We start from the raw sequence: 72089 nt of genomic DNA, 5'->3' as shown, positions 1-72089 counted from the left end.
GACTGACTGGTGCTAGTGTCCCTTTATTTCTAGCTGCCGAAGGAAGAAAATACATTCAAAAAATGTAGTAGACATTGTTATCTAAACGTGACTCTGTTTAGTTTGTAGCAAATAAGCAGATTTTTACTAGTCACCAGGATAATCCACACTAAATCATTCTACGATCAATAAATATCCCTCCTCAAAGTGGGTTATGGTTTAATCCCAGCCAGCAACCAAGTACCATGCAAACATTCACTCTCCTACCAGTTGAATCAAGGAGAAAATTGGAAGCATGAAAGCTAGAAAATTTGTGTGTTGGGATAGAGAGGCTCTTAGGCCAAGCAAAAACCACACAGTTAAACAAAGGAAAACAAAAATCATTCACAGCCTCCTATCACCAGATAGGTGTTCAGCCATCACCAGAAAAGCAGGGCCCCATCACTGTTACTCAGGAACACCAGCAGCATCACACCATCTCACTGTTTCCCTCTTTGTCCTCCTTCCTGCCACTTTATTAAATGAGGTTGATGGAATATGTCTGCAATATCCATTTGGTCAGTTTGGATCACCTGTCTCAGCTGTGTCCTCCCAGCCTCCCTTGCGCCTCCAGGCTCCTCACCAGTGTAGGAGTGTGAAAAGCAGAAAAGGCCTTGGTTCTATCTGAGTTCTGCTCAGCAATACTCCATGTTAGCAACATCATTTTCAGTTTAAATCTAAAACACAGTCACTAGTCACTAGTGACTGCAAAGAAAATTAACTCTACCCCAGCCAAAACCAGCACAAAGTGTTGAATGGTAGTCTAAACAGGGTGACCTCTCTTGCAAATTTATAGGTGCAGATTACATATTTCAGTATGTATCTTTGTGGATGTTTCAAATTCAAGTGCATTTAGATTCTCAATTATATTTCAACTCCTAAATTCCTATGTATGTCAATAATAAATTAATAACATAAAGATCCTTAGGACATTTATGTGACAAGGCAGGTCCTTCTAGGCGGTTTCAGAAGGAGGTAATGCTTTTAAAAAGTCACACCATCAGTCACCTGATGCAATTGAAACAAATCAAAGGAATCAAACCACATGAAATAAACAAGTAAAAATCAGTAAGCAACTCTCTCATGGAAATCCTGGAGTCACTACGAAGAAGCATGACTTCTAGTGAGGGATATGCTCCACTTAATATATGATCCACAGTGCTTAATAGTGATAATTCTTCAAGCAAGAAAAGAATTAATTCCCCTGTATTCCAGGTGAGAGCTTCACAGTAACTTAAAAGCTATTTCCATTTTGCCTCTTTTCTTGACAGCAGTATATAAATCCCTTCTGACATTAAAGATTAGTCTATATCTTGATGTTAAGACAGAGAAGATAGAAGAGTGGCTGTGAAAGGCACTGAATGCAGTTTTTCTATACTGTATAAGAATTCTGACCTATGGGCTACGAAGCCAAGGGAAGAATGCAGCACTCGTTTTTTTCCTGTGTTTTTACTGAAAGCAGTTGTGTTTGCTTTGTTTTATAAAGGCCAAGCCATCTGGTAGGTATGATGAGATGCATGGGGTCCCTCAGGGGAAGCAGATGAAGGAATAGATAGTTTGTGAATCTTGATAGGACTTATATATAATACAGCTCTGAAGCCTCGCAGCTTTGATGAGATGAGACAAGTTTCAGGTCCTACTCAGACTTCAAAATTGAAGCAAATAGGGGATAGCAATAATGAAAAATTCGTTGAGTATTTAATGGCTTTAGATATTATGGAATGTTCAGTCTGTGGGGCTTTTATAAAATGTAATAGATAAGAATAGAGAAACCAGATATTAACTCATTAAAGGTCTGGGAATAGTAAACTAAACAAGAATACAACAGTAAAAAAAATTCAAGATGAGATAGAGGTTTGAATAAGATTAATGTAAATTTCTTTATGGTTTTATCATCGGATCAATAGTATAAAACAAATGTTAAAAACATACATCTATAAAGATAAGTATGTATGCTTTTTAAGGTAATTATATTAGTGGTAGCATTCAAAGGAACAAAGGTGATTTTAAATTCTATTGCAGTGCATTTATGATAGAATTAAGTTCATGTAGCTTGTGCAATTCATTTAATTAAAGCCACTTTTTATTATTATTCACCTTTTTGGAAAGTAATTTATTTGATTTGAATGAAAACAAAATACAGGTAATAGAATTTTTTTTAAATATTATTATTCTGTTCTTAAACATTTCATGTATTTTGCAAAAATGAGCACTATCTTTAATTAGGTTTGGGGTTTTCTTTCCTTGTTGTCTTTGTATATAGGAAATTTCTGTGAAATTAGATTTACTAGTCTGAATAAAATTATAGGTTTAGCATTAAGAGTGTACAGAGTACTGCAGCATTAGTGCTGCCTGAAAGATTCTAGACAGTTCATGTCAAAACCAAGATTTCCAAAACAAAAGTTTTAAATATTAAAATGTATCTGTAGCTGATGATACATAGTATTTGCCATTATAGTTAGAATACTTTTTGTGAATTTTTAATTGATTTCCCTGTTATATATATATATTTTTAATCATTATGTAGATAAAAAATACATATTTATCACATGGAATTAATTTTGATAGCCAAAAATGTTTTTGCTATTGTACATCTCCTGTGCATAATCAGAGGGTTTATACTAGATTCTAGGCAGTTGCAATTCTGGTCACAGTTGCATGCCTGATTTATTAGAGAAAATCTCCTATCCTCTTGTTTAATTTTTGCTATGGGCCTTCTCACCCTGTGGGAGCCAGTTTAGTTTGGGTCTTCATGTCATGCTGCCCCTGAGACAAAAGCTCCTAGTTCCAGGCAGTGTTCGTCCTTCTAAGCAGGTCATAGTGCAGTCAGAACCCTCCCCAGCCTTTCACAGCCTCTGTTGTTGTAACTCATCTGTTATATCAGTTGAATATCAAGGTTAATGCTCACTACCTAGGGCTGCTGCCTGTAGTACCAGGGCCTCCCTGCTTCTACTCCACATTTTCATTCTCCTTAGAACGATCAACTATTAACAAGCACAAGACATTGAACTACACAACTGCACAAAGATAAACAAGAGCAAAAAATAGTTTAGGTGTCAGTGACATGACTTCTAGGCAATAGTTAGCGTAGCCAAATCAAGGTAAAATCAGCTTCAACCAAAACAAGACAAGGCAAAGTGTTGGATCTTGCATTGCAAGGTCAAGGAAAAGGCCTTTTCTTAGTAATGTCAGGGCCAGACAAAGTGGGCTAAAGAAGTAATTGCTTGATTTGCATTCTTTGAGTGAATTCTTCCTGTAACATCAAATCAGGAGGAAGAAACTCACTTATTACTGCTTGCTTACCTACTACCCACTGGAGGAAAAGATCAGATTCAAGAACATCTGAAGAACCTGGAGGTACACAAGTCCATGGGATCTGATGAGATACATGGCAGGATTGAGTGCACCTTCTGCGAGTTTGCAAACACCAAGCTGTGTGGTGCAGCTGACATGCTGGGTGGAAGTGATGCCATCCACAGAGGCCTTGACAGGCTTGAGAGGAAGGCCTATGTGAACTTTATGAAATGTGACAAGGATTGTATTTGTGCTTACAATTACCCTGACCCAGGGTACTTGCACTTGTCCTGGGCTGCAAGTGCATGTTGCAGAGAATGGAGTGAGAGCAGCCCTGAGGAAAAGGGCTTGGGGATGCTGGTTTGCCAGAAGCTTGCCATGACCCAACAATGTGCACTTGCAGGACAGAAAGCCAAATGCACCCTGAGCTGTGTCAAAAGAAGCATAACCAGCAGGTCAAGGGAGGTGATTCTGCCTCCTCTGCTCTGCTCTCATGAGATCCCTCCCAGAGTGATTCATCCACCTTTTCAGCCCTCAACATAAAAAGGACATAGACCTGCTGAAAAAGTCCAGGGAAGGCTTGTAAAGATGATCAGAGGAATAGAGCACCCCTTCTAGGAAGATGGACTAAGAGAGTTAGGACTGTTTTCCTGGAAAAGAGAATGCTCTAGGGAGAATATATCAGCCTTCTGGCACCTACAGGAGAGCTACAAGGCTGGAGAGGGACATTTTGTGAAGGGATGTAGTGATAGGACAGGAGGGAATGGCTTTTAACGGAAAGAGGGTAGATTTAGATCAAAAAAAAAGAAGCTCTTTACTGTAAGGATGCTGAGGCACTGCAAGAGATTGCCCAAAGTTGTGGATTCTCCCTAGAAGTGTTCAAGGCCAGGCTGAATGATCTTGAGCGACCTGGTGTAGCAGAAGGTGTCCCTGCCCATTGCCAGGTAACTGGAACGAAATTACTTTTAAAATTCCTTCTAACCCATATCATTCTGTGATTTTATGATTCTGAGTATTGTTTAAACCTATATATGCTAAATTCTCCTAAGAATTATTATTAACATTTAGACCAACATTTCTAAATTTGAAATTAAAAATACATATGAACAAATAGATAAATCTATTTACATGGAGACCTTTCACGTGGCTCTAGAAGTAAAAAAATATTAAATTGGAATTTTCAAGCCTTACATATTTCTGCCTATATTCAGTGACATATATGAACACATGAATAGCCTCTTGTATGTACAGATCTTTTGACACTTCATACAAAGTTGAAAATCAAATGTAAGCTTCTGAACTAAAACTTATTCTAAAAGTTGTATACTTTATCTGTGAATATTTTGAGGTATAATTGCAAAAGTACCACCTCTTTCACATCTATTTACATGTTTCATTAATTCCAGAAAAGTTTACAATTATGCTTATCAATCTCTGACTATTTCAATATTTCCTTGAAATACCACCAGTTCTTTGATAGAAAAAATGTGAAAGAGGAATAATAATTTGATGACTTAACTTGAAATACCTAAAAAAAACTTACAGTGTTGAGTTAGCACTATGCTCAGCAGAGATTAAAAGGTAAAGGATGTTTCACAGCAAGAAATATTCTGCTGTGTATGTGAAAGGTTACAAACGTGATTAACTGTGGCAGGTCTCATGTGCTCCACTCATTAATCTCACACCTGGTAATGCATTAGGGATGGCAGGAGTAAACATGATGGAAAAGTGCCATTTCATAATGCCATACAATATTAAGACAAAAAAATTAAACTGGGGTTTGGAAACTTAAAAGGGAGTATTGCTATTACTATTAGTTGTTGATACTGCTGTTGTTATTAGTATTAGTATTAGTATTAGCATTAAGATGATGATGGTGATGATGATGATTACTAAATGCTGCAGCTAGGTTTAGATTCAAAGTTATCAATATTTATGAATATGTAGGATAAAATCCTCAAAAGTATTTCTAATGGCATCTTGCTGGTTACTGGTATCCATATGTACCCAACATATGTGCTCTGGAAAAAGATCACTTACTAGACATTATGGCATATGTCACCTTGGCAAGGAGGGCACTCACTGCTTACTAAACTCTTTTAATACAATCTCTCTCATTTGTGCCTAAACATGATTTAGGTAAAATGTTATAAAATGAATCAAGAAAGAGGTTAATTTATCACATCCTAAATAAGATTTTACCAAGTATGCATTTAAAATGTGACATAATTTTAAGAGAATTCTACTTAATTTTGACCTGAAAAGGAATTTGCTGACTCTAGGTATGTTTCCAGAGTCCCAATAAGCACAGTGATTCTTCACTGTCTAGGAGGCAAAGGGGCTTTATTGATATTGAACACCACACATACACACACACTACCCAACCCCATCAGATAGCTTTTATACAGAATACTGCTGCACCATCTGGGATGTTTGAAATAAACTGAGTATTGTAAATGTTAAGAGATAATTGCACAGTAGAATTTTCTAAAACAATGTTTTACTTCATTGTTTTAAAATGATTGTCACTTTCGCTTTTACTGTTTCAGATTTATATCAGGTCTTTGCTCTACTTTCTTCCTTTCCCCTAGGGCATGTTCTTCTCCTTCTCTTACCTCTTCAATCTCAGTTCACTACAGTTTTACCTTTAAGAAATTCTTTGTCCCCACTGTAGTGTCTTGTCTTTCTGGTCATTAGCCATCTTTCTGTCTCTTTAGTAATAAATGGACAGTACCAGTATAGCATTAATATCTTAAGCATTGCTCAAATATTTAAGAGAATAGTGATATTAACACATCAATTTCTTCTTGGATGAAATATTGATGGCATATTTAATGATAAAAAAGAAAGACTATTATTTCTAAGGAAATATTTCACTAGACCACTTGGCCTCCCACGGTTTGGAGCTGTTTCACTTTGAGCCATGGCTTGCCTTGGCTGCCACACCTGCATGGCAGCTCACTTGCAGGTGGGCTGTTAGTGGACAAACCATCAGTGTGGGCATCCTGCCAAACAGGTTTGGTTTCATTGTGTCTACAAAGACACAATAAACCACTTACATAGATTTCAAGTCTTATAAAACCTTTTGCAGTAATTCTGCTTGTCAAAGATAATTAGAAAACTGGGCCTTCGTGAGAGGAGTGCTTGGCATTTCCAGGCGTATTTAAGTTGTTATCTAGCAGCTTACAAAAAATGCATCTAACTTTCCATTTGTGATTCCTTCTTCATGCAGACTGGTTTCATCTGGTGGGTAGTGAAAGTAATGTAATTTCATTAATAGTCTTAACAAATACATAGATCATTCATACTTTCTCAAGCTTTGCTCTGCTGTTACCTTATCTCCTATACCTGAAGGATGACTGAAGTGTTTAGGGATGACATAGCCTGAATTAGAAGACAAAATTATGATTAGCAATAGAAACAAGCCAATTTTCACACTAATAAGCAGATCACTGTTATGTATGTAAAAAAAAAAAAAAAAAAAAAAAAAAAAAAAAAAAAAGTAGTATTTTCAGTTTCTGTCACCAATATTTAAAAGATAAACATGAAGAAGGCAAATGACAATCATTATTACTGGAATAAGTTATGACTTTTGAACGCAGACAATGATTATGTGCTTACATGTTCAAGGAGATTACAGCAAACATTAAGATATAACTTAAGAGTTGTCTAATTCAAAGAAATCCTTGAAAAATAATGGTGCTGTATATGTCTGGTTAAATTGCTTGGGAAAAAAGAATTAAAAACCCAACTTTTTTCTCTTTTACAATCTTTTATAAATTAATGTCTCCAAAACTGCTAAAGTAAAGAGCATGTTTCCCTAATATCCCCTTACAGAGGAATGTTTTAGAAAATTCAATCATAAAAAACGTTTAGGACCTCTATCACACCTATTACTGACCACAGTCGACAAACAAGAAAATCCTAAATATTAAGTAATGGAAAAGATACAATCCAACAGAGAGTGGATGATATATTACTTAAATTCTGCAATTACAAGGTATTAAAACAACCATTGTTTCATTCTAAAGACAGAAAATTACATTAATCCTTTAGAATAATTTTCTACAGTTCCACTACCCTGTATTGATATCTGAATTTTAAAAAAATTGTATTCATGTAGAAAAATAACATATATGCCTTGAAAAATAGTTCTGAACTATTGTGGATACAGAAAATTGCCATCAAAATGAATCTTCAGCCATGTTTTCACCTTCAGGAAAATTTAATCCACACTATTTTTCCATCAAGAAAGACTTACATTTCAGACATTATTTATCTTGCTTTCTTTTTCTTCTATACATAAATCCTAAGATAAAGGTAAGATAATGTAATAATTAATAAGATTATTCAGAAAATGTTACAAGAAGTACATTTTAATTTTTTCCCCCTTGAACTACATAAAACCTTTTCAAGCCCCTTAACACATCAAGGTAAATCCTGATGATATTTTGTTGTTAATGTCTTAGCACACTGAGACATCAAAAATAGATTAATTGCCTATTTTAACTTAAATAAGTTAAATGTTATCAAAAATGCAACATAATTCTACAGAAGCAGAGTATTTTCTTCTTAATGACAAAAGAATTACAAAGATTAAGGTCAGTAAGTACTGTGTAGAGTTCATACTCATTCACTATCTACCTCATTAACGAATGCAAAACCTATTGGCTGCTGTCTTGTTGGGAGAATTAAGGATATCCCAAAAAGTACTGACTGCTTCCAGCCTCTGGCTATGCAGTAGGACCATCATGAGTGAAAGAACAGCTCATCTTAGCCAGCTTCTATGTAAAGGTGCAAAAAACCAGCCACAAAGCACAACTTTGAATGGAACTACATGAAAGTCCTGAGCTGCATTGTGATTGGGTAAATTCTGATGCTGATTTTCCCCATCTGTATTTACCTCTTCAACAATTTATTTTGGGAAGAAGATTTCAGTGCTCAGAAAGGCTTGAAAAATTTATGTATTTCTTCTTCCTACAGCTGCAATTGATTGATAGCAGCTTTTTCCAGTACCTGGTACATGTCCTTAGAAGGTAAGGACAATCAAGTAATGACAAAAGGACTGTAAGGTTTAAGCTCAATGAGTTTGCTTTCTTCTTTTTGTTGCAATTTTTTTCTTTCCATCACCTCTTCCCCCACAAAGGTAGTATTATTTATCATTAGAGGTTTTTTTCTCTGAAAAATACTTAGCACTCAAGAAGGTAAAGGGAGGATTTATTGGGTTTCAATATACGTTTGTGCATTTACTGTGCTCCCAGTGGTTTAGTTATAGGAAAATAAGAATGCTAAATAAGCCATGTGTAGTGTCCTACTAACCAGCTTTATGATATTTGTTTGCTTGTCCTGCTCCTAAAATGTAGATTATATTTAGAAGTTTCTAATAGTAAGTTCACATCTGTTTTCAGTTCGTTTTTTTATCCCTTTTTGGGGGGGGATTGAGTGTTTTGTCGGTTTCTTTATCATTTAAATTTCTCTAATGTTGTTAAGCATATAATATTTTCCTTCTGATCATTACAAATTATAAGGCCCTATTACACAGAAAGTGAAGAGTTTCACAATCTAATTTCCCACTGGCAAAAAAAGAAAATCCCCGTCATGAATTGTTTATTTTCTTCCTGACAATCTTGGTGACATGTGCCCTTTGTAGAAACCTATCCATGGAGTTATTAATAATTTACAAGATTTCCTTCACCAGAATGGGCATTCCTGGTGTCACTGCTACAAAAATGGAAAGTGGCAGAAATAATTACGGGTACTGTAGTTCATGCAGTTGCCACTTTCACTTTGCAACTTTTTTGCCAAAACTGCACAGAAGAGTTGTTAAAGTATATGGTTTCTTGGAATAGGCTACATCTCACACATCCAAATTTTTGCTTTATGTGGAATTTTGCACTTTCGTTAGAAAAATACTAGAATCCCATAATTCAGGATGTCTATTGGAATATCAACACCATGTGTGAGGAGTGGGGAGAACTCTGTATGCACTGTGAAGAATACACTAGAGCTAATTTTTTTTACAGACAAATAACTCCATGTGAACATGCAGATACCAGTATTCCATATTTTGATTCACAGTCTGGCTACAGAAACAAAGAGCTGGAACAAGCTCAGAATTGACACCTTCGGTCAGATCATGTCTAATTAGCACTCATAGTACCACATTTTATTACATAATAAATTGCTCTACCTCCTGTGCAACCAGCAGGTAGCAAGAACACTTACCCAGAAAGTCAGAATGTTGAGGTGCTTGCACTCCCAAAATAACGTTATAAGCAATCCTGGTAACACAACAGTTGGAAATGAAATTAACTCAGTGTAGAGATGATGGACCTCTTTGAAATGTAAATTAGCTGGAAAATGTGTGCTGGAATACAGGTGTTCCTCTTCCTAATGCCCTAAAAGCACTAAGCACCATTCCCAAGAAATTTGCTCACTGAATCATTTTGAAGCTACTTCTAGTGGCAGAAAAAAAATAAATATGTGCTTTGCTGTCTTATTATAATCACAAAGAAAAGCAACATCCAATGCTAAGGAAATTATTAGTATGTCCTCTGGTAAATTAAAGGTGAAATCTTCAGTGGAAAGAGTAGAATTTTCCTAATGGTGGTAAACCTAGTCCACTCTGTCTCTATGCTTCCCTTCTCTCCCAGTTCCAGCCCTTTTTCTTCCCTTTCACCCTTAAGAATGACAGCTGAACTACAGAACACAGCCTGTGTCAACAGTTTAAATGTGTAAAAGTTGGACATCAGACAAAACTGTGCATAACAGAAACAGCCTCGAAGCATTCAAAGGTGACAGAGAGGCCATGTGCCAATGTTCCCTTCTGTTCAACGTCTCTGTAACCATCTTTAAAAGCTCACCTGTTGTTGATCTTTCAGCATCAGAGCAATAATAATCTTTCCTGTCCAAAGGACCCTGATGATCATTTCATTGGGTGGGTTAGATGCAATTATATATAGATAACTTTTCATTGAGGCGGTCATCTTGATATGTCTCCTGCTCCTCTGATGTACTCCCCTCTTGTTTGTCCTCCCACCAGCTCCCAAATCAAAACAGGAGCAAAAGTTTTGGCTGCTCTTCAGGGCATGCACTTATTTACCCCTCAGGATTTATAAGAAATACATAGAAGTACCCTTTGAAATAATAAAGAGCAAAGTTGAATTTTTGAATTCTCAGCTGGCATGAAGTCAAAGTCACAAAAACAACTTTTGCATATGGAATGTGAAACACTCAACAGAGCAACTAGATGCATTATCATGCATGCAAAGCCTTTCAGAGTCAAATCCTTCTAAGCTCCATTGCACATGCATATCACGATAAGTGAAAGTGCAAGCAGGCTACAAATGCTTGTAATGTTCATGTTCCCATAGTACTTAGGGAATTTTAATGAATGCATGTATAATTCATTTAAAAGGAGATAACTGGCATGTGGCATACCAGGAACTGTGACCTGTTCCATTGATGTTAATGATAACAGCCTCAGCCAACTGCAGTGATGAACCTCCTTGAACCTTACGGGAGCTCATATATTTTCCTCTTGCTATAAATGTTTCATTTTACCTGATACGGTAATGAAATTGTCAAGATAATGAACAGAGTAATCATTTCACACAAATGGCTAACTTTAATTAAAAATCACAGTGTTGATTGCTAAAATATGGGGGTAACAGGCCATTGATCAGATTACAGATCGCTGATAATTGAGATGTGGCTATAGATGCAAAGACCTGTGAACTGCACCTTACTGAAGGACGTAATGTGTGCTGTCAGTAAGCAGCAGTCTCAACACATCATTAGCCCATATATATGTAATTCTTTACTCAGCTGTTAAACCTGCAAGGACAAATATTACCTGTTACACCACCTCCAAAGTAACAGTCTGAATTAATGACACAACTGCCTAGGTAAGGGGTGTCAGTGTCCTGAGGATGTGGTTTCTGGGAGCAATGGGAGACTGCTTGTTTTGGAAGGTATTCCTGAAGAGCAGAAACTCTCCTATCCTATGGCATGCCATTCCATGGCTGTCTAAGCGGGTAGCACTCACAGAGAGAAACTGAAGTTGGCTTTTCTGAAGAATGTCTCAAACCTCTACTCTTCTGAATGTAGTGATCAGTTCCATGTCTTGCTATATTCTATTCTATAATTTTCATCATAGTCACAAGGTTATAAACTCATCCCATGTTATAACAAGAAAGCTGGATATTACTTTTTAAAATTTTGGGAGTTTTCAATTAAAATAACCACTCTTTCTCATTCTCTACTTTTTTCAATGAGTAGAGAAAAAGAGAAATAATAAAATTTGGCTTACAAATCAAAATTATGAAGCTGATGTTGAAAGATCTGACAGGGTCCAGAGCAGTTTTCAGCTGTGACTATAGGTCTGGTCATTGTGGACTTCATGTGAAATTCCAAGGTCTTATGAGACTCACACCAATGCTGTCTTCTTAAAACTTCCCTCCTTTCTTTACTACTGGCAAAGAAATCACACCCTTTCCTCCCAAGTGTCTTTGCTGTATTTTTAACTAGATTATAACACTGGTTTGTGTGTAATTTTATCTTTGGAAGGCATATAGATTTCACAGCAAGACACACACAGTGTATCTGACCTCTCTTCTTCATACCAGTTGCCAATTTACTGCCTGATAAAAACTGTTATTTGAAATTTCTGTGTAAAATTATACATTATATTATGTTTTAGAAAAAAATACTCAAAGGATAAATATCTGAATTTTTGGAACTCATCTCAAGCCATGTGGCAAGCCACACCTCTGCCTACCAGGATCCCATGGATACCTCCATTGTTGTTAATAAAGATTTAAGAACTATGAAAGGTAGCCCCTCTGATGGTATGTACAGAAGTACCCATTTAAGTTCTAAATAAACATTCATTTGTTAATCAAACCTCATTTCTCAGCAGTGACATTACAGTGAAAAGCAGGATGAGCGTATCCCACATTTTTTAGAAATTTATTGACGGAATTTCTTTGCATGTCTTTTTTATGTTGAAGAAGGTTTAATCTTTATAACTAAAATTTATCACAAAGAAAATTCAATATCCAGCAGTACACCTAGAAAGTTGGAGGAAGAATTCTTACTGTATGCTTCCAGTCAGACTTATTTTGACAGTGGTGGCTTTCAATCAGTTTTGAGCCATAAATTTTTCTGGGATTACAATTTAAAGTCTTTATAACAATTCTACCATGTAAGTCACTCGAGCTTACCTCTTCTAGTGGAGTTTGAGATTTGGGAAGAAAAAGGAGGAAGTAGAATGAGACCAAGTTTTAACATATTGCATCATTGCACAAAGCAGTAATTTAATTTTTTGCACAGACGTATCACAAAACACTGCTGCTGATGTCTACTCTAGAATAATCAATGTGGACTACATAGGATCCTTCCAGACACTGACTGGGTATAGTCAGACCTAACAACAAGAATATTTATATGTCATTTCTCTTGGCCAGTCTGTATTTCTGTAGGACAATCTCTGCTGTTTTCCTAAGATACAGCCCTCCTAACATTTAAATGTTCCTTTCTATCACACTTGCTATTCTTTTCCGAAATCACACCAGGAGTTCAGGAGTCAAAACACTTTTTATTCATATAATCATAGATAACAGGCAAATATGGAAACTGGGTGGTGCTGAACAAGTTGCTCTACTGTTGTTCTACTAGGACTCATCAATGCCCTTCAGAGAGAGACATCCAGCAGCGCCTTTGCACTGCTTGTGCTCCTACAGATGCAGAGGCAAACAGTGACAACAGTAAAAATTAATGGTTTTGATAAGTAAAACTTAATGGTTGACCTCCTTTAAAGCTGCATCCCATATTCTCACAAAGTGAAAAAAATCCTGAAAGGCTAAGGACACATAAAAGTGAGTTTATGTGTTTAATAAGCTAACAAGGTGTTTAGCTACACAAACATTCTTTTTATATGGTCATGGTCAAGAATTTTTGGAACATTAACATATCCTTGACAGCTGCAATGACACAGATTCACTTTACGCTGACACTGTAACAACATTCAGTCATTATCAGCCAAAATCTATCTGAAAAAATGACCTAAGGATAAAAAATTCCATATCTATTACCTATTAAAAATTTTCTGGCTGCTTTTTTGTTTGGTTGGGTTTTTTTTTAATTAAAAATTACAAATAGTTTTAGTTAAGCAAATAAAGTCTCAAACATACTTCAAGTAGGTAAATATATAAATATTGAATCCAGACATGCACAATCTCAGGACTATCTCTGATAGAAAATCAACATTTCCTTACCTATGAGCTTAAATAAACTGGACTATGAGAGCTGAATTTCAACTAATGTCATGTTTAGTCTATATGATATGTAAAATATAGTAGAAGCACAGCACAAGACCAAAATATTAGAAAGATAGCACCTTGTGAGGTCTCCAATAATAGAATTTGTGCTAGTTTCAGTATGCTTGAAAGTATTCAGCAATTATAAGGTATATCATAGGATGCATCCATTACCATACATTGACTATCAATAATAGCAATTATATATATATTTATATTATATATATAGCCCTTTATGTCCTCAAAAAACAGGTATTTTCAGGTTGGGTTTGTTTTTTAAAAAAATACCTCCCTCTTTGAAATGAACTATCATATTATTTAATTTTTGAATTTTATGAGTACTTAATAAATGTTATTAATTCAACTTTAAAACTCAGAGCCCAGTAACTCATAAAAGCAAATCAATTAACTTTAAGTGGTAAAACTGAAATTTGCTTTCAGAGGAAAACTGGATAGGAGCAAAGACAAAACACTAAATTATGCCTACAGAAGAGACTTTTAGAGATGTCTGTCACATATTGACATGCCCATGTAGGCACTTTCTCTCTTGAGCAGTGTGACCAAGTAAGCTTCCTTCTTCTAACTACATTAACATCATCAACTTTGTTAATACAAAGAAATTTTGGTGAGCATCACTCTGTATGAGAATGCCAGTTTATCTCTTCTGAGGCTAAATGTATATAGTTTGAAGGGGAGAACTTAGAAGAAGTAAATATTAATTTTTAAAATGTTTGCTCATGGTGCTGTTAGAAGAGTGACTTGAGAGCATTTCTGTATCATACCCCATTAAATATATATATTCCTTTATTATTTTCATTTTCCTAATGAAACATAGTAAGTTAATGTAAAACACGACATAAAATTTTCCCATAATTTCCCAAAACAATAAGCAGTTAGTGTCTCCCCTTTAGCTTCTTTACTCTCCCAGGAAATTCTCAGGTTGCAAAAATGACCATTACATTTTTTCTTTTAATGTGATTTTTCCTTTAGTATATTGCAATCGTAGGTACTTTTGAATATGGGGAAAATCAACTGTGACAGCATTTATTAAACCTTCAAGAACAACTTGTGTCTAAAACTGACCTGTCAGCTCTCATATGATGCAAAGAAAGGAAGTGAAACCTAAAGTGCCGGTGAATATTAGCCATCTATATTTTACAAGGCCACTAATTAAATCAGTGGAATTTTTTATGCTCTGGTTTTGTTCTTGATAACACAAATGTTTTTCCATGCTTTTTTACACTCTTCATGTCACATTTTTAAGTAACACTAACCTGCCAATAAAGATTATATGATTTTCAGTTCTCATGGATCTTCATTTACCAAACAATCAAACTGTATAATCTTCATCGACTTCTGCTCTGTTTCCACCTCACAGTAAGCCAATGTCAGTTGTTCAACACTGTTATTTTCCAAGCACTATAATGCCTAAAGGCTGTCAAAATCATGCTGTCTTCATATTGGGAAAGAGATTGCAAGTAAGCCTGGGGAGGGGGTAGTTTTAAATTATTCCTGTCAACTGTTTTTAACACAAGAAAATCCTATTGGAGTCTACCCCAGACAGGCTCCAGTGGTTTTCCCATGTCAGTGGAGCCACCATATCCATTGCTAATGGATTTTCATGCACAAAACTTGGAGCTGACAGGAACATGAAAGTGGCTTTTTTGGCTTAGAAGTTACATACTCATTTGATGAAAAATATTTAATTGCCAAGGATATGATTCCAAACTCTGCAGTCCTTATGACGAAAAGTGAACTGCATTGTGGTCTGAGGTTTCAGCTAGAACACTGAATTGGGAATGCCATTCCTAAACCAAGGCACTGCTCCACTGTGGATATTCATGGGATAAAGGGGCACGGCCTGACTCATCATGGTCTTCACCATGGGCTGCAGGGGAACCTCTGCTCCAGACCCTGGGCCACCTCCTCCCTGGTATTCTTCACTGGCCTGGGTGTCTGCAGGGCTGGTTCTCTCATATTCTCACTATCTTGTCTGGCTGCAATTACTTCTGCATAATGATTTTCTATTTCCTTCTTAAATAAGTTGGCCCAGAGGTACTTCCACCATCCTTGATGGGCTGCACCTGACAGCACCAAGTCCCTCTTGGAGCCAGGTGGCATTGGACAAAGGGAAGCTTCTGGCAGCATCTCAGAGAAGCCACCCTTGTAACTCCCTCATACCACAACCTTGACATACAAAACAAACGCAATTTTAAATGTTTTTTTCATCAAGCACTACTTACTCATGACTAAAAAGAGTAATAATTTTCCTAAATAAGTTTAGAGTTCACCACCTATGCATGGCACGTGATGGAAACACTATAGCCAAATTCTAAACAACTAAAAATAGCTCATATTTCAAAGTAATTTACATATCATATGCTTTTAAAAAGCAATATCTTTTGACATTTATAAAATACCCATAGTATACTATAATATACACAAACAACTTGTTTGTACTACCTGCTTCTGTACTAAAAATATATTATTCACTATAAATAAACCTGTTGGAAGAAAATTGCCTTTTCAATATGGGCAACACACTGCTACTGTTAATGAAGCATCTGAATAAAAGTTAATCACATTTTTTTGTTAAGTGCAACCTTTGGTCACTTACATTGCTGGGAAATGCATGATGGTGCTCATTTTATTCACAGTTTAATAGAGTTTAGTTCATCATATTTAACCTGACACAATATTCCTCTGGTCTTAAAAGAAGAGAAAGAGGTGCTCAGGTAACTGGCTCAGTGTTTCTAGTTTTTCTTTGCTTCAGGAATTTATAAAAATGGAAACACAAGAAAAGGTAGTTTTTGAAAATTTAATGCAATTGTACAAATACAGTTATTATATCAATTACACTGTACAGTAAGCAACATATGAATCAGTCCTTAGGACCATTCTATTCACTTTGTTGGCTATTCTCTCAGCAAATGCAGGAATACCTTTTTGAGACTGGCAGAAACTGCTAACATTCTTGAAGAACACTGAAGCCACCTTGCCCTAAAAGAATGCAAATTTTCAACCAGAGTTTAACCTCATAGTCTGGAAAACAAGCAAAACAAAGCAGCACAAACAAAAACCAAAACCAAACCAAACCAAACCAAAACCAAAACCAAAACCAAAACCAAAACTACCAATCACCCCAAAGACAAGACCACAGTTGTGTCATTTCTCATCTCACACCTAGAAGGTGCCAGCTGATCACCTATATTTGTGTTTCTGTCAGATCCATCACTGAAGGAGATCAGTGCTACTCATTCAGCCCTGGACCTTCTGATGAGACAGACTGACCCCTTGGATCTCTGGAAATGCTTCTCCCATTTAATAGTTTTGAAATAATTTATCACAAGAGACAAAGCTACTTAAAATTAATGATATTGGGATATTGTTATTAGGAGGAAACATTTGGATCTGCTACAAGTGCATCAGCTTGGGTCAGATACATAACCACAGAAAGCAATTAAAAGATTAACATTTTCTCCAGCTAATGATCTGATCTACCACATATGAAGCTATTCTTTATCTATAGTCTAGATTTAATTTCATTATAGCTCTTGTATTGTAAAAAGGCTAAAAGATTGAAAAAGGAGATGTGTTCCCTTTGTGTATTAGTGTAATTAATACTGGTAAGTTTCATGCATTTCTAGATTCTCTTTGTTCTATAATATGAAATTATTATGAACTTTTTTTTTTTTTTTAAGATTTGTGCTTTGTGATGTCTTTATTATAGATTATTTAGTTGGTTCTATTGAAAAGAAGCTATTTGAAAACCAGGAGTTCCATCTGAAATCAAAATATTATGAACAGGGTTCTTTCATATTGGTACAAGTAATTGTTTGGCATGAGGACCGATTTGAGATGCCAGAGAAGATATTTTCAATAAATGTGAGCTATTTATCTTTTATGTAAATTCAGCCATATTAGGAATTTAAACATGAGTGTAATTTTGGCTTTCACAAACTGTTTATGGCTTTGAAAAGTAGTCCATGTCATTAGGAAAAGTGGAAATTATTCTTAGGCCCACACTATCATTTGCCTTTTCTAGCAATCCAAATATTTTGCAGTTTTACTGCATTTTCTGTACTATGCATGTGCCATATGTGACCTTTACTGCAAGCAGCATCTTCATGCTGTTTGCAAACCCAAATTACCCAAGGAAAAAATTGTTCTCTAAATTTACATATATAGTTACACATACATAACTGTATGTAGATGAATATTTCTAACTTTTCATTTGGATACCAAACATTTATATATCACCATATATCATGAGATATAAAAATGCTAGTGTTTTTATCCAGTACATGCAGACAACTGGCTTTAAATATAGCACAAATTTTCACAGGACGAGTCATCTAATGCCAAATTGACAGGAATATATGAAACAGCCTCAACTTAAATAACCTTTTCAAAAACCCCACAGATTAATTATGAGACAGAAAAAAGAATATGGTTAAAATAATATTCAGTGTATTAGAAGTTTCCAGATTTTTTAATGATTTCTCTAGAATAAAGAAAAAGAGTAAAAGAGGCCAAAGAAGCAGTAAATAAATTTAGGTGTAAAAGCTGCTCTGGCCAGACAAACCGAAAAAAATTCCTCACTAAAGGATTACATATCACAGCACAATTTCAAAAGATTACTATGGTGTCTATGAGAAGAATAGATAAATTGCATTGAAGACATGAGATAACATTTTCAAGAGTGCCTCAGGGAATATTCAGAATGGTTTACTTATCTTGGAGACTTTAATTTCCCTGAACTCCCTCTGTAGACAGTGTGTGAAAGTGATCTCTCCAGAAGGAAATTCACACTGGCTAAGGAGGCTCTTCCTTTGAAACACAACTATTTGGGAGTCCAGAGCAATGCAGAAACAGTGATAGCCACAAAGTTTTCTTCAGCCAAACACACATTTCCACAAAAGCATTCCTTTATTTAATGGTAAGAAAACATATTTCTGAACTGATCTCTTTTCAAGTCTATTTTTGCTATGATTAAAAAAAGAAATGATGAATCTCTTTTGGCATGTACAGAGAATCCTTTCTTTTGGGAAGGTCAAAGAAACAGTGAAGTATTAGCATAACTTTTAATTATTAAATCGATACTACATTTCACAGAAACAAACACACAAACACTTTCATATTTTTTGTTACTGGCTAAGTACCACAGTGTAGATAAAAACTAGATTGGATTTTTGCCTCTATTCTATTAGAAGTCACCAAAATTTTAATATCAGCTGAAGAGTAAAAAAAAAAATTTCCTTTCTTTTTGATTAAACTGCTTCCCTTCTTTGACACTTTCCAGTACCCTACGAGCTGCAGTGTAATTTGAATAATGAGAAATTTTTATTACCAGTTTTAATGGTGAAGAAGTTAACATGTTAACACATTTTAAGTTCACAGTTTGTATGATATGCTGTAATGAAAGCGATAGTGAGGAGAAAGTTTTATCTGGATAAATAAACATGACAGTAATACCTTTCTCCCTAAAACAGTGAGGGAATTAAAGTGGATTTGAGAGACACAGAGTACTTCACTATTAGTGGGACTCCAGCTGGTCAAAAAGCTCTCAAAAATTTACTCTGTCCATCCTTGTTTCAGTGCTCATGCTCTGACTTTGAAAGATGTGTATGTGTTATATGGATATGTTCAGCAAGCACATACAGTCCTAAAATGGATATTCCAAATAGATAGCATTAAAATATATAAAATAGATAAAAAAGATAGTGTTGAAAAGCTCAGAACTGCTTTTTGGTGAGGCAGTTTCCTTCTTTTTTTCTAAAAACCATTTATTTACTTTAGATACTACTGATATCCATGCTGATCAATAAATATCAGAATAAAAATTATTACATACATCAAAATTGTACCACAATATAATTGGAATATCCCATAATTTGCTGCAGTTATTATTAACCCAGGATACTGGGGTCTATAGGATGTTCTAAAAATCTGAATCAGACTCAAGACTTTGTGCTAAAGCACTTCTGTTACAGCACTCTGATGTGGTTTCCATGGAATACCTAAGGGTTAAACATATCAGTCTTGTTCTTGTAGAAGTCATTATCCACAGAAAGCTGAACTGTGCACACAATGTCAATTTAGAAGGCATTTGCACACAATGTCAATTTAGAAGTCATTTGCTTCCAGTAGATTCACTCATTATATGAAGGTAAAGGCACAGCTATTATTATCTCCTTATTAGGTCAAATACTCTGGGCAAAGAAGAATTTAAAGTCTGACATTAAATACCTAGAAAGTCTCCTCATTTTTATGTGGTTGCCTTCTGTAAATAGAGTAAAAACAGTGCTGTGATATGCACTTAAGTATGTGAAAGATTATGTGGAAAAAATATGAAGGAATTTCTGTGACTAGTGTTTTGCTTGTATATTTATATTCCAACAATGTAATGCCTTAGAAAAAGCCTGTGTTGCCAGAGTTATCACAAGGAAACTTTTATTTTATTTACTTTATTTCTATAATTTTGTCTGGTGTTTCTGAATTACCTTGACAGTATAACTTCTAAAATTAAATTCAAAATTGTCCAAAAGCCCAGCAAAAATATTATGAAGGTTGTTTTCAAAAACTGTTATGACATTTTCAAGGTTGTACTAATGACAACATCTGTGTTATGGGAATCACAAAGTAAAATCATAAATACTCATCACAGCTGAGAGACAACTGGGTTACAGAATATGATGATTTAAAAATGTCAAACTCCCAGAAACAGAAAGAGTAAAAGATGCAGAAGGGAAATACTCATGTATTCATGTACCATATTCCTATCATATTCCTATGACAGGAAAAAGGAAGTAAAGGTTACCAAGTAATTTACTTAGTCTCATTAAATATGAGAAATACAAAAAGAAAGGAAGTCTATCTAAACCATGTAAATGGAGTGAGTAAAGGAAGAGAACTTACAACATTGATCCAGCATATAACCTGTTTTAAAAGAACACAACCAACAAACACAAAACCATAACAATTTTGTATCTAACAAGAAGTCCAGAAGAGAATATTGAAAACTTATTGACTGGGCTTATAAAAAATAATATTAATTAAATTTATTCAATTTAAATTTAAATTGAACTAGAATAAACTTAAGCCAAATAAATTTATTTGGGAAATAATGCATCTAGATAAAGTAACATTGGTCTTGTTCTAAATATATTTTTTAAAAGATTCATTTTTTAAATAATCTAGTTAAATAGTTTAATGTCAATATTGTAAAAATTATTCCTGTGGAGGAGGTAATATTAAAATTTTGTCCACAGCATTATGGTTATCCCCTAAGAATACAGGATAACTTATTTCAATTCCTTTCTTTGCATAGTTTTCATTTATCCCTTCAAGTATAATGACTTCTGGAGGCATAAAGACTAAGAGGTCCAAGCAAAACATCCAGGAAAATCGAAATTATATCAGCAGGCCATGCAAGGGTTTATACCCTTTGTTGTAATCTGTTAGTCTGCTTGGTATCAGAAATAAACTAATAACTGAAAGAGAAAGTGTAGCAATGACCTTCTGTCTCCCTGTTTAATGCTTTTTGGGTCCTATTAGAGCCATTTCACATTGTTTAAGATTTACCCAATGATCATGAAAATCTTAATACATAAAAATAAATGCAACAAGATTTCCAATAAGACTGATAATTCCTGAGATATGCAAAAACACTTGTGACTTTCCCATTCATTAACAAATTGGTGAAACTACATTTAATTTCCTTTCCTTTTCAAAGATTAAGCAGCACTGTTTTCCTTCCAAGTCAAAAGGAACATTTTGAACCAAACATTAACTCCAGATTTTCAGTTTGGAGAGGCATCTCCTTCCCCCAGACAAATATGAATTTTAGCTGATATAATTTTTTGATGCTCACAATGAACTACAAAGACTCAGTTATTTGTAAAATTTTCCATTAAGGTCAGTTGATTTCTATTAATTTTATGTTAATGAAGTTTGAATGACTTATTCTAAGCCACTCCCAATCTATGATCCTCAGAGGAAGAGGTGGAAAGCCCATCGCTCATCATTTTAAACATGAACAGCGTTCCCTGTGTGGTTTTAAAATGCTGGCTGTTTTATAGTGCTGTTCATTGTATATTCCTGCATCATTAGTAGGAAAGGTCAAGCAATATTTACTTATATTAGATAGGAACCTCATGAAACTATCACCATGAAACTATTCCTGAGACTACTAAACTGATACATGTGCAATACTGGCTAATCCACTGTTCAATGAAAGCACAAACATCACTGTACAGTTCCAGTACAACTCCAGTCCTCACACACAGATATTTTATAAAGCAAAACTAGCTTCATCAAAAAAGAAAGGCCTCATTTATGGAGAGGACATTATAAATTCAAGAAAGAGTAAATGTGTTCCAGAGACATGAAATGCAGCAGCTTTGTCCCTAATATTAATGGTTTATGTATAATTAGGTCTTTGCTTTCTATGCAGATAATCTATAATTTTCAGTTCTTTGTTTTATTTGATAATCATGAACTCAGAGTACAAATTCAATTGTCGTGAGATATTTGATCTTTCAGAGGTGAAATCTCTTTATGCAAATAAATTCCTTGTCGAGAAAAAGATATTATAATAATGATGAAAGATATTATTATAATAATAATATTGTTATAATAACATCATAGTAATACCATTATAATAAATTAAAAAAATAGCAGCAGAGATTCAAATAATTTCCTTCTCTTGCATACCAAATATTCAAAAAGAAAATGTCTGGACATTGCCTTGGTCAACCTTCTCTAGATGATCCTGCTTGAGCGGGGAAGTTGGACCAGATGACCTCCAGACATCCGTTCCAGCCTCCACCATTCTATGAAAGCATCATTCTGACAAGATAATTCCCATCTGGAATGCAAAACCAAAGTATCTTTTTTTGACAATATTTTTTAAGTAGATAAAATATCAATTGAAAATATATTAGCTGACTATCTCTAGAAATACAGCTGCAATTGAAGGAAAAAATACTTGGCCATATAATATATTTTAATGTCTGTCTCTGAGGGAGAGCTCAAATGTGCCATTCAGTAGAATTACCCATATTTTTCCTGGGAGTACCCAGAAAACCAAATGATGAAAGAGAAGTCTTTAAAGTTTCCTGAGTTCCTCAAAGACATTAATATCTGAATATTGAGTGAACACATACCACAGTAAAAATATACATCAGAAGTTTGAATAGCTTCATATATGCCTGTTTTCCGAACAGTTTAAACTTCCCTGACTGTTTAAAGGGGGCATCCATTGAATACATCCTTGATGAGGCTGACTCACTGTTTGCTCACTTTGGGAGCCTCCTAGGAAATGCCAAACTGCTTCACCACGAGCTTTGTCCACTGCAGCTCCAAAACCAAGACAGCACACAACAGCCTTTTCCTAGAACACACTGCAGAAGTTCATGTCCAAGACCCAGGAGCAGAATATTTGGCTGTCCTTAATGTGTACCTTTAAGGAGTCCAGCTAAATGATCCTCTCCTCAAGCAGGAAAAAGCCACTTTTATTGTATTACTAAATCAAAATATTAAATAATAATAACAGAAGAAGCAAAGTAGCTCTCACTGTAGCACACTAGCTACCTTGTTTGCACTACTGATAGTAAATGCTTACAGTAAAAAGTATTTCCTTCTCCCAGGAAGAAAAAAAGTGTACATATTTATAGCGAGATACAATTACCCCAATAAAATGCCTTGCTTTACATCAAAAAATACTGAAAGTACACCTAAAGACAAGAAAGACAAAACAAGGAGATTTCCCTTTGCTCCAACAGCCATTATCAATACAGGATTTCAAACTCACTGCCATTAATACAGCATAGGCAGATGAAAAGTTCTGCCAAAGCAAAAGAAATAGATGATCAAATGTTGAATAATCTGTCAGTGTCAAAGTTACTGATGCCCTGCAGCTCTGGTAAATAATGTATTTTTTTTTCTTTTTAAAAAATGCTTCTTTTCATGATAGAGGTCAGAAATAAAAATATTCCTTCCTCAAAATCTCAGTCCTCTTTAGAATTTTTTCACTCCCTGGGAGCATAATTAAGAAACATGCTGTGCATTGTTCAAAAAGTCTTTTTTAGGCTACAGGAAAAGCAGACTTTAGATTTTACATATACAGCTTCAGTTAAGTTGCATGACAATAGCATGGAGCCAGGCAAAATAAATTGTGTCTTTTGTCTTCCTTGCTGTGAATATAAAAACATGTATGTCTGGAAAGAAAAAAATATTAGCTCTGTCTTGAGCAGCTGAGAGTTGGCACTGCCACCAAGATAGAAAGTTGAATGGAAGAACATAGTATTCAACATTTTGTAATTAATTCTTTTGATTTCAAGACTTCTGATGAAAAATGAGATGTTCTCGCCTCCTTTTCTTATTTTAAAACATAAAACAGGGGTTTAAAAAAACTTTAAAAGGTAAAACTAAATCTAACAAAATTACAGCTGACATTCATTATAAATTCCAAAAATTATTTTCAGTTTTGGATTCCCCTGCCCTCCTTCATTGTTCTCAGAAACACACTCCCATTCATTTTTGAAATGGAAGTTAAAAAAATTGCTCAGTTTAATGACATAGCTTAGCATAAATATATGTGTGTATATATAATATATAGTACCAAAAAATTCTTAGACCTGTCATTATAATTGATAAATTCAAAACTCAATCCAGGGATTTGAAAAATTCCTAAAAGTCCTAAATGATGAACTAATTCAGTGCCACTCTACAAAAGGAGAGAGAACAAAATGGTGAAGATCACAATTTTGCTTTCGGGGCTGGTTCCATATATCTCAAAAGCCTAAAAGGATTTTAGAGGATTATCTTTGCCTAGATTGCTGTCACTCCTCTTAATCAGTCTTTATTGATTTCTTAGTCTTTTGTTCTCCTCAAGTTCAACAAAAAGTCTATAATGTACTGCCAATATACTGTCCTTGAACACATAAATAAATCTATTTGAATCACACAAGGACTGGAAGGATATGAATACATGATTTTTATGACTCACATAACCATGAGCTCCAGAGGAGTTTCCAAGTGTTTTTAACATATTATCTCAATATATGCATCAAATCTCAGCCATCCATTATGTATCAACAAGTAGAAGAATTTGTAAGTGTTCTACACCAGGTATATGAAACAGGAATTCATGTTTAATTAATTAAAATGAAAGTAAAAAACTAAAGCAAGACATGAGGTAGCTGTTCAGAAAATAAAGTGGGTACTGATGCAGAATTTCACTAACATTTGGATCTGACCAGCAGAAGTCCTTTAAGATAGGAAGAAAAGAAAAGAAAGTAGTATGTAAAAAGTTAGAATATGGACTTCATGTTGTAGTTGTTTGGTTTTCTGTATAAACGTTGCTTTCTATTTTATATTCTTAATATGCAGAAAAATGTTTGCAGAAATTCATTTCCTGCAAAAGCAAATGTGTTTGGGGAACTTCTATGAATGCATAAAAATAGTGGTAGTTTTGACCACCTAAACATAGAGCTTGATTAAAATATTGGTTACATAGTGTTAAGACCTGAAGGAGGTCATCCAATGTATGCCATGTTAATAAGAATTTTCCTTTCTCAACAGAGAAAAGTATCTTCATATATTTTTCACCTGATTTCATCTTTTCCCTATTTTAGAAAATGATAATTCACTCTCAGAAGGTGCTTACTTCTCTACAGGACTCTGCAGGTTGATCTTGAAGCTTATATTTGAATGGAGTCTTAGGAAAGACAAATTGTGGTTGTGACATATCTTATTTTGTTCAAGAACTGTGGTTTTTGTTCTCTTTCAATCACTTAAAAATGCAGAAACACTTTGCAGGAGCTCTCAGTCATAGGGATGGGATGCAGTCAGCTGAAACTGCTATCTTGTTCCTTCATAATTAGGCTTCTGTAAATTTTTCCAGCAAAGCTCTCACAAAATTAGAAAAGTTTTGTAAAAGGAAGGATGGGTCTTGTTGAATAAACTCAATTGAAAAAAAAAAGACAAAAATTAAAGCTCCATTAGATGGATAAGAAGCTTGAGAAAATCAGGCTGATAAGGGCAGTTGAGGTTGATTAGAAATTCCAGACTGGACATTTTAAATTTATGGTAGATTAGCAATGATAAAACTTTAACAAAACTCTCAAAGTTACGAAGCCAATGACAAAGTTTAAGTGCAGAAGGTTATGATGAAACAAGTTACGATCCATATGCTCCTAGTGGTAGATGGCATTTTAATGTTATTGCTTAATGATACGTTTAATTTCATTTTATGTTGTTCCCATAAAAGGGAGGAAATGGCAGTAGAAAAAATGGCTGGTTTCAACTTTTATATACTTCATGTATGCACGTACTGAAAGCAAAACACTACTATACCAAAAGAAATTGTCTTCAAAAGTAATAAAATATATGCTCCACAGGAGCCTTACTGATCTTTAACAATTCTTTAAGGGAACCCAGTGGCTCATAACATTTTTAAAATAACATGTTTGCATAGAAAATTACAACCTAGAATAAGGGCATGGATGACTAGGAACTTCCTTGTATACATTCTTATTAAAAAGTTAAGTTCAGATATTTCAAGATTGATAGTGCATATTTTCAGAACAGGAACAAAAAGAACTTTCAGATATAATACCTACTTATGTTATTTACAGTTGAAAAAATTATCAAGACTAGATCATTGCAACATATTTCAGCACATAAGCAATGTAAATTCCTTTAAAGAATTGGTCCTCTACACTTATCACACACACTCAAACAGAAAATATGGTTTGTAAGTCAGCCATCAGAAACGCTTTCATCACTTTCTAGAACCTCCTACCAATTATTTTAATGAAGGGGGAGGGATAAAGAGAACTTCACAATTAAAATACCATTTTTAAATGAATTTAAGAATTTATTTTAGAAGTTTCAGGAAATAACATTTATTGTCAAGCTGAAGCAAACACTTGGGTAAGCTGGAAACTGTCAAGATTTGAGGGAAGATAAATGTAAATATAAAAAAAAGGATAAACTCAACAAAAACCAGGATTTTTTTTTTTTTTTTTTTGCATGTGGATGAAAGAATGAAAAGTATGGAAATTCCCTCTCCCCTGCTGGTTATCACAAATCAAATTACCAAGTGAAGGATTTGATAGTGTATTCCTGGTACTACTTCTATAACAAGGTTCGTTCCACTACATAGCTCTTTTCGTAAAGGGCAAAACTGGAATAATTCAGCAATTACTTTCCTGTCAAACTGCCCTTTGATAGTGAGGTGGCTTTGGGAAGAAAATGTCACTCATGCTGTTGATGTGGAAAGCCTAGGACAGTCAAAATCATGCAAAGTATAAGAAAGAACAAATTATTTCCTAATTTATTTGGTAATATTTTATGGGAATAGAAAAATATTTCTATTTCTACTGGCGTGAAGTTTTAAGCATGCATCATCATATATCCCATCTTTTGTTTACATTTTATCTTTAATTGATGTATAGCACAGAAAACTATGACAACCAAAACTTCACAACTATGAGCAATATATTCTAAATGAGTAGTCCAACACAAGAAAAAATCTGTACTGTAAATGTTGCCACAACCTTCCTAATACTGCAGCTAGAAAACTACCTAAGAAATTGCAAATGTGATGGTCTTTTTCAGTCTTTTCCAGCATTTTACTTTTTATTTTGGTTTCATCTGCCTCAGCCCACCTCACTCCTTTTGTGTTATCCTATTTGCTGAAATAAATATCATGCATTTTTATAGAGATTGCTTACTGGCACAGGAAATAATTTTTATTTCAAGGGAGAAAACTTATTCATTGTGAAGAAAAACAAAGCTGTTGTTTTTCTCTGCAATACAGTAGATGGATATTGAAATATGTATAAAAACAAACATATGCGTGTATGTATGCAAGTGCTTCCCTATAAGAAACATTGTAAGATAATTAAATTAATATCCCTAACTAAATGGATCATAATGAATATTCTCTGAAAATAAAGTTATCATTTTACAAGACTTTTTAACTTCAAGTTATGGGTGACATACAGAGTCACTCAAGGACAGATGGCCACAGAACCAAAAACCATTGTTCCTGCCTTTCCAGGCTAGTTTTAAACTCACAGAATGACTCAGTGAACTTGAAATGTCATGCCAGATTCTAGTAGGAAAACTATGCAAGGCTTTACCATTTATCGCTGGCATCTTAAATTAATCCTGGAACTAATTAGAAAGCTTGCAGACAACCCAGAATCCAAGTGCTATCTGTTCCTATTACTTTTTGAAATAGAAATTGAGGGTTCAGAACTAAGAATGTGCCATACCAGAATCTTTTGTTCTTGTCATTGTCAACTAAAAGCATAAGACAGTTATGTGGGAGGGAACTAACATTTTATAATTTTCACTATGGTAGAACATGAAGGCAGACTTCATTTGGGCTTTACTTTTTAGAATTAATCATCCTAAAGTAAAACAGAACCAGGGAACAAAGGTAGCACTGAATAATTAGGGAGGGGATTCAAACATTTTGACAAAATTAGAGTGAAATTAAATAGAAGCAATCACAATCTAATTTGGGTTATACCAAAATCATCTCCATGCTCAAATAAGTTTTGCAGTCATTAATAAAAAATTAGCTGAAGAAAACATATTGGCTTTTGTTTGTATTTGATTGTATGCTATGATCCTTATGTTTATGATTGTGAGGGGCTATTATTTCCTGATAATGAGGTACAAGTTTAAAATCCTGTAAAGCAAACTAACTTTCAAGTTCTCTTTGTCAGAAGTTATGAGCTTTGCTCATATTGGTGGAGAAAAATATAGTAGAGAAGTCTTCTAGTAAAAAAGTTCAAATATTAATATCAATTGCACCTATTTACTTACCTGTCAGCTATTAGGGGGATTTTTGAATTTGAATAAGCTATCCAAATAGAGATGTTTAAAATCTGCACCTTCTGGACTGCTTTTGCTGCTGATCAGTGATCTGCTTTTCAGAAGTGCCATGCATCCAGCTGCAAAATCTGCTGATGGACACTCATGACCAAAACTCCATGTATACAAACCTAGAAATCTAACTTTAAATGAAAAATTAATAAAAATCTAAATGTTTCATAATTAAATAAGTTTCTGATGTTTTTTGATGTAGAAAGTCTCAACATGTTTGGCAGCCACCCTCCCTTGTGGGCATCAATCACTACATTGAGCAAGGCTGTGTCTAAGTCTTGCAGCTGTGCTAAGTTGAGATGGAAAAGCAAGACAACTGAAATAGGACTATTAGGAGAAATCCACTGAAGTGCTTTCAACTGATATCAAATGGAGCCATTAACATTCTGGATTATGCGCTTTCAATTGATTTTTTTGTCCTAAAAGGTCCTTTTCAGTGTTTTTGTGAGAACAATGATATGATATGTTCAGGTATTCATTTACAGGCTTTCAAGTTATTAAACTACAAATAGTCCATCCTCCTTATCTAAGAAAAATGGCAAGAAGCACAAGCAGTAAATGCACCAACTGTACCTGTGTCTAAGTAATGATTGGAGGGAAAAAAGGCTTTGTGTGTCTCTGTCAAATCACTTTAAAATTTCAAGTTGAAATTGTTGTTCCAGACACAAGGAAACAAGAAGGACAATTACTGGAAAAAACCGCAGGCACTGATATTATTGCTCATGGAAAGTACTGTTCAAAAGAAAATATTTGTTTTCTTTTCCCTTTTACTCCTCTTGGCTGGACTACAATTCTGATATAGACTGAAATAACCATCAGGGTGGCCTACGGAAAGTGGAAAAAAGTTTAAAACTTTATTAGGTCATTGTGTTCACTCCTTAGATTTGACTTGCACAAATGCATTGTGCAGTCTTTCTCCTCCCACACCTTTCATTTACAGGGAAGATTGATTTTTCTGTAGTAATAATCCTAGGCTAACCACTAAGAATTCAATAAAACATTTAATCCTTTTGTGTAAGATTAACAACTTGGAAAATATGTTGGTTGCAGATAATGAGAATTTTTTTGTTTGTTTGTTTGTTTGTTTTTTGTTTTTGTTTTTGTTTTTTTCATAAGGTGACGTTTTGGTTAAAGACATGTCCTCAGACTAGTATTTCAGACACCTGGCCTGGTTGGCAAAGAAATTATGGAGCAGAGGAGATGCAGCTATTTAACACCTAAAAATCCAGTTAAGTCAAGGCCCAGTTACAAAATCAGATCTTGCTCTTGCTAAATATAGTTTAATGGACAAACTGCTACTACACATAAGATATTAATTTTCTCTTTGAAATCAGGTAGATGTGAAAAATAATGCTAAATTTAATGAGAGTAGGATTGTGTCCAGTACCAGAGGTTCCTCCTAAAGCACATTTTTGGCAAGACTAAAGAATGTGTCAAATTGTCCTATGTCTGGATCCACTAATGCTCTGTTTTCAGAGTACTGAAAGTGTAAATACTTGGTTGATGTTGATATACTACAGGCACCCTGGCTCCAAGCCATGCTCAAAGGCATGATATAGAAAACACCTTTTATTTCAGAAGTTTGTTGCTGTGTTTTCCCACACCCTTGGAGTCATCAGCAAGAACCCACAGGACAAATAGATCCAGATAAAGCAGATATTTAGTATGCAATGGTGAGCAAGATGCCAAGGCCCAGTCATTTATGAGCTCCAGAAATAATAGTTCAAGGGCAAGCAGGTGTTCCTAAGAAATGTGAGTGTGAAAAGTATGCCTGGTAAATCCCTGCCGCAAACTGAGCATGGAACTGTGAATGCTGCAGCCTGATTCTTATAACCTGGTACTAAAAAAAAAAAAATCCCTTTCAGTGGTTGGACATGTAGAGCCAAAGTAGAGAGCTATAAGATCTCTGGTATCAATATATATTTTTCTTTTAAGTAATATCACAACTGATTGTGACTGCAGTGTTGTGGGAAGGGATTTGCAAACCCCACATTTTACAAGGTTCTAGTAGCATGAGTTATTTGTGAAAGTAGATATTGGGAGGTTTGGCTGTAAGAATGCCTTGGGCACTTCGCTGAATGACTTTTAAGAATTAATGTTCTGCTTGGAGAGTGTTTTTCCAGCAAATCTCCCCTTTAGCCCACTTAGCACATTTTGATTTGTTTTGTGGACAGCCTTGGAGTGTGAAGAACTCAGCAGCGCACCTAGAACACTAACAGGAGTTAAGGGCATTGGCCTGAAGTGAGATCAGAAGCAAACACACACATGTAAATATAATGTGTTTATCAGTTTCTCAGTACTGACCAGTTTGCTCTGTGGATCTGCTAGTGTTGTACAGCACTACTTGCAAATATAGACATCTGTTCTGTCCTGGCAAGCAAAGACCCAAAAGAAAGGACAGCACCTTCAGTTACAAAATTCCATACAACCTCAGCAGATGACAAAAACTTTCTACTTTTTCATTCATTAAACTTGAAAGCGTCAGTTATGGGAAACATAGAAAACTGAAGTGCCACGTGACTTCAGCACTGCAATTTAATTTTTTCATTTTGTCTCCATATTGCTTTTTTGTGAAATTGTACACACCTTTTATGTGAAAACATTCAACTCTTTCGTTGAACTCTTGTTCATCCTTCAGTATTATTTCTGTAAAAGACTCTTGTAAAGGAGGCAGAAACTGGAGCGTGGAACAAACGAATTGAACTGGTTGAGGCATAAGAGAGGTTTCCTCTCCCTTCATGTTTAATAGCTAGACCTAGCAGGTTATTGGTCCTCTTGCTTGCTATTGTGAACTAAAAAGATAAAGAAGCATACTCGTCTCAAATAAATGGGAGCAATTCCTGCTGTTAGAGAGGGGGTACTCACAAAGCACACACTGACTGACTACTGATCCTCTGCTGTTGTAGAATTATGCAGAGCTGAAATCACATGCAGAATTTTTCTGTCCACTCGTCTGAAGTTCATACTATTAATAAGATGTTGTTTCTTTTTTTTTTCACATGCAAATAAATATACTATGTATGCAACTTTAGCTAACAGATACTTATTCTGTTAATCACTATTTGGTACTACTGGCTTTCTGCTTCAACCATTCATGCAATAGATTTTTAGTAAAACCTGTAATACCATATTAATATTGTTTAAAATCATTAATACCTTCTCTATTGTCATTGTATCAAGAAGATAATACATTAAGTAAACTGAGACAATAGGGTTGCAAAACCCAAGCATTTATTGTGTGATTTGAAAACATCATAAAACAAGAAATGTGTCTGAATTGTGAGGTACAAATCCAAACCCAAATATTCTCCTTCTTGGGAACATTTTAAAGTCATTCTGGACTGTGACACATGTTCATAAGACTTTTTGCTAAGACTGAAGCATCTCATTTTTCTGGGGATGTTTTTAAGGTTTTAGAGGTTGCTAGAAGATTTGCTAGCATATATATCCCTTTGTGATATGACTGAAGTGAAATCGCTAAAGAATCCTTCTAATCTTTTATCAGAAGAATAATAGTGGACATGGACACCAATTAGACCTTTTCTAGACCTAGGCTTCAGTCCTAAGAATAAGATTACTAGTTCAGAAGATTGTTTGACTGTTGACATAAATATGGATTCTATGTTGCCTATTCAGGGTGATAGCTGGCGTTCTTGTATTTCCCAAATTAGTGATTTGTTATCCTGTCTTGATATGATTTTCTGGCCTAATGACAAGAAAATGATGGTTACATAAGCTACATAAGGGAGGAAGTTGTATGTTGCCCCATTCTATTTATTTGTGTTGGAGGCAAAGGGTAAAGTTTAATAAATTAGAACTGAATATTTTGACAGATACTGATACACCTGTACTTGAAGACATATAAGCAAAGTAGAAATTATTTCATAAATGATTATAAAGGCTTAGTAAGTAATTCAAGGAGAAACAACAGGGATTGGAACAACTTTGGTGTTTTTTTCCACCTTGTAATTGGGTGAAAATAAAAAAAAAGCTCATAAATATGGAAAACCCTAGTATTATAAATACTTTGTGCTGAAGTTATCAGATGTTTTCCATGTTATTGTTCAACTGCATCAAATCCTAACCTACATTATATAAAGCACACAGAGAAAGGATAATCCTTTCCCTTTGGATGTTCAGTCCTTGGGCCACTGAAATGCAGAGGTTCAGGGGAATGAGCAGCAGTAAGATTCTTCAGAAATTCTTCTGGTCTTGCAAGAACCTACTGATAAATAAGGCCTTCTAATGCCAGCTCTTCACACTGGCAACATTCTTATCCATTTCCTTCTCAGGAACCTTAAAGTCCAACCTAAGGAGTCTATAGTGAGATAGATACTTTTTAAAATTAAAATTAAAGTTATGTGATTTTTTTTTTTTGGTTTTCTACAGCAGTTACATTGGTAAATGTATTCTTTTTATATTCAGTGATACTTAAGAAGCTAGTGACCATTATTGATATTTATTTATATAAATATCTGTAGTAGATCCTTCATAAACAGCCTAGTCCCACAATTCTCTGAGTGTTTGTTTCTTTCTTTGCAATTCTTCAAAAACACGACACAACTGATTGCAAAAATAATAAAAATTAATTTCTGTATATAATAAACTCTGGTTCAGCATACAGTCTTATCCACCCCACCACCACACAGAAAGTTGTGACATGACATGAAAAAGCAGAAACAAGAATGAGAAATTAAGGTTCAGGGAGCAGTATCTGCATAAGCTGGCACTGCTTCCAAAAGCAGTAACATGGCCTAAGGACAGTAATCTCTATCACTCAAGCACAGTATTCTTGAGATTCATTCAAATGGAAGCACCAACAGAATGGCTGCAGCTGGAGGAAGAGATACCCAGAATGTCATCAAGATCCCAGCAAGCAGTGAAAAATGACAGTGGAAAAAACACAAACCAAAAAGACATTTGCTCACTGAGCTGCAAATATGACCTTTCATTGCCAAATCTTAAAAGTTTCAGATGAGTTTGCTTGCAGAGACATAAGGAACTCTAGAGCCAGAACACAAGGGAAAGCTACCAAGGCTTCCTTAGAGTCATACAGGGAAGTCCAGACAGAATCTGTTTGAAGAGATGAGGGTCACCACTGCTCTAGTGTGAATGTGTGAATTTCACAGATGCTAGACAGAGGATCCCTGTTTAAAGAGTTTCTCTAAATCTTCCATATAGCCTCTAGAGAAATATGGCATTGTGAAAGACATAAAGCAATTTCGAGTTTTCTGTGGATTGAGGTAGAGCACACCTGCATTTTCATCCACCAGGCCTGCCCAATTAAAGAGATCAGTAAGAAGAGTGGAAGATCTTGGGCTGGAGCACTGAGCAAGGGGGAGGGTGAATTTTTTCCCCCATTTTCCCCAAAGATTTATGGTCAAACTTAAATGTCTGCATAAAGCAGGATATCATCATCTTCGTACAAAAATTTAGGGTCCACCATCATGCTCTAGGCACAAGCACATTACTGACCATGGGAGAAGGACTCAACGTTTGTGTCCATGCAGCCACAAATATGCATGTATAATAAACATTTTTGAGAAAAGAGCTAAGGTGAAACTTTCTTTTTCTTTTTTTCTTTCTTTCCTTCTTTCTCTCCCTCTTTCTTTCTATGACCATTGGACACATTATACAGTATTCAAAAATCTGCAGGAGGTGGAAACTCACAGAACACAAGAAGTTACTCTGCAACTTCTGCGATAGATAATTCTTCTCTAACAATTAGTTGAGTCATAAACTTTTGAAGGGGTCCTATAGAACAGTCTTCAGAGTATTCAGGCTATGATGCAAAGGTTGCTACGTTAATATGTTGTGGATTTTAGTAGGAAAATTTTAAAAATATGTAAATACAACATGCTTTTTTGCATGTTATGCCATTTTTGGTCAAACTTTCACAAATTTGAAATAGAAAGTATCAGCAGTGAAGGTGGTCATCTACCTCCCTTTACATCACAGTACTTCATATTGTAAATTATGAATCATAATTTTAGGACATCAAAATATCCTAGTTTTCAGTGTGATATGAAAGATGTTGAGTTACAAAACCTTTGGGTCATTATTGGGTCATATATACACACAAGAGATAAGACTTGAATTTAGTTTAGTTGGGAAATAGTCAGAAAAATTATTTGCAGGACTTCACATTTCAAAATGTAATCATCATAATCAATTTGTAAATTATTTTCTCCGTAACTGACACAGGCTTGATGAAATTGTGTTGTGATTTTATTGATCTTCATGTAGAATGGCTTAGAGAGTTTACCTATGACTGACTATCAAAATAAAAATTAGTCTGGGAGCTTTTGTCTCACAGAATAATTTTCTGCCGGTTATACAGTTAGTAAGGGGATGTTCATTTAAGCAATGTGCCTTTAAGAATATCTAAGCATAATGATTCACAGTAAAATGTTCAATATTTAATCACCTATACAACTCAATATTTCCCAAACATTCAGAATTTCCTTATCCTTAACAAAAGAAATCTAAAGTAACTGAATACCCTGTGGTGAAGCTTTTGAAGAAAAAACAATTTTCCCACTGTCAGAAGTGTCAGCTCTGATGACACCTGGGAGAATTATTTTTGCAACACAGGCCAAATGTTATAGAGTCTATTTGGGTCCCTAATAAATTACAACCAGCAGACCACCACATACTAACTCAGACACACAAAGCCAATGTCAGTGTTTGTATAGCTCTTTCTGGCATCCCTTTTTAGCATTTCTTGGCTTTAAAAAATTTAGGAAACATTTTTTTAGCATGATACCTCTAAAATTCTAAAATATGGTACATAAGAGAACTCACAGGTTTTAAAGACTTCCTAAAGCCATAGAAATGTATGGCTTTGTAGATTTGACTTAAAAGAACCAATTAAGTCTGCCATGCTTAGGAGGTTTACTTTTTTGTTTGATTTAGAAATTGTTCATACACACCCAATACAAGTAATAAAACATTATCTTTGCAGATTTTTTGTGCTTTTGTATTACTTTAAAATTGCTTATATGCATTAGAAATTTGGCATGCCCTAGGAGCATCATTTATCTTGCCAGACAGGTAGCAGTAAATGACCATCTTCTCTGGCTTCACATTTCAACTGACTTTGACACTGGTACAGTCAAAATCTGAAGTTTTATTTAAACTTATTTATATAAACTTATTTATATTTTGTGAGACAAAGCATCAGTGGAAGGTATTTTCTACACCATACAACAAGGAGAGATAATCTTATTTTTAATTTGCACCTTCAAGTTCTTCCACAGAAATGAGTTGTACGTTTGTCAAGACAATTATTGCTGCAGACAATGCACTTAGTAATTTGACTAAAAATATGTATAGGTGGTAAAAGAAGAAAAGTTGCTCTTTATCTTTTTTGAGAAATATGCCAACATACAGGAAACAAAATAATCACTTTTCAGTCTTTTTACTAGTTCAAAGTTTGTTTAAGTTTTGAAAAATTAAAACCCTAAAAGGAGGGTCCCCTGCAAAGTTAAAATTAATCTGTTAATAATTAAGACATATATTCCAACTCAATTCTTCTCTGTGGACCGCATTTTTTTCCCAACTTTATGCCAATGCTGTTCAGCCAATCTGCTCTACAAGGAATTATTCCAAGTCTTCTTATGATAATGAGCCACCTGAAAAAGCAAGTCTGCAAAATCCAGAGTTGATTAATTCAGTTTCCTATCTGATTAACTGTCCCATCTCCCCTGACTGATTACAAAGGGAGCCTATAGCAACAGAAAAGTTATTGTTCCCCAGCCAGACGAGTCTTACAAACTATTCTATGACAACTGTCATAGAAGAACAATCACTTACAAGGTGACAACCAGAGGAAATTCAAAGCCTTGAATTATACACTAAATAATGAAATGCCAGCTGCAAATTACAGATATGGAGCAGTGGCTGTACACTACCTTATATCCATCCAGAATCCCTTGGAGAAATATACCTGTACCTGCATTGTATGCATAAGAGATCCAGGGCCTTTGGCCTGTGTAGCATTTAGTGTGTGTGTGAACTAACTCTGCAATGTGTGAACAGTAAAACTGACACTGCTGAGAGCTCACACAGACAAAGGAAAGTCATCTAGTGACTCCCAGAAGCTCCTCCTAAACTGTGTGTGCTGCCCTGAGATATGGAGAAATAAAAGAAGCTCCTCCTAAACTGTCTGTGATGCCCTGAGATATAGATAAATAAAAAGGTGTACTCCTAATTACCTGCATAAGCTAATTAAAATTAAAAAGAAGAAGAAGAAGAAAAAAAAGATAGAAGCTGAGAAATCGAGCTGCATGGTCATATTTGTTTGTGACTGTGACAAACCTGAGCTTGAACATCATATTATATACCACAAAATTGTAGGAGAAGTTCAGCCAGAAAAAAGAATGTTTAAAATTCTTAGATTTTATTACAAAAAACATCCCCAGTACCCAAGAGGGAGACTGGGCAAAAATGCCAAGACTGTTCCCTAGAATGTATTTACATTGGCAATAAATACCAGACCACAGCATTGGAGTATGCTTCCAGAGTTAATGCAAATTGCAGCTCAGTGGACAACAGCTGTCAAGTGGGAGGGAGGAAAGGGGCTTCTATAGTTCATGGGTCTTCAGAGCAATTATCACTTGCCCAGTAGGAGAAAAACAACAATGACCGGGGCATTCTGGTGATTTCTGTGTTCCTTTACACCATCCCAAAAATTAAATAATCAGAACCCTTCAACATTTCCCATTAAACTACAGCTACACTCCTATACTAAAATATTACACTATTTGTGCTGATTAAAAAAATTGTCAAACTATCTTATGCCAGATCGAGTCAGATTAATGTTAATCTCTGTACTTGACTGTAGAGTCATTTCTGGTGGAAATTTTATGTGAATTCTGAGTCAAATGGGATAGATTTTATCTAAAATTTTCATTATAACTGTATATAGCCACTAATTTTCTATTCTTATTAATAGTATTACTGTTTCTATTATTACATTTTAATAAAAGAACAGGTAACCTATCTTTCTGTGTTAGTTACATGGTAAAAATAAAATTTAGCTACTTTTTCATAAGTGCAAGAACTGAAGTCATTCATTTATATTGCTTTTGCAATAAGTAACATTTAAAAGGCTCTTTCACTTAATAAGGCTGGATTCTACTGCTGTTTCAAGTGTGGCCTCAGGCAAATCATTTCACCTCTCCAAGCCTTTCAATTTCCACCCAGAAAGAGGGGCCGTTAATACTTATCTACCTCAGAGGTGGTATTAGGCTTAATTCCTTACTGTTTATAAAAGAGCTGATAAACATCTAGTTTCCCAGATATACTCTCCATTATCACTAATGGATTAGATCCCATTTGAGACCCTATATGAGTTCAAGTTCTTTATGACATTCTCATTTAACTGGAGCTGAACAACTGTGACTCTTAACTGCAAGATATCAGCTAAGGCTTTCCTTTTAATTTTTTGCCTGCAAAAACATTATGAACTTGGAATGGATATGTCTCAAGAAAATGTTGTTCCTAACAAATAATTCATTATTTTTTTCTACATGCTGATCCTTACAAAAAAATAGCTCTTACATCTTCACTTTTATGAAGTTTAGCATTATTCATACTATGAACCATGTCAAACAGAGTAAATGAAATCTATATTGTTGTGTCTACAACTCAGGCCAGCATCTTGATAAAAAGAGATAATGGTACAAAAAGAATTTATTGAGATGAAACTGTAGCACACAAATTAATCTCCTCTTTCCCCAAAGCACACAATGCCAGTGCTTAGCAATTCTTAGAGACAATGCCCTACATCAATTAATTCCTAGTTGCCATGTGATATGACTCCAAAATGAAGGAGAGGGACTCAACCACCCCTAAAGAACTCAAGAGATGTGACCTACCCACATGTGCAGGACTCAAAAAGGAAATGTGTGTGGGTGGTTTCAAGCACAGTAGGAAAGAGCATAGTAATGGACTTCGAAGCCAGCACAAGTGTCAGATTTCTTTTAAAGGAGAGAAATCATGCTCTACAGAATGAATTCAAGGGGATTCAAGCCTTTGAGAGGAATACTTGGCAAGGAGCCAGTAATCATAGGAACCTGAGAATTTAACAGAGGATGCTGAGATCTACCCAACTCAGAAACTTGTGGACACCCAGTCTGTGTTCTCTGGCCTCTGAGCGTGGCTCCCAGGGAATGTGTCTTTCAGCACCAGGGCACCTCAGCAGCTCCAGGGAGGCTCTGGGATCAGCCATGGGTCAGCAAAGCTGCAAGATCAGTACGATTCATCTTACTTCTTTGAGGAGCAAACCTTCTGGTCTTTGCTAAGCTCAAAACGTTGTAGGATCTGTGATCCAATAACCTCTGTCAGTATGGATAAAATCCTCTTGCCCGAGAAATAGACAATAAGACATAAATTTCCATGTTGCCATAAGTGGATACAATAGTTTGGGAGTTGTCTTTCTAGGCTGTGCTTGCAGATCCTCAGAGGGCACAGTGGCTGACAGTGAGCTCCTACAAACATTGCAAGTGGAAATATCTATCTCAGAATTTAAATACAAAGATTTAACTATTTGCTTTAGGCAGAAGTCCTCTTCCCCCTTTGCAAAGAAGATAGCTAGGGAGCAAAGAGATGAAGTGAATAGCTTTTTGTTGATATAAGAATTTACTGCAGATAAATCTTAGTCTACTGAATAACTTCATGCCCAGATCATGAGAGAAAGGAAGCAAATGTATTTTAAAGACATTTTTGGGGCACTTCAAAATGGGCATTTACTAAAAAATGTGCATTTACTGAAAAATGCAACAACTATGAGCATTCAAACAGCCCTGTCCAAACATCATCAGCCACACAGCAAAGGCCTCTAAATGTCCATATAAAGTTACAGATATTTATCAAGAGTGGGCCCAGGCTTTTCTCAAGAGCATACCAAATAATTTTCTACTTTATGAGCCTACAAGAATGTGCCAAGCTATGGCCAGAACACATTAGTATCCCTGTGCCCACTGTATCAGTTAAATGACAGATACACTCACACAAATTGCCTCCAGATATCCAAAAAGAGAATGATGGAGCTAGAAAATCAGCAGGATCTAGACATACTGTGCATGTGGCCTCTGCTAGAGGGATTGTTTCACTGGGGTATAATTACATACTTAATATGTACTGTTCAGTTCATTCTTGTTAAAGTCCTCAGGTTTTTTTAATTGAATAAACCCTACTCTTTTATGCTTTTCCTTCCTTCATTGTAAGAGAATATGTCTTCCTCTTCTTTATCTACTACCAGAAGTCGTGGCAGGACTAGATACATGTGAGTAATTCAATCTGGGACAACACTGTAGTCTGGGTGGCAAGGGTTAATTGGACTGTGGTTTCCAGCTGACTGAAACACCATCTGGTCTCTAATCCAGTCCTGGACCTGTCAGGTGCGTTTGGATCATCATGACCTCTTGTAAACATGGCAGTAGCAAGGAGTAATTGCTAAAAAATAATGCAAGTTGACTCTAACTCTGAAATCAAGGCCTACTTTAAAGACAGCTTTAGTGAAATTCATTTTCTTTTTTTTTTTGTACATGATTCACTGAGACTAATCTGCCTACTATGAAGAATGCGTATCTTAGAGAAGGAAAAAGTCTGTCAGAATCCCTTGGTTTTGTTTTTTTTTCCCTAAAATCTACTATACTCAAATTCTTGTTATGAGAATAAAAGGAACATCTGGTAGATACAAAGTCAAATGAAAAATTTGTGGCCTTACACTAGGAACTGCATAATTACCATTATCATTGGAAAGTGTTGTCCCTGAAATGTATAGATAAAATGTCTAGTATCTCCTTTTCACAGAATTCTGATTATAAGGTTCAACATTGCATTATGTGTTCATACCAAAAAGGAATAAGTTAATGTTAGCTTAACCCTGGAAAGAAGTTGTAAAAGAGCAGCTGGTTTCTTGCTCTCCTCTTTATCCTATACAAGGTTGATATCAATATGCTGTCTCAGCTAAACTGGTAAGTGGGTAAATTGAAGGGAAAAGGTCCATATATAAAAAATCCTCCGGTCTGTATTTAATACTACTACTACTACTACTACTACTACTACTATTATTATTATTATTATTATTATTGCTATTATTATTATTATTATTATTATTATTATTATTATTATTATTATTATTATTATTATTAATTACTTGTATCTTGTTCAGGGAACATTGTCAGATTATTCAGGAATGCAATAAGGAAGATTAAGATCCACTTGGAATAGAACGTGGCAAGGGATATCTAGGACAACAAAAAGAGCTTCTCCAAGTCCATCAGTAGCAAAAGGAAGACTAGGGAAAAGGCAGGCCTGCTGAGTGAGGGAGCTATGGTTTGTGAACAAGTTCATTCACACTCTTTGGTATGGAATAAGGAATTATTTTTTTTAATGGATTATGTCAGCATGGAAGATGTGTGTGTCCTTTTCAATCCTATCTGGCTTTAATGTTTTCCAACATGGACACAAACTGAATAATAACAAATACTAACTTCAGAGTTCAAAGCAATCTTGAGGAGAAAGAAGCTGCAGTGCCAGTTCAGACAAAGACCCTGACCATGCCTAACACAGTCTTACAACTCTGGACTCCAGAGATTGCTTGGGATCATTTCTCATCCAAACATCGTGTAGGTATATACAATACCTACAGCAGCCAACTCCTGCTCCGAGATTTAGTTTTCCTCAGTAAATAGGCTAATTTATGGATGGGCCAACTATGCCAAGTACTAGAGTGATGCAACTCAGACAAGTGGCACGATGTCGCGTTTAAGCTATTCTGTGGTCTTTGCATTCTGTTTGGTTTTGCTCTACTCTACTTGCTCTCAGAGTCAAGCACAATGATGGCACATTGAATCTAGTCCGGTTTATTTATACCTTTCTAAAGCAGGTAGCTTTAGAAAAATATAAGTTTAAAATTTTCAGCAAGGAGGACTGAATCCATCAAAGTACTCTGCTTCCCATCTGCTAGCTGGATTCTTGTGGAGATAGCAAAAAGTATCCCCACTGTATACCTCTTTTAAAGAATGCATTTCCAATCACTAAGAAGTAACGTTTTTGCACTGATTTAGCATTCCCTTTTATTTTCTTTTTTCCCAGAGCAAGGACTCTGATTTCCATTCCAATGACATTTTCCATTTAATGAAAAATATTTTCACAATGTTCTAAGTAATAACTGATTAAGCTAGCATCAGAAACGTAATTTTTTGTTTATTAATTTCTTTCCTGACATCCAATGACTGTGCAGACATAAGACTTCTTTTGAAATGGCATTATTCATACGTATGTAATTCTGTTTCTAATTTAAATACTCAAGACTCTGAACTTTTTTTTTTTCCAAATGACTTCTGTATTACAGCTTGTTTTGGGTGCATTTTTAATATCAGTAGAGTGAGACTAACATTTACATTTGTCATGAACTACTGAAGAGAGAGCAGGAATGCAGTGTCCATAGCAGTTTTTGATTTCCATCATACCAGCCTCAGAGCTCCTGCTGACATTATAATACTAACTCAAATATTAACCTAAAATATTAAAAATGCTATATGGATCCTGGTTGTGAATACTTGCTGAGAATGCTGAAGAGACATTTTGCTCACAATAAATATTTGGAACATTATATGAAATGTGATGAACATTAACTGCAAAAAAGAGTTTTTAGCAGACCACTGAAGTTGTGGTAAAGCCCACCACTCAGAGAAAACAGATTAAAAGGCAGCAGTAGTTTTCACTTAAGTGGCCTGATTTTTCACTGCAGTGATCTTTGTCTAGTAATTCATACTTTGCCAGTAAGGCTGGCATATTACAATAGGAAGATTCTCAAAGACATCAACTGTCACAGGACACAGGGTAAAGGAGAAGCAAACAGAAAGACTTTGCAAGGATGGTGTTATGATAAAGGTGTTAGAAAAACACTTGCACTAAATACCACTTTTTTTTCTGAACATGGACAAGTCTCTTGGGCTTAAATCCTGATCTCACAGAAGTTTAAAGGAAAACATACTTTTATATCTGATGGAGAAAAAAGGTCTTTAAAGTACAACCCATTTTCTACAGATGTTGACACTATATGGATCAATAAGAAGGTTAAAAGATTCAGATTTTTTAACTTAATCTATAAAAGAGCCAGTGTGATGAGGATTTATTCTTGCTTCATTGTTGTTGTCACCTGTTTTAATTTACAGATCTCTTTTTACAATGAGAAAAATCAAACAAACACTCGAATATTATCTTCCTTACAATATTCCTGTAAGCATAAAATTCAAGGTTATTATGGCACTGGGGCATTATCCATGTTGTAGAAACCCCAGCTATACCTACAGGAGCTGACTCTTTACAACATAAACGTGCACAGATTTGTAAGTATGGTGATTAAGCCTGCACTGCAAAGGTTACAGGTTACCTCAGCCATGCTTCAAAACCTCATTGATGCCTATCATAGCTGGAAAGTTGACCAACTTGACTTTTACTTATGGAAAACTGAGATAAAGTAAAATATAAAAGGTATGGCTGATGCAATGGGTCCAGAACATAAACACATTCCTGAATTATGGAAATGCCTGGTCTACTATGACAGCTATCTTTTATAAGCTTAAACTCAGTCCCTGAACTAAGGTGTTTATCAATTTATAAATTTATTTTTTAAAAAAATCCACTCTGAATTTCAGAAGTAAAAGTTAGGTTGCCAGCCTACTCTTCTTTCCATTCTGTGAATGCTATTGCCTTGCAATGTGCTGGTTTTGACTACAGTAGAGATCATTTTCTTCACAATTGTTAGTATGGAGTTATGTTTTAGATATGTGCTGGAAACAGTGTTGATAACACAGAGATGTTTCTCCTATTGCTGAGCAGTGTTTACACAGAGCCAATCATTTTCTGCTCCACACCCCACCAGGGAGAAGGCTGGAGCTGCACAAGGAGTGGGAGGGAACACAGCCAGAATCCTGACCCCAAAATGATCCAAGACCATATGGCAGAAAATGGAGCTCAGCAGCATTACAGGCGGAATGGGAGCTTCACACAAACTTTATGAAAGAGGGTAAAGCCCTCCTGTTACCAAAAACCTAAATTGTCAGGCTTTCTGATGTTAGCGAGTAAGGCATTACTGTATTCTTGGCCAAGAGGTGTGTGTGAGGATGAAAAAGTTCCAGCCACCACACAAACACTGATACAGAACTTTTCCACTTATTTATAAACTTTTAGCAAACAAAGAAATTAATGTTCAAGTTACATAATCCTAAATTACATAATCCTCTTCATTAGCTAGTATTCTATTCTCTATTGGTTATTGATCTCTCACTCTTGATGCTAATTTAGTCCTTTAGTCCACATTCTTTAGTCCTTTTGTCATCTTTTTCTCAGATAAGAGTCTCCAGCTTTCCATGCCTTAATCTCCTCAGTATCTTCTGGTTACTCCAACAGACTTGAACAATCATAAATTTAGGATCCCAGATTTACAATCTTCAAATGCCTTTGTCTTTTTTTTATTGAAGTTTGTCAGGGTTAGTTTTAACAAACTTAAGGCTTTTATCATTTAATGGTCAAAGTAACAAAATAAGTCCCTGAAGAAACTTAATAAAGGCCTGGCTAAAAGTGAGTGCTGCTTGCATTTAATTAAAGCAACTAATTAAAAATTAGTTAGGAAAGTTATATAATTTCCAACATTCCCATTAAGTCACAAGATATGGAAAGGACCCACTTGCTTTCTAAACTCCTTCCCAGAGACTTTGTCAACTGTTTGTATCTAAAGGATTATACAGGTGTAATTGAACCTTTACACAACTTTGTCCTGCACAATTATGAATGGCAAACCAGATATATGTATATAAATATGTATTATTTATTATAATGATGGTTAGAAAAAAAATTTAATCAGAAGTATTTATTACACAATATAGGAGCTGTAATAACTGTTATAGTGCATTATTTTGAAGCAATATCGAAGCAATTATATTAAAGCAATTGCATTAAGCTAGCAGAACAATTCTTAACTAGAGATTAATGCCATTCACCCATGACAATGCTAATTTTTCTCTCAGGTTCCAGGTGTAAGAGTTACCATGAGGGATGACCCGACTCAAGGGAGGAATCTCCATACATACACTTCAAGAAGGCTTGTGTCAGAAGACCCTGCCTTTAAAATTTGGGACTGGGTTTTTATAATTCAGTGTAAATTGATTTATTCCCAGTCATATATCCCCAGGCCAGCTGTGTCAGCTCAGCAACTTTGGGTAAGTTATCAGTATTATCACTTTTTGTTCCTTTATGCAGATATTGTACCAATGTCAGGATGTTTCCCTTTGGGGCAGATGAGTCAGACTGGCTTCAACATTATCTAGTACAAAAAGCAGCATCATGTCCCCTTCTTTAATTTCATTTAATGCTGATAGCTTTACCTATTAACTGTCTTCATCTCAACTCACAACTTTCTTACTTTTACTCCTTGGATCCTTTACCCCATCCCACTGGGGTATGTGAGTGAGTGGGCAGTTCTGTGGGGCTAATTCCCAGCTGGGGTTAAATCATGATAGTTTAGCCTGCCATTTCATCTAGTGAGATTTGGGAATATTTCACAAACACACACATATATATAATATGTTCTTTCAAACCCTTCAAGGCATAGATATCACTACATATATATATATGTGTGTGTGTGTGTGTGTGTGTGTGTCTGTGTGTATGAATGTGTAAAAACCACAGTTGACTTACAGATTAAAATTTGCCTTTAACAATACAACTTGCTGAGCCCCATGTTGGTGTGAGTCAAGGATGCACCTGCTTCTGCATGGGCCTGGGATTATTGATCTGTCTCACAAGGACTCACACCTGAGGCACAGCTGTCTTTGGACACCTGTTAGCCAGAGGCCGCTCCAGAGAACAGCATCTGCAGAAATTCATGTTTCTTCTAGAGCAGGGTTCAAATATTTGGGAACAGTAACTTGAAGAAAATGAAGAAAGCCCCCACAAACAGTCACGTGGGAATGCAGGGCAAACCTGAGAAAACACAAGCCCCTCTCTTTCACTGCAAGAATTTTTCAACAGCCATCTTCCAAGCAGAAGGAGACTATCATTACCTTAGTTGAGATTTTGGTGTAACGAAACTATTAATCTAATTTAAATATAGCATAACTTTTTTGGTTACTATTCAAGCCTCAGCTTATTCTAGAAGCATGAATTATCTCAAAAACATTTTGGTATTTTATGTTTAAGCTAAGAGGAGTCTCTTGCCTGTTAACAAAGAAATTGAGATCTATCAAATGAGAAATAGACATTACTTCCATTAATAATAACATGAGTTCTGTCATAAAAGTGCAGAACAAAACACTTCTGCTCACCTTTGGAAGCAATTTTTTCTGTATTAAGTGCAAAGCCTTTAAAACAATAGGCATGCCTCAGACCAGTGCTCACATTACAAGATATTTGTATCAATATAAACATGATTTTATTTTAAAAAGTGCATCTAAGCTGACAGTGAGCTGTGGCTCAGTGATAAACCCTGGGAAATGGGGTTTATAATGGAAACTGACAGATTTCCTGCCCTTACAGCACTATCGTTATCTACTGCATTGCACATTAAGTGCACATATCACCTGATAAATACATAGCATGTTAAATCTGATAAAACTTTTACTGAATCAAATAGACAAGGAGTTGAACGTGATAAACAAGCTTGTGTATCTGATCCATCAGTTTCAGAAATAGATAAGTAAACAACTAAACATGATACAGTACATCACTGTCAGGTGATTAAGGTCACCCATTGGGAATTGCCATTCTCTGACTAAAAAGCTATTGTTGCAAAATCTGTCCAGAAGGTTTTATTTATCTATTTTTAACTGGTCCACAAGTCTTTAACTAAAATTTTTGAACTGATTAATGCAATGACACTCCTATACAACAGTACTCAAAAGAGCGTGCAGTTACCTGTTCAAATGTCTTTGTCCATGCGGACACTCCCCTCATGCAGAAAGTGTACTCATTTTAGCACATAAGTATATGCTAAGTATTTTTTCAAGATTGACTCAGAAGGTGAAATCCTGTAAGATCAGTAACATATTTGGCCAAGAGAAAAATGGAGTTAAAATTATTTGATTAAATATTTGACAGTAGGAACCAAAAGAAGATTTGTCCTCCTGGAAAAAGCAATTTAAGCAGGTCAGTTTTGCCAAAGTGTGAAAAGCTGCAGTGAGAAAAGAGCAGAACAGCAGGCTACAGAAGAAGATGTGTTTTCAAGCATGATCCAGAAAGGTGAGTAGATTAATTTCTGCAAGAGAGAACAGTGTGCTGATTACATGTCATGTGAGGCTGAACTGTTGGCTGCAGGAGTTAATATTTTATAGGAACCTTCTAAACCTGTTCATGGTATTCCTCTGCCCTCAATTTTTTCTAAATGTATTTCCCAGGTACACTAGAATGAGCCACTGCCTTTAGCTGGTAGCAGGATCAAATTGGAATGCTCTACCTAGCTGTGCATATCATTTCTGCACACCAGCTTGTATTTTAAATTCCTAGAGTCTAGCCATACTTTTTTCTGCCCATCATAATCATAATTTTTCCTTTTCATTGGTGTTCAGAGACAGTAAATTGTAATTTTGGTGCATGTCAGTCAGATAGTAGGGCATCCAGGATCTTGCCTTTGGTCAGTGACTGGTCCCCAGAGCAAGGAGCAAAAACCCCCAGCATCAATTATTACAGATGGAGCTAACCATGGTGAAGTGGATGCCAACCAATTCCCTGATAGGTATACTTTCATCATTCTAGTTTGATCATTTTCTAATCTAATAACAGTCTTATTGAGTCTCACTAAACTATCACTGCAATTGTCTTGGCAAAGTGATAGAAAATAAGAAAAATCCTTTTTTGTCAATGATTCTTTTTCTGTACATATGTATATGCATTTAAATTTTGATGAGTGTTCTCAGGAAAAAATGTTGCCTGACATGTTGATTAATATCTTCTCTTCCATTTACATTTCTCTGATTCAGTTTTCTTCATAAATTTTCAAATTCAAGATCAATCTCTGTTACCTGTAGTATCTAATGTATTTTTCCATGCAGTTCCATGGTAATAAAAAATTACAAAGGTGCTTTTCATATGCATATTATGATGGTTCATTTTATAAAAGGAAGGGAAGGGAAGGGAAGGGAAGGGAAGGGAAGGGAAGGGAAGGGAAGGGAAGGGAAGGGAAGGGAAGGGAAGGGAAGGGAAGGGAAGGGAAGGGAAGGGAAGGGAAGGGAAACTGGGAATTATTTTTTTTTTTAATTAAATGGATTTAAAGAGTATAAGAGAAAGAATAATCATTGCATAATCAGGAAATAGAAATATTTGTATATTTGTTGTGGATTTTCTTTTTTTCAAACTCAGAAGAAACAGAAAAATCATAAAATAGTAAAAGCTTTAAAAAATGTAAAATAAAATACAAAACAGAGGGCAGCATGCGCGTGTTATATTTTAGCAGACAAAAATTTCTCCTGATCTCTTCCACAGGGAGCCCATTTCAAAATGTTCAACGCCTGGCTTGTTCTGTGCATTCATAGATCTCAGATGCATGAGCATGCCTTTATGTTCATGTATTATTTGTATTTGTATAGATAAATAAAAATGCATGCCTATGTGCACACACACACACACACACATATATACATGGCGCCATACTGCATGCTAGAAATCATTGTGTGTTGGAAGAATGAAGCTATGCCTGTGCCAAAGCTCTTCATGTCTATCCCTGCCAGACATCTGCCATTTACAGTGGTCTGCTTTATGCCAGATGTGGGATTACCTGGCTGCCCACTGGAAAGCATCCTCAGGGACTGGGGCTCCTGAAGCTGGCAGTGCGTGGCATCCTTGACTTAGCCCAAGCAACCAGACACTGCCCCAGTCCCTCCTGCCCTTAGACACTGCCCCAGTCCCTCCTGCCCTTAGACACTGCCCCAGTCCCTCCTGCCCTTAGACACTGCCCCAGTCCCTCCTGCCCTTAGTGCTTCAGTAGCTCAAACGGTGCTCTCTCTCTTCTGGGAGTTTTGGGATGGCCAGGCCACATCTCTTCATGTGCAGCTGCATATACACTTCAGTCAGGCTTATTCCACTTATTCTGGCTGACACATGAACATTATCCTTCATTTGGAAAGGAGACCTGACAGAATAAAGCCCCTCTTTCCTGAGATGTCACATTGCAGTGTTATGGGACATACCAGCACGTACAGCTGAGCAGAAACTTAGGCAGGACGAGCCCCAGCAGCTGTAAATACGTACATGTAGAAATAGCCTCTCGCATCTGAGAGTGAAATAGATCAATGGCCACAATTATTTATAAAACATTTTCAAAATTTTCCATGTCTGCTTTGGCTTCCATTTTTTTTTTCCATCTTGGTATCCATAAGTAGCTAAAGTCAATCCAACAGATAGAGCTGGTCTCGTTGGAATCACAGTATGGTGCTAAACAGAGATAAACAAGCCTGTTTCTTGAAATGATAATTTTTCTTATTGGCAAGGAAAACATTTTTAAACAGTATTTGAGAAGCAAAGTCAATAATAAAGCAGATGTTTGGTCATACAAAGGTAGAGCACCCCAAAATTTAGACACAGTCAATCATCCTTCCTTACCACTGGTCTCAGCTGCAAAAGCAGTGTGAATAGCTTCATTCCTGTGAATGAAATGCAACACTTAGTGCTTTAAGACTGCTATCTATTAGAAAGAAAAATATAAAAGCAAATATTAGGCTAGACTTCTTGGTGAATTTTTGTAATTAAAATTACATTACATTAGAACAGCATACATTACATGAGAGCAGTATAAATAGATTGATGTAATTTTAATGAAAGCTTCTAATGTTATTTTACTGTGAAATAATTCTGGGTTCCCTTGCATTTAAGTGCTGAGTTCAAAAGAAGAAAAATACTGTTGATGAAACTAAATGAGAGATGAGATAATTTTAAATACTTAGTGAACTGAGACATGTTGTTTTTAAAATCCAGTTTTAATCTGTATTATTTACCACACAACCATTACAGTCTATCATGTCATTGTGCTGCCATATAGACACACTAAATCCATTCTCTACATTCCTTGTGATCTTTTTTAGATGATTGTTAATGTTTAATAGTTGCTTTTCAGACAAAAAATAATTCATACAATATTTTTTCCTTATGTTTAGAGAACATTACTGGGTCTGAGTTACAGGCATCTTAAAATATAAAGATAATGCTAAGATACTATTAGGAACAATGAGAAAATGTCATAGTAATTCAACTAGTTGTACAGACTCTTCACTGTATTTTATATTGGGTAGCTTTACACTCGTCCTTACCTGCCCACAGATGTTTCCAGGATAAGCAGCTGTGCTCTGGTGTACTGGTAACCATTTGCACTTTCACTGCCACTAATTGAAAACCAAAAATTATGGTGCCTGCATGTGCATCTAATAATGACATTGAAATGCATAGTGGAGATGAAGGGAGAGGAAGGCAAGAGACAAATCTTTATATGGGAAGTATTTAAGAATGCAAGTGAAAAGGATACAAAAGATGGTAAATAGAACAGCCCTGAAGGCCAGAAATGTCTGTACATCACTCAGACAAGCATTGCAATGCAGACTCTGTACACAACTTGACAGTCAGGGCGATTTTCCATCATCTTTCCATCTTCCTCTATGCAGATGGCAAAGGAAAAACTTTTCATTAGCTTACAGAGGATCTGAGTGGGAAGTTGCTTAAATTATCCAGAAATTGGACTGCGAGAGGAAAGGGACAATTTTGATTGGGGAGACTTGTCTTCCAGTTCAAAATCATCAGCTAAAAATTCCTCTGGCACTATGTCCTTAGGCAGAGGCAGCCAGCCATATCAGTCATCTGAATTCCCAAGCTCCTCTCCTGTTTGGCTTTGTTACCAGAATCAGAGTCTGCAGCAATTCCTGCTGCTGGCAGCAGCCCTACTGCTGCTGCAGGGTCTGCAATTGCTGTTACATGTGTTTTCAACTCATCTCTGAAACAAACCTCTCTAATGAGATATCTGGACTGCGATAACAAAAAATACAAGCCACTCTTTTGGCTGTTTTTAAACAAACAAGTTAAAATTTTAAAAAAACAACACCAAAACATACAAACAAACAAAAATCCAAACCCAACCCTGTGTACTTAAGGAGATTTTAACTTTTATTGCCAGCTTTCCAGGCAATTTTCAAATTACTGTTACAGAAGCAGTATCCTTTGAGAACACAGCATGGGACAAAAGAGCTGTGACTCATTTTAGGCAGAACTAGAGGACACACCCACCCAGTACAGACGTGGTTTTGGTAGACCTCTTTGGTAGATCTGTGGCATCTGCATGGTGATTTTGAATATCATAGTGACACTTGGAAACTCTGTGTGGCTTAGCTCTGACAAGCCAAGGGAGAGTTTTGAAGACATACAAATCCTATTGACCTTTTAACAGAGCTGGAATTAGACTCACAGAGAACTTCAATGAGACAACACTGGATGATTTTTGTTTTAATTATTTGAGTGTTTGACAATCTATTTTTAGTTTAATTTCTCTCTATTTAATATTTAATGATGCTTGAGCTTTGCTATTCTTCCAAATTGGCAGACTATCCATATCTTTGACATGGTTGGATAATCTTTTCCCTTGCTTGGCCCTCAAATACTCCTGTTCACTTTTTTTTCAAAGCAGAACCCTGCAGCGTTCCCAGAATATCATCATAATAGTGAAATAAGAAGGAAAGTAAATTTATCTTATTCAAAATGCTATCATTCTGTTAGTACAAAAGTATCTCAAACCATTAAAAATTTTTCTCTTCCTTTTGTAAAAATAAAAAATGGTGTGCAATTGTGTTAGTCAACTATGTCTTTTTCCAGTGCTATCTTTTAAACTGTACTCAGTTTAAATAGCAAGGTGAAAAAAAAAATCCTATTGTAACTGAAAATATCCTGAAAATATACTGCAAAGACATAATACAGCAAGGGTTACTCTATGTGAAATGTTAATTCCTAGTGTTTGAGAATTGATAGCTTCCCCTTTTGTTGGACCAACCAGCCTGACTGAGCTTGAGCCCTGCAGCAGCATCTCAAGGAAGCAATGAGTGACAGCAGAGGGAAACTGCCTGCTGCAAGGTACCAAGGCTTCCAGCTGCCAGTCCAGTCTGCTGCACAGGGAGGTTTCCTGATTGCCAGGGACCCAATCTGGGACTTTGTGGAGGGGCTACCAAGGTTTGTCCAGTCCTGTCCACAAACTGATGCGTTGCCATTTAGAGAGATCTCACCAGAACTTCATGAAGACCTACAAAGAAACAGGGAATTCACTTGGTGAATAGTAAACCCATGAACTAGGACATGCTAAGGGCTGACCATAAACTTTTTTGGAGAAAGGAGCCTGGCAGTCCTGGTAAAGAACAGGTCCAAGGGGAATTAGCAGGGATCCATCCCTGGATCAATTCCCGGTTGATGTTTTACCGAGCATTGCTGGGAGGTCAAAGGATGTGATCGTTCCCTGCCCAGCACTGGAGAGACACACTCCTAGTCCTGGGCTTCCCATGGAACAAGAGCAGTATGGATACACTGCTTCAGCAAAGAGCAATGAAAACTGTGAAAGGATCGGAGGATCTGGCACATAATGGGAGGTTGATAGAGCTGGGACTGTTTGGCCTGAAAAAGGAAAGGACAGGGGAAATCTTATCAATGAGTTCCTGGTGGTGGAAATGAAGACAAATCCAAGCTCTTATCAGTATCAGTCTGTGAAAGGAAAAGGGGCAACAGGCACAAACTGAATTACAGAAAATTTCACTTAGACATTATAAGAGAAAACTTCTTTATGGTGTATCTGAGCACACAATATGGGAATAGTTGCTCAGTGTAGTTGCACAACTTTAATCCTGAGTGATATTCAATACCCAAATGGGCACTATATACTACCAAACTACGCGGTCTAGCTGACTGTCTTGACCAAGGGGGCTGGACTAACCTCAGTGCTTCTATGACTCAATAATTCTATTTCAATATGTTTGCTTTTATGAGTTTACCTGGTATGACCTTTTGTCGAGTTCGTTATTCTAATAAATCATTAGCATTTTACAATACTTGAGCTAAATTACAGTAAAGGTATTTCAGTTATAACCTCATAGTGAAATGTGCAGTATTAAATGTTGCCACAGTGACAGACTTGGAATACCTTGCAAAGGGCAGCTTTTATTGATGATCACAGGCATGCCTTAGACTTCACTGCACCTAGCAGATACGATGTGCAATAAAATATTGTTATTAACTGACAAAGTCTCACAAAGAAAAAGCTCTTTTAGAGTAAATTTTCACAAGGCTAATGACTACCTGTTACAAGGCAGAATGATGCAGATTCCCCAGGCAGGGGAAAAGAGAGCAAAAGAGAGCTCCTTTATTGCAAAAACCAGGCCTTTTTATGCAATTAAGCCATTATCAGTTACATTCCATTTAAGCACAACAAATGTAGTTCAACCAATCCCCATAAACCACAATGTGGATTTGTAATGGTTATGTAACTTGTTTTTCTACCTGTAATTCAGCTGAGTCACTTTTCCATAGTCCTTTTCTACTCAGCCTAAGTAATGGGCCTGATTTAACAAGGGTAACAAGGCCCCTGTTTTGTAAGGTTTTACCTCTCTGCAACAACTACCTGTATCTGAAAAATGCAAAATAGAATTTATTTAACATTCTTGCATTTGCTTGCTGACTGAAAACTGAAATTTCCGATGTTATTTCATTTAAGTAGCATCAGCACTGAAAGATCAGATCCTAGGTGCTAGATGCTAGGCTGCTTATCCACATAAGGAAACATGCTGGGTAGCTCAGCTATTATTTGCATATAATTTAAAAATCCCTTGAACACTTAAGGCCTGACCCCAAAGGGGGCTGGAGATGACATTTCCTTCTGTTAACCATCACAACACAATGAATGCAGAAAATGGTATAAAATAACTTTAAAGGTAAAAGAAGAGAAGAAGAGAAGGCACTTTGCTAATTTTTACATGATTCAACTTGTTCCCCACATGGATAACCTACAGCTATTAGTACATCATCCATTTCATGGAATAGCAGCAAAAAATCAGTCCCAGTATAATCTGTTAGTCAGCAAACAGTTAGTCAGCATGTCCTTCATTCTTCACATTATTTGGCTAGTGGTTTTACCTTTTTTCAGCTAACTTGTGCTTAAATTTTAGCTAATTTGTGCTTAAATTCATGCAATGGATTTGACATTCAGGCATTAAAAAAAATCTAAAGAAGAACTTTACGAGTTTATAATTTGTTCCCAGAACAGGATTCCCTACGCTTTAGTCAGCCTTGAAAATTGTCTGCCCAAAATTGTCTGTTCTCAAAAACTTCCAGTAATGATAATTCCACAGTCTCACTAGATGGTCCTTTTCTGTGATTTATGGTTGGAAATCTTTTGCTAATACATAATCTAAATTTCCTTTGCTCTAATTTAAGACCATTACTTCTTGTTCTATCCAAGGTTGACACAGAGAACAGATTATTCCTTTCCTCTTTGTTACCACGTTCTGCATATCAAAGTGTGCTATTTTATATCCCTTCCAGTCATTTTTTTTCTTCAAATCCCATCTTTTCTTCAGAGGTCGTGTTTTCAAGAACACTGCTCATTCTTCTTGTTCTTTTCTGCAATTTCTCTTATAAGCACCATTTTATAGTAATACACTGTTAAGATGATAAATTTAAAAAGTTGAAATCCTTTCAATTTGGAAACCTGACATTGTGTGAATGCCTAGTTTCACATCATTCCAGTTTTGTAAGAAAATTTCAGGGGCACAGTGTACAATGAATTTCAAAATAGCTTTAAACTTTATGAAGTCAAGTCACTTCTGGTTTTAGCTGCAATAGTTTAAGGTATTGCTTGTCCCAGCTGTCAATACCTCAGCCCCTCAAGTTGTCAATCCACACCTGAGCTGTAAAGTTAGCCCTCATCAGCCAGCCTGTGAACAGAACTGCTGAAATATGAGTGTAGATTCTCTCCTGTCAGCTTTTTCAATGATGGCTGTAACCTTCAGCAAGGGGCAGAATGAGCAGCTAGAGGCTGCAATGCCCTAAGTACCCAGTTGTGCTTCAGAATGAGCCTCAGAGGCCCTTAAGAAAATATTTATTGTGGTGTTTCAAAAGATTACCTTTGCCAGGGACAGGTGCTTCTCACCTCCCTGAGGCCTGGTCAGTTCAGAGGGCAGTTGTGGCCCCCAGATATAATTATCTATCAAATGCTGGCCCAGAAAATTTGTTACACAGGAGTTACTATTATGGCTGCCCAGACCATGCTTCAGCAGCCTCCTAAATTGCCATGATACTAGTGCAAGTCATTATGATCATGAATGTATAAACATTTAACAAAACTGATATGTGTGGTCCATGATTTTAAATTTGATAAAGTTAATTTGTAAAGTAATTTGTTATTGCTGTCTCTACTTCTTATTTGTCATGCATTGAATGAAGAAATACCATAGAAAACATTGATTTTTTTCCCTCTTCTCAGTGCTCTTTCATCTCTCATAAAAATGTTTCCTACATAAAACTTCATGCAAAGTGCTACTGTACTCAGACAGAAAATAACACATTTTTCAACTGATCCTGCTGGAAGGCAGTCCTAAGCTCAACTGTTGTTCATTGCCATGACTCGGAATCTGACACTATCACACACATTACAAACAAAAAATGAACATTTTAAGTCGTTAAACTGTATCATCCACTTGGGAACTATTTCTTCTCTTATTGAAATTATGTGAAATAACTGTTTTTCTGGCTATCTAAAACTGATTTGAAAATGGTGAGTAATCAAACAAAATTATCTGAGATTGCACAACTGCATTCTGAAATGTCTCAACACAACAGATATATTTTCAGCAGTAAGCACTTTTCAGGGAGTTTGGAAGCCATAATATGTTTTTAGACCAAAATAATCCAAGTATAGACTGAAGAATGCAGTGTTTCTGAAGATAACATACAAGTTATTCCATCAGGAAAGCCAACTGAAGTTTGTTTTACAGATGATATAACAGGTATGAAGCAAAAAAATCAAATTCCTCTGTCTTTTTTCTGTGATCACCCAACTTCAAGTAAGTGAAGAAGTCATAAATCTAGCTTTCTTTGATAGCTCTTCTTAAACAAAGTAACCTGTTCCTTGTCTGAACATTTCAAAACTTGAAGACCGCTTATTTACAGAGTCTCTGATGCTAATCAAGTAGAAGACAATAAATGTCTGTCAGAAGTGAGCTAGGGGATACATATTGGTTGATATTAAAAGTGAATTTGGGATTTTTGTCATCATACCATGCGTATAAAAATTCATTCTCTTTATTCCACGTCTTTCACACCAGCTTCATTCTTCTGATGTTTTCTGTGAGTCTGTGGCTGATGAAGTCTTGCCTTTCCCTAAAGGATCTCTACTGATCTTTTCTTTTCCACAGATTTTTTTAAGATTTAGTCTGAACACAAGAACTTTCAGAACACAGAAACTTGTTAAACCAGTGGAAAACACTATTTCCAATCTTGAAGAATCTTGCAAATGTGATAAGGTTGTAACTAATATTTAATTTCTCTTAAATTCCAGTGCAGAACCTACTTTTACACCAACAGGATATGAAGTTAAGCCTTGGCTGAATGACGATGCCTATTTGAAATGGAATTGTCTTTTATTTTGACCACTTTCTAGATGTGACCATGTCTCTATGTGAGTTAAAGCAAAAGAATCTCCATTACACGACTGAAACCCTCCAAATGAAGTATTTATTAAAGGTGTCTGAAATCACATGCCTTACTTTCAGAACTTGATATAGCAGTTAAGTGTATTTTGCTATGCATTTCCAGGTAGAACTGTAATTTATTTTCTCTGACAAAAAAAAAGGAGTAAATAAAAGTGGAGTAAAAAAAGCCAGTATTACAACTATATTGATTTGTTAAAGTACACACATTATAATTAAGGTATGGATTACAATTACAAGGCAAAAAACCAAAAATCTTTTGACCTTTCACATACTGTTGCATTAAATAACAAAATAGCATTGCAGTAAAGAAAACTGGAAATTAATTCTTCATCCTCATGTAAAAGGAAATGTACTGTTGCAAGACAAAATTTCAGCTACCAGAAGACAGAGATTGCAACTTACTAGTACAATACTCACCTGATTTGACATGATTGTTACTGCAGGTTTTCCAAATTGGCACAATTCCAGGACCTAGAGCTTTGGGAATCCCTACAATCCACAGTACTCTCATGGCCAGGAATGATTTTCATGAGCAATAATGGTATATTTAATCATCAAAGTTTTCCAAGGGCCACATTAAGGATTTTCCAGGTTATTTTCCTGTCAATAACTATGAATAGGAATGGTACACATGTCAGCATCAAGCTAACCACCAGAGCATATTGTCAAATAAAGTGTAAACTGGAACCAGAGTATTCTGTCCCTGCACAGTGGCCCTGTTCAGAAGGGAGAGCACTCGTGAGCTCTAAAGCACCATTCAGGTCTAAGTTCCAGGTGCCTCTTTGCCTACTGAACCCAGCAGACCTGACTTAGACATCTAGCTTTCCATAGGAAGTATGTGAGAACACTGTCACCTGAAAAATGGGTTTATATCAATGGATACATTGAGTAGGACCTGAAAGATTTAACAGAGCATATTAACTAAATTGTGTTTTAAATCTTCATCATCTCCTGGATGTAGGATGAGGAGCCACCCTCATCCTATCCATAGCCCACAGCCATGCTTTGTCACCTGGCACCTGCCCACTGTCTTTAGCACTCAAGGAGGTGAACAGTTTCTTCTTTTCTTACTCAATGTGGGATGCTATAAACTATCAAATAAACAATGACAAGGAGTTGTCCCATCTCAGCTCAGCTATACACACCATTGTGTGCAGATTCTGAAGATCAGCATTCTGGGCACAAGTCTCTCCAATTCTTTTCTGAGTTTTGCTGCACTTACAAGTCCATATTTTGTGCTACAGTCATATTCCCACTGACTTCAAGGGGAGCAGTGAATGTTCAGATCTGTACAGATTTTCACAGGTGCTGAGAGTAATGTTTCTCATCATACTTCCTCCATAGCAGAGATCCTGCAAAAAATGGCTCAAAGATATTTTAAATGTAAAACATTTAGTTATATGCATCTCTGACAAAATATCCCATTTAAGTGTATAAACTACCCACAAGTAGAGGAACTAGACATGATGCATTATATCCTCTCTTATGTATTTCTTGAGTATTTCTCACTTTTGTTTATGACTAGAATATTATCCAGGAACATAGTAATAACAGAGGGCTGGACTGTTTTTTGGTTACAGCATTATACAAGCATATATCCTACATAAATATGTTTTTTAAAGTATTCCTGTGTCATAATTTTTAGTTTTGGAAGATCCTCATTTCTGACCTTGAGAACATCAGCCTGTGTTTCAGGGAAAATCAATCATCTGTATTGCTAAGTATTATATCCCATCTTGACACACTGACTACCTTAGGGATGAAAGGCTCTGATGTATTATTCATTTCAGGGATAACAAAATTGGTTAAACCCTCAGCTGCCTCCTCACAATCACTGTCTTGTACTTCATATGTTTTTGTGGTGCCCTTCTCTTTTGGAGGAATTACATGCTTGTTTTTATTTCGTTTAACTTGCTCTCTTTAACATAAATCCTTGACAGAAATTCCACATCCCACAGAATTAAATTTGGGAACACTTTATTGCTGAACTGAAAACAGACTGACCAAGATAACTAGTCCTCCTCAAGTGTCTCATGAGTATAGTGGTGCAAAACAGAATTAATTTTTTACCCATGCCATTCTCAGTACTGCACAAAAAACGCCTCTGTTCAAAATGGGAGTTATTTAACTCTTACATATTTACTTTCTATGCCAATACATTGTATATGTAGACAGATGCTGAAATAGGGGTTTTTATGGAAAAATAGAGTGGAAGGCTGCCCCAAAAAATTAAGGCAACCTGCCACTATTTGCATGTAGCTGGGCACACCGCTGCAGTGAAAATTTGAATTCAAAATCAAGTCCAAATATTTTTTTATTTTATTATTGATTTAACACAACATATCTGGTCCAGAATTACTTGTTCTTGCTCTGGTTATGACATTGTGATAAAATAACAGATTATTTACATGAGTGTTCATAGGCACGCTTGCAGTGTCTAGCCCTATTTGTTCCTTTCATAAAGTTTTCCCAGCATAATATTACACTTAACATTTAATTTTTTTTCCTGTCCTCTGCAGTTTTTCTCTAAATATCCTCTATTGGAGGGTTTTTCCATATTAACTTTTTAGTAACTTTAAATTATGGATCGGATTAATGCACAGTCATTACTCTTTAAGGACATTTATGATGTATGTACCAAGCATGGGCTTGTTGGTGATTCCAGGTGTGGCTCTAGAAACACTAAAATTTATTTTTGTTGACTGATTACTTTTTTTTGTAAGATGTTAGTTTTAATTGTCCCATTGAATATTAATTAAAAGGTTTCCATGAACAAAACCACTTTATATATTGTCATAAGAAATCCAAAGATTCTAACACAAAGAGGATAACTTTATTATCATTTAACTTGAGGGCTGCAAGAGAAGAAACAGTCTGTCATTTTGTCATCTTCTGTCAGTTTTTAATATCAGAATGTCAGCGGCTCCTTTTCATTAAATTCTCAATGGTTGGTAGGAAGATTCTTATTAAATTAGATGTTGTTGGATAAGGCTATATATCTTGGTTTAAATAAGGAGATATATAATTAAAATGTACTTAGTAAAAGTAATAATAAAATTAGTTTATATATGAAAACAAGAAAGAAGGAATAAAGGGAACCCAAACCAAAATACTGCTGTCTACCACAGTACCACTGCTGTACTCCAGCTCTTTAACAGTCTACCCCTAAACAATGATCTCTCAATGGAATTCATCTCACCTAACTACATGTGACTAAAATTTGTCTAGTGGGGTAAACTGATCATGCACAATCAAGAGAAAGAGAAATGTGCCTTCCCACCTGTGCTAGACACATGTTTTAAGACAAGAAATCTCTTAGATGTTCCTATCCTTCCCAACAGAAGAAACTTAACCTGCTAATGTAAATGAAGGACTAAATTTTACCTGCTTAATATCAGGTAATTACTGATGATAGTAGAGGTAATACACATGATTTTGGCTCAGTTGAAGATATGCTGTAAAATTAGGTCAGAACTATGATAGTTTAGATAAAGCCTTTCTATTTCCTAGTGCTTTGCTTTTGATAAGGCTATATATCTTAAAAAAAAAATTTATAGCACAAGCTATTGGCATTTTTTGTGTTATTTAATTACTTCTGTAGTCCTCAGCCTAATCCATATAAATAGTAGTTCTTTCATCTGTCTAAAGAATTTTGTTTCTTATACAAAACAAGCTGTATTATTTATAGAAATGTTATGAAAATAGTCAATTTAACCAATAATCATTATTTTAATTAGTCCTCAGAAGATTCACCTAAATTCACTTGCTGAGCATCAAAATGGGGCGTACAGTTAAGTGTGTTCCTATGTGAACTTAGAAGAGGTACTCATGGAAAGATTGTTAAGATCAGACTCTGGACTTAATGGTGCAAGTGCTTTTCTCTTCGCCACTGCACTTGTCACTTTGCAGAGAGGTTTTGGAGAGGTGAAATGAACAAGAATTTTAGGGTTGATTTTTTCATTTCAATGAGGGTGGGAGAGGGGGCAGGCAGGAAGGGTGAGTCAAATTTAGTATTAATTGCCTAAACCTGGCATATAAATTAAGAGGTTTTGGGCAACAAGTCAGAAGATTATTTTTCTGGGAAGTGAAAAGGTAGGAAAAATTGGCTTCAATAATTTCTCATGCTATTTCAAAACACAAAGAAAGGTTGAAAATTATATAGATTAAGATTAATTTCTTACATACAGAAGAGATTTAGTTCTTACATCATGAAATTGAAGCATCTGCTGAGAACAAATTAAAAGAAATTTGTTGCTGCATAAAAGGATAGGCAATTGTAATGGTAGAAAAGTCAATAATGCCCTGAAATTTATGTAATAATGATATTCTTTATATTTAATGACTAATCATTAAACAAGAAATTTAAAATAAGACTAATATAATTACTTTAGTAAAACATGATTTATAAGTAGGAAAGGGTAGGCAAGGCTGCACGAACAACTACTTTAGCTAAATAGCTTTCTCACACTGTAAAATAGTCTTTTTTTTTTGAAAGGTGACTTATTGTGAAGTCCTCAGTGGAATGCACTGTTTTCAGATTCTGGTTTGCTTTGCTTACATCCCTTGCTTTTGGCTGTGCATATAAAGTCAGTAATATTGTAAACCTCGTGTTGAAGAAGAATAACAAAACAGTACCCAGCAGTTTAGAAACTATTCCATCCATATAAAGAGTATCATGAAAGGTGGATGTCAGGCAAAACCTACCAGGATTTAATCTAATGGCTAATTTCCTTCTCTTTGCACAGCCCAAGTAATGGTTTCACCACTGTGAACAATTTTGCCACTGCAGATATTAATTCCAATAGAAGGTGCATTCATACCTCTGAAAGCAGAACTCAACACCAACATTTAAGTGGAAACAATTGTGGAAATAATTTAGAAATTACTGCAGACCATAGCAATATAAAACTCTAGTCCCTATGTTTAAATAATACATTTTGGTCATTTCTTTCGCCTTTAGTTCAAGATTAGGAGAATATAAGAGAAGGCAAGCACAAAGAGATCTTTAAACTTTCACTGAAATTAATGTTGACCACCTACAGGCACAGAAACCTTCCACTGCGCATGTTAATGGGTAGAATTTAATGGGGAAGGGAAATTGGATAGGAAGGGCAGACTAATGGGTGGGAAGGATCTGTTGACTTTTTATCTTAATACACTCGAGGAATCATACCCAGAAATTTTTATGGAGATCACAGGCATTGACAGTGTTAGCATAGTTTTATTTCAAATACTAAATTTTGTGTATTAGAAAAATGTAATTTTGTTCTTTTTGGGACTATTTTAATTTCAGGGAAAAGAGCAGGTAATATATTTACATAACTTATCTATATTTTCCTCCACAAAAACTTTCAGTTTACAGTCTTTCAAAAATTTGCCCTACATAAATGGAACAGCAATTTTTATTTCAAAAAAATGCCTTACATTTAGCTATCTGCATTTTAATTAATGGTTTCAAACCGCAAAATAATACAACCCACCGCTGAAAGTTCTCATAAGGTGCTTTCTGTAGCAGTAAGCATCTAATACATTGTTTATTCTGATTTCTCTTTATTTCAACCAGTGCCAGAATAACAATATGAGAAAATACAAATATTGTACTAATAGCTATAAAAATGGAGGAAAAATTTAATATCTGAATTATTCTTGTACATTTGTACAGCTGTAAATATTCACGGATGGCTTCAAAGCTCTTTTAATGCAACTAGGTTCAGAATTTCATCCAGAGGGGAGAGAAGAAATTTAAACTATAAAATTACTATTATTTTGGGGTTAGATAATTTTCAATAGCTATCGGGGAAGAATTATTTACTAGGAATTTACTGCTAATCTAAAAAAAAAATGTGAAGGCTAATTCTTGCATATGCAAAATCCTTATGGTATATGGAAAATGGATTTTATAACAATAGTTGGGATTACACTGCTCTGAAGCCATACATGAATCAGAACAAAATTCTTGCATATTTACACCTTTTTCATAGCAAAACATAAGAATATAATACTGTATTTTTGGAAATGTAAATTACAGTAAATTTTTCTAGTTTCTTTGTATCTTTAGCATTTAAAAGGAGACAAGCTCCCTAGAAATGCCATAGATAAAGCATATTAAAAAACCATTTTGACTGCTGAGAGGAATACATCCACACTTTGTGCAGAGGGATGGAAGAGCAAAGAGCTCTGAAACTGCTCTGCAGTCAGCCAGACTCTGGTCAGTGGCGCTCAGAGGCAGGACCAGAGGCCACGGGCACGACCTGAAGCACAGGAGGCACCATCTGAGCACTGTGACTGGCTCAGCTTTTCCAGGGAGGCTGTGAGGTCTCTGTCCTGGGGGATATTCAAAAGTCAGAGCTCCCTGCCAGCCTCAGCCGCCCAGTGGTTCTGTGAGTCTGGGGGTCTGTGAGTGCTGTCTCCTGACAAAAGTGAAAATGCCCTGAAATTATTCTCTACATTTCAGTGGGTGTCTCCAATACTGAAACATGGCAATAGTTCACAGAGACAAGACTGTACAAAGTTGCAAACTTAAAAAAAAAAAAAGAAAAGAAAAGAAAAGGTGGGATAAAAACTTACAGGTTAACTTGAGAGTGTAGAAGGGTTTTGCATAAAAGATTAGATTGATTGCACCTCCTAATCTGTCTGAAAGTTTGGAAGATCTGAGGAAAGCTGAAATTAGTTGTAGAGATTTCTGTGTTTTTAAGATGGAAAGAGAGGATGTAATGCCTCATTATGTATTCTTTTCCCAATAACACATTTAGAGACAGCCTAGATGATTGATTTAAATTTGGAACCTGATACTACTTCAAATTAAATTTTACCCATCTGAAAAACATAAAGATCAGAACTTTCTATTTAAAGGAAGTTTCCTGTGTAAGTTGTAGTTTTCCATGGGGCACATTCTGATAATTAATAATTATAATATTCTGATAATAGGGATATAGCAATGTGAAATTTTATGCATTGACTCCTACAGTACAAAGCTTAAGGAAGAAAATGGGGAAATGGATAATGGACAAAAATCCCACAAAGTACTGTCCTAAAGCAACATCTTCTCCTTTTCCAAATAATTTCTCTCATTTAGAAACTACTGTTTTAAAATATAAAAAAAACCAAACAAACAAAACTCTAAAACCCCAACCAAAGAAACAAAAAAATCCCCCCCTCATAACTTCTATCATGGACATGGTAAGAAAGAATATTAGATTTTGAAAGACTCAAAAGAAGAGAAAGGTACAGAATATTTAGAGAGCTCTTTCTATATTTCACAGATTTTAATCTTTTTTATCTTTTTTTTTTCTCTAAATCTCTAATGCAAAATATTCCATAAGTGCAGAGAGGAAAAGAAAACAACAAACCAAAAACAATGATTTTTATTTTCTGGCAGATATTGAATGTGATAAAGATATGAACAATAAGAACTTCCGTCTGGTTATATAGCTTTAGGAAAAGTAAAAATAGCAGAGCTAATGGGAAACTATTTGATTGTTTATCTCAGTTTATCACTTGCCTCTGCATAAAAAATTGTTACATTTTTAAGAGTTTAAGCTGTCATCCAAAACTAGGTCCAAATAAATTTGCTGAGAACCTAAAATATAGTGCATTGAAACCTGTGTTTTCTTTAATTTCTCTACGAGAAAAGAAAAGAAAAGAAAAGAAAGAAAAGAAAAGAAAAGAAAAGAAAAGAAAAGAAAAGAAAAGAAAAGAAAAGAAAAGAAAAGAAAAGAAAAGAAAAGAAAAGAAAAGAAAAGAAAAGAAAAGAAAAGAAAAGAAAAGAAAAGAAAAGAAAAGAATTTTTCCCATAGTTTTCAGCTGTTGGAGCAACCTTTAATACTTCTTTGAAATTGTTCTTTTGATAGATATGATTTGCTTTGCTTGAATCAATTGCCCTAGATTTATTATATATGGCTGTCTCTGCTGATATTAAGCTTAGTTTATTACAAATAATCTTATTAATGTCTTCACTAAGATAGAATAGAGTACCTGTGGATTACCCTGACCTTCACAAAATATATCCAACCATTTTCTTGATTTGTACCCATGCAGCAAGGAAAAGACTGAGTTTCTTATCTTATGATAAAAGTGGATAATTGGTGAACTAAATAACTTTTACAAAATCAAAGTCCCTCATTTGGGCTCTCCAAGAGTGATAGATTCCCAGAATTTGCATTATCAGAAAATAATACTCTATATCAATGTGATTCATCTCCATTCCTTTTTTATGAAACACAGTTTGTGCCATCAGTGAATTCACTGGTTTTATTTGTGAAGATATTAATATGAAAGGTTGTACCCACTTCCTCTTCTTCATTATAAAAAAATGAAGTTTTCTCCACTTATCTTATGTATTTACCCAAATCAGAGCTTAGAAATAATAGAAAATACATATCATTTTGAAAAATAAGTTTATTAATTTATTATAATTTTGACCATCTCAATTTATGCACCTTTTATCCTGTCTTTAATATGCAAAAGCAAAATAATATTTTTATTTTCAGTTTTGCTTTTTACTGGTTGTGCATTTTACAGTACAAAATTGATACATACCACAAACCTAGGATCAAAAGCTGAGTTTATACATAGTCAGTAAATTTATATTCTGACTTCTTAAAATTTTAATAACAAAACAGTATACCAAAGTCTAATAAGTAGAACTTGAATATTTTATTCAAATACCCTGGGAGAAGCCATTTGAAAAGTTTCTTTCCTGTGTTTTCAACCCTTCCTTTCAAATTTTTGGTAAACAGTTTAACTTATATTTAAAATTCAGAATGTAATTAAAACCTAATAACCCAATAGTTTACATGTTTTCATTGAGGTAATATTGCTGATTTTTCTGAATCTTCAGCATATATGTTATCCAAATTTCTCCTAGGACTATGAGTGACTTAGATCATCCAATTTAAATAAAGAGTTCTAGATCAGTTTAGTTCATTTTCCAGAACAAAACTTAGCAATTTGGTTGCATGGGTACAAAAAACCCATAAGAGAATTACAACTCTAAACTAAACAGATGACATTTTTGTTCTCAATTGCTCAGTACAGAAGGCATATAGGGGTTTGAATTTGCCTGAAAAATAATCATAAATATTTATTTTGAATAAGACTGTAGACTTGGTGTAACTGCACATTCTATGCATTTGAGGCAGGAAGAAAAATATGTGTTTTGTGGCCTGGGGAAGGGAGTAATAAAATCATTGTTGTGTTCTCTTGTTCCCACAGAAAGTAATTTGAAGAATTCTCACTCCGTGAGTTAATCAACAGTCAACAGCACAGCCTTTTCAAAACTGAGAAACTTTCCTCTTCTTCAGAGATAATAATCAGGATCCTTTTCTTGGGCCCCCAGGCTTTTAGGCTAACAGATTTTGTCTACTTGGGTAAAATACAGCATTTAGTTGCATGTAATATTACCCCAGGGAAAATCCTAGTGATTTCTTTCTCTTTTTTAGAAGAAGAAAAATAAAATTCAAACCATCTCTCATTGATAATAAAGCAGAGATATAACCTTACTGATTAATTGAACAGTGCCTGAGAGACTGTGAGCTGCAGAATGGAGTCTCCTCTACAAAATGAACTTGGCCATGTCAACTCTAAAAAATGGGTATAATGGACCCCATTCTGTGTTTGTACAGCACCAAGCATCAAGTTTGCTGTTTGCACAGCATCAGTCATGTATTGCACTGCAATACATTTTAGAAATAATTTTAATTCTTTCTTCACATAGCCGATCATTGTATAAGGAAGCATTCATTTGAAAATATAGAGAGGAAAATGGACAGCAGGCTGAAGGTAACCAAAATGATGGAGGCTGCTCACAGCTGCAACACCTGTATAGAAACACTCTTGTGTTTTTGATTCTGCTTTGAAACTCCCTAGAAATTCTGTGATTAATTTCTCTGGGACCAAGATGCTGTCCTCTACCTCATTTGGAATGTGTCGAGCCATTCCGTGTTTTATTGCAATCTATACAGTAATGACAGTGCATATATAATAGAGAAAGGACATTAGCTAATGACCTTAGCTATCAACACAGGTACCATAGCCAGAATCTTATGCACAGGCTTGTCCTTCAGCAGAACTTTGCTGAACAGGAGCCTTGATATTAGAGTATCATTGCTTTTATGTGACTGTGTTACTGAAATTTTAAATTCATATTTGAGGACAGCCATCACTGTCGGAGTACAGTAAACGTGGTTGTCACAGCATGAATGATGGAACACTGATTCACACTGCACACGAAAACTGCTCCTGAGAGATGAAAAGCAGAGCTGAATGCCTGCTTTGCAGAGGACTTAACATTCTCTCACAAGAAACATGTAAGGAAGCTTTGTAATTGCAACTGTAAAATAAGATTAATGGATACACTCGTGGCAAATGAGATTAAATGTGTACATACAACAGAGGAAAGATCTGTAAATAAATTATGTGGAAACGTGGCATCTACTTAATATCTATGTAATAAGGCTAGCTTTCAGTGGAGAGGGGAGAGGGTTTTATTATTATTTGGGTTGAATTTGTTAAATATCAGTTAAAATACTTTGTATAGAAAAAAATTAATTTAGAGGACTTGTATTTAGTATAGGTGAAAAAAGGAGGGAACCTACCCATAAAAACATCCAGGACAGATCCCTTGCATAATCTTTCATTCTTGAGAAGCACATTAAGGTACTCTTAAGTCTTACAGCTCATGTGTGAATTAGGTCAGGCCACTGAAATAATACCACCTTTAGGGATGAAAACAGCAGCTGCCTGGAGTACTGAACAGTACAATACTGAACAGCATGTTGAAATATGAAAAGACTTAAATTAAACTGAAGGGAAAATTCTGAAAGGCAGAAAGTAGTCAGAAGACTAGAAAATTTGCTAGGATGTTCTGCATTTCTTTAAAAAATGCCATGAAAATGTTCATGGCCAGATTTCAGAATTTTAATTTTTGACAGCAGTAGATTTATTTTATGTAGGACTTTCCCTTCAAAGATATCCAATCTATGGATAATATCTAAATACATCTATGTTACAGAAACCCAATGGAAGTATGTCCAGCCTGAAGTCATGCAGGAGTTGCCGGAGCACAGCTCACATCTCCACAGGTCTCTGGTCAACACACTGCTCTCTGTCTATAATATTTCTTACCTGGAGGGAAGTACAAGCTCCAGAACCAACTAACATCTGTCTCCAGTCAGGGACTTCTGTTTATACTGACTGGTAGGAAAGAATGTCAGACAATGAAATACCAACCTTGCCTGTCATTTACACACAGCTGCAGTCCAGCTTTGAGACTTGACAAAACCATAGCACCAAGAGCACAACCAGGATTTTTGAGATCAGACAGGTATGTAACAACTAGACAAAATGTCATTTCAGAAAGTCCCTTTGCTGATAAACAGATGTGGCCATTAGTAGAAGGATTGTGCTTCTGCAAAGTGTCTGTGGAAACTGTTTTAAAGAAGAGAAGGAATATTTCTTGGTGACTGCAGAACAACATCTGGTTACCTATTGGAAGGGGCCAGTGGGCAACCTGCTGACTGAAAGAGTTTTTACCAGAATTCATTATAGAAAGAAAATGTTTTTAGCTGTATATAGTGACTGGCAAAAGAACACCATTCTAAATGCTATTTTTAAGCACGGCTCTTCCTTCAAAGACATCTATCCTTTCACCAGCATAGCAATAACCTCTATAAAATGGACTAAAAAAATGTATTTGAATGAACAGAATAGTTGGGATGACACTACTGACTCTGTTCACATTTCTCTGATGGTTTTCAGTTCTTTGGAATATTATTACTTTCTCCTTTTTTGATCAAACTGCACCATGCAGAGCAGAAGATATTCCTGCTTTAAGAGAGAATTTGATGTTTGAGAAGTGATTTTATTTTACTTTAAGATGATTTTCAACTGCCTACCCATAGTACTTCCTAAACTTCTGTCATCAAAACAAGCCTATCCAAGAAAATCCTTTTTTAAATTGTGTATATGGATATAGAGGACAATCTCTGTTTTGACAGAAACTGTAGCCCATTTAGAGCACACTACCTTGTCTATTGAACTTCAAGGCAAACAGATTGATGGGCTGGAATTAGAATTTATAACTAACTGAAATCTGTGTTGTTTGTTGAACTGATAACTAATTTCTAAATCATCATTTCATATCTCAGTATCTCACTTGAATGATGTTTTTCCTGATAATTTTTCTCTTGCTTAGAGATACCACAAAAGATCAGCTGTTAAACACCTCTGCAGCTGCAGCAGCAACAACTGTATAATCTTCTTTGGATAGATACTTGAAATTTATTACCCTGTCCATAATTATAAGTAGGAAGCCAGTCTTTTTTACCACAAATAACTCTAAGGATACTTCAGGTCTCAGATTCCACATTTAGTACCTGAACTCCTTAATTTATGAATGTGCAGAAAAGCTGCATTTCCTTATTGTGCTTCAGCAGGGAACCAGAGCACTAGAACTTCCTGAAAAGTGGATAATTTTTAAAGGGAGGCAAGCACTTGAGTGATTACAATTTTACTTTATTTTCACACCTAATCCTTTTGTATTTTGTGATCCAGTCATGGAGGATACTTCTCTCTTCAGCAGAGAGAGAGAGGAATACCTCCCCAGCATTGTTCAGACCATCATAAAATAGGTGGCTGCAGCAAAAATTTCTTTTATAAGGGGTGTTCTTGTTCTGGTGATTACTAAAGGAATCCAGCTATGCAAAATGACTTCCACCCATGCAGGCTTCTGGTATTTTTTTTTCAGCCTGCATTTTAACATGTTGGACAAATAAATGAATCTTTCCTTCTACTAATGGTTACTCTGGCCACAATTATCATCCTGCTTCTTTGATAAGATATGCATTTTAATCTATATAGCAACCTTAACCTTTCTCCCATTTGAAATTTTGAAATCTATTCACAAAACTGCATCTGTGTTATCAATTTTTCCTCCTTTACAGCTCACTGGCTCAACCTTGACTTTGATAATATTTTAGCTTTTATTCAAAAGCACCACCCCTGTTAATCAATTGTAAAACAGTTAAAGTCTTTATACAATTGTAAGCAAATCTTTCATTCCCATCTTTAGAAAAAAAAAAAACTTGAAACACTTATTCCTACCTGTTCTTGCCACTGTCTCAGTACAAAGACAGGCACAAGTGTTCCGTAAATGAGGAATCACTGAGGATTTTTAACACATGAGGATATAATTTGGAGATGGAACATTGAACTCTGTCAAAAAGCTTAAGCTATGAGGCACAATTTGGTAAGGCTTTGATCCTTGCACAGGACCCAAAAACACAGCTTCATGCCACTGAAATTTCTGTGTTGGCTGCTGGTGGCAGTAGTTACAGCAGGGGCCTCTGAGCTAACTCATTTTTCCAGGACTGCAAAGGTACTACTGAAAGCAGAAAAGTACTTGAGCAAAACAGTGAAAAATTAGAGACCATCAGAAGAAAATCATATGATTTGGTGGGGGGTCTCTGTTGGAGAGAGATATTTGACCACTTCAAGCTTACTTGTCCTGTAACTACCCATGGAAGGCAATGGTCTTCCTTAAGCTGTTCAGCATCTTAAGAGACAAATACAAATACATAGTCCCAATTCTTCATAATTCTTTACAAGGTTAAATATAAAAAAAAAAAAGGGAACAATTTATCATATTTAAATTCACATATAATTTATAGATGGTGGAAAAAATGCTTATCAGATGTGCAGTGGATATTTTGAACTACATTTCCACTGTTCCCCTGAGCACATACTAAGCCTTCATAAGTGGCTGTAAGCCATGAGTGTCAATAAGTAGCCTTTCCAATGATCACAACACTATTAAAATATTTACTAGCAGTTTTCTACATTTTATACACTGTTCAAAGGCAAAATTCTAAACTAAAATGCAATGGTAAAAATCCTTTTATTTTTCTAATGTTAGGAAAAACAAAAAATTTAAAACTGAAAAATAGAATAATACACTTGTACATGTTGAAATATTGACACAGATTTAATTTATTTCCTGAAAATTTGATAGTATTCTGATAGTCTTATGAATGCAAAAGAATCACAAAGAACTAATGGAGTTTTTCATGAAAGCTCACCAGAAGCATGCAGACAGCAGAAAATAAATCCACTTTACAAATTATGTCTTTGAATATTCATCAAAAAGGTTTAATCAAAATACCACATAGAAACAAGAAAGAAACATGAAATTAAAAAATAGGAGGGGAAAAAGAAAGGGAGAAAGCAATGACCTGCACACAGCTTCTCTTTTCAATCAAGTTACTTCCATTAAACAAGTCAGCAATCAGCAGAGCTGTGATAACAATCTACATATTTACTCACTACCTTGAGAAAACCAAGTTACTGCAACTTGACTGAAGAGCAGGGAAATCTCTCTCTCCTGTCAAAGTAATGAGGTTCATATATTGACCCAGAGGCACTTGAAGCCAAATTGCTTTGCAGATAAGTAGAGTTCCCCACTTCTATTCTTTCTATTACAAATATAAGTCCAACAAAGCAAGAAAATACAGCCTATTTATGACCAAGGAAAAATAAGAACTTTTATTTTTGATATTCCAGTTTCTAAACACATCTTCCTCTAACATTTTCTTTAAAATTCTCTTTCATGATGATAAATATTTCAAAAGAACTTAGTCCACATCTAAAATTTGGAACTTGTGGAGATCTGACAGAATTACTAGTATCAGAGCAAGACACAGGAGTTTTATTTAAAGTCTATATGAGCACAGTTATTTCATGTGTTTATTATGGAAATACTTTTAATTAAATGAATGAAAATCAGACTTCTTATTATTAAAAATTAAAATAAAATAAAAATTTATCATGTTCCTGAAATTTATTTGCTTGAGAATGTACACATAAAGATTGGTGTTTTTTTCTACATTGCTGAGCAGATAAGACAGAGAAGCCTGAATTATGTGAAATAGATAAAAAACAAGGCATGAGTCAAACCCACTTGCTTCACATAGAACCACAGCACTGAGCCTTTTGATGTGAAGTAAACAGGCAAAGAAATTTGGGACCAAATGAAATTGCTGCCTGCATTACATTTGGTATTTTATGTGAGAGCTGTAGTGAATCTTAGCACATGCATTGCACATATGTTTGTACATATATTCAATACATGTTTGTACACGCATTCAAGCTTCCTGTTGGGAAAAAAGTTGTAATATTTCATGGAAACAGTCTGATTACATTCAGAGGGACGTTCTTGTTTGCACCAGAGGAACAATTCCATTATTTTTGCCCTGTATTGTTAATTTAATCTTCAGAAGATATTCATTCTTTACTGCACTTCTAAGAGATTTTTAGGTATTTTTATTACCTAAATATATTTACATCCCATAGTAAAAGATTTAAAAGGTCAGCTTGTCCATTCATTTGAAAGGACTCAAGGATGCATTCCTACAAAGACAGGAAGTTTACAGCTTCTGTTAGCACAAACATGAGCTGACACCTGTATCGCGTCTGAGCGGGAGTTCATTTCCCCAGCAGCCCTGGCAGTGCTGTGCTTTCCCCGGCAGCTGCAGAGGAGCTGATGCCCCTCTGATGCCCCTGCAGGGCTGTGGCTGCTGCTGGGCAGGGCTGGCACAGCCCCAGGCGGCTCCCAACATCCCGGCCCCATCCAGGGCTGGGTGGGAAAGGTCCTGGCAGGGGGCACGGCCAGGGCAGCTGGGCCAAACCCACCAGAGGGCCATTCCACACCTGGGACAGCTCAGCTACAGCAGCTGAGAGAGGAGGAATGGAGGGGTGTTTGTTATCTGCAGAGTTTGCCTTCGGGAGTGACTGCTCCATGTGCTGAACTGCTGCTGCTGGGAAA

This window comes from Melospiza georgiana, chromosome 4, assembly GCF_028018845.1.
Source record: "Melospiza georgiana isolate bMelGeo1 chromosome 4, bMelGeo1.pri, whole genome shotgun sequence".
Taxonomy (NCBI): domain Eukaryota; kingdom Metazoa; phylum Chordata; class Aves; order Passeriformes; family Passerellidae; genus Melospiza; species Melospiza georgiana.
The sequence above is the reverse complement of the archived record's forward strand: the minus strand, read 5'-3'. Positions refer to the sequence as shown.